This window comes from Lygodium microphyllum, chromosome 19 (assembly GCF_053477565.2).
Source record: "Lygodium microphyllum isolate KBCC chromosome 19, Lygodium_microphyllum_v1.1.10, whole genome shotgun sequence".
Classification (NCBI taxonomy): domain Eukaryota; kingdom Viridiplantae; phylum Streptophyta; class Polypodiopsida; order Schizaeales; family Lygodiaceae; genus Lygodium; species Lygodium microphyllum.
This window is the reverse complement of record NC_141153.1, coordinates 95,129,596-95,201,684: the sequence shown is the minus strand read 5'-3', so window position 1 is coordinate 95,201,684 and position 72,089 is coordinate 95,129,596. Positions and strand designations below refer to the sequence as shown.

Genomic DNA, 72,089 nt, shown 5'->3' with positions numbered 1-72,089 from the left:
AGGGATGGCTACAATCCCTATCATCCTAAGAAAGTGTCAAGAAGTGGAGTAACTTTCTCTATTTAATGGTTTAGAATTCTTCAAGTATAATTTGTGAGAAGTCAAGAAAATTGAAAACTAAGTCAAAATATCACACTTTGGTACCTATTTCTTAGCTTTTGCCTTCTTCTTTGGTAATTCTTTATCCTTCTTGGCATCAACTTTACCATCAATGGCTTTTAGAGGTTTGCCTTCCATGTCAAGATTAAGGACTTGCATCCCCTTATCATCTTACTTAAGGTTTCCCTTGATATTTTTTACCTATTCAGATATTTACAATCACATCTACTTTAGTCCCTTTGTAAGGAGCAATGAGGGCTCAAGACCAGAATCCTACATGCACAGTAGGAGAAAGTACCACCACTCAATTCCTATAAAGCATTGTACTTGCACTCTTTTTCAAATGCAATGATAGTACTCTTTTCTTTCCGGTAAAGTGTCTTGTCACTATCAATACACAAGATTGTGTTTATGAGTCTAAGTCTCAATCTTGAAACCTAATTCACTTCTGTGACAATTTGTCTTTGTCAGGGCCAATGTCTTCATGAATTTCTTCTTCCTCTTTCAACCTCCATAGCTTTAGCATCTACCATGCTCTAGATCCCACATATTTTTACATGGTATCATAGCCCAGTTGGGCATGGAACAGCCTTTCTTGGTCCTTCTTTATCGTTTCCCAGCTCAGCTTGAGTTCGTGACTTCAACTCTCAACTCTACCTTCACTTAAGCTTTCATGGCAGCCATAGCCAACTGCACCCTGTCAGCTTTGAAGCTCTTATATCTCACTCCACAGGCCAAAACTTACCAAGCTTCCTCTAGAGAAGTGTTCCCCAGCTCTAATGCTTCTCTTTATCATCTCAAAACTTGACATTGCCCCTCCAATACTTAGCATTCTCAGTTTTCTCAGGTTCTGTTCTGTGGTCTCTATAGCTAGGCAGTACCTAAGCATCTTGGAGTTTATGGATCTCACACTATAGGCTATCATTCATCATGATGTATTCTAGGAAAATCTTCTTCAACATCAGGCACTTCTCTGTGGCACATCACGTTGCAACATTGTCCGTTCTATGCCTCAGCATTGCTGAAGATTCATCATGCTGTCAAAATCTGTACCCGTGATGATCGAATGCTTTGATCCATCCCTGCACAATGCGATTTCAGTTGTCATCATAGGATAATGATATCCCATGAAGTAAGTTTCATCCTCATATAAATTTTTTTCAAAATGATCAAGTATAGCTCCCACAATCAACAAAAAACCAGGGCTAGGTCAAAACCCTAATCTAGGAAGCCATAGCCAAACTTCACCAAGCTAAAAAATCTCATCATTTTCTCTCTCCTGCCACCTGGAACAACCCAGTGCCACTCCAATCTACTATCCCAACATCAAATCAAGGAGGAGAAGAACTTGGATTCATTGACAGAAGATCAACAACCCTGAACCAAGAAGATTTGAGTTTGACATAAACCCAGACATAGTCTTTACATAGTGTGTTTTCACATTGTCATTACTTGTGTCTCTTGACACACTATAATCTACTCTTCCACTGATAAAATCTAAGAATTATAAAGTTATTTTTTGCTTCTCCAATCATATAATATGGGCAAAGACTCTCGAACTACTTGCTTCAAAGGAGTCGGGTTTCACACCTGGCAGACACGCATCAAACTCATCTTGATGAAGAAGGGCCTCTAGGCCATTACCACTGGAAAAGAAAAGAAGCCTCATGATGTAGACCTTGTAGTCACTCGGCAAAAGAACTATGATAAGGCTCATGCCATTATCAAACTGGAGCTAGATGACAGCTATATCCACCATGTGGATAACTGTGAGACTTCATAGGATACATGGAAGAGACTTGACACCTTGTTTGGTGCACAGTCTAAATCGTCAAAGTATGGTCTCTTGATTGAGCTTTTCAGGCTTGAAATGAAGTACAACACATACACTTTCCACACATCTAAATTACATGGAATGACTTCTAACCCAACTTGCAGGAATCAACATTACAACTAAAGAAGATGTTTGCATCGGTGTTCTACTTAAGAGTTTGCCTCTTGAACACAATAATGTATCAACAACTCTAATCAATATGCCAAATCCTAAACTTGTTGATATCCTGGAATCACTGTTAGAGGAGGAAAAGAAGCTAAAAACTAAGGAAGAACCAAGCATCTCTAGAGATAAACATGCATTATATGTTGACAACAAGTACAAGGGCAAGATGGATCAGCTCTTCTGTGACTTCTATAAAAGGACCGGACACACTAAGAAGTTCTGCCACACCAGAAAGAGGTCCCAAAAGGTCTATCTAGTTGAAGTAAAACAAGAAGAAGAAAACAAAGCAAAGGAAGAAGAAGAAGAAGAAGACCACCAAGAGAAGGACAAGCCTCATCAGTCCTTCTATTTAGATAAACTTTTTTAGCTTTGTATTAGGCTAGCCCTAGTGCTTCAAACATAAACTTATAAACTCGTCAAATAAGTATTGTACTAAAGTCTCTATACACTTGTGAGGCACCTGCTACAGCCTCTAGATGATCATCATGTTTGTGGTACCCACACTTAGCCTTTTTTACGAAAGCCTCTAGTGTTTTGCCATGTTTATGGTGTGCCCACACTTTGCAAGTGTTGCTTTCATTAAAGCCTCTATACGCTTTGTACTTCTGGTTGTGATTGAGGAGGGTGTTGAGATATTTACAATCACACCTACTTCAGTAGGTGTGATTGAGGAGGGGTGTTGAGATATTTACAATCACACCTACTTCAGTCCCTTTGTAAGGAGCAGTGAGGGCTCAGGACCAAAATCCCATATGCATAGTAGGAGAAGGTACCACCACTCAATTCCTATACAGCATTGTACTTGCACTCTTTTTAAAATGCAATGATAGTACTATTTTCTTTCTAGTAAAGTATCTTGTCACTGTCAATACACAAGATTGTGTTTATGAGTCCAAGTCTCAATCTTGGAACCTAATTGACTTGTGTGACAATTTGTCTTTGTCAGGGTCAATGTCTTCATGAGTTTCTTCTTCCTCCTTCTTTATCAATGTCTTTACCCTTTTGACCTCTCATAACCTACAATGTCTTTACTCTTTTCATGATCACAAAAAAGGCTTTATCTTTATCAATGTCTTTACCCTTTTGACCTCTCATAACCTGCAAATTAGAAGCTTTAGTGCCATTGACACAAATGGCTTCAATAAGTTTGACTCCATTGCCACTAGGCACCTCCCCTACAATTACCTTTCCTCTTTGTAGTATTTGTTTCGGTCTCTCATCTTGCAAGAGATTATTCCCTTGCACTCTATTAGGGGCACAAATCCCTAGGCCATGAATTCCATTAGTAACCTTAGCCTTTTACTTTCATATATGGATCAACCTATGTAATTATGTCTTACAATGTCATGGGACTGATTACCTATATGTCAGGGTGGTGATTCTAGTATTCAGAGACTTACTTTCTTGATGTCACTCATGTGATTCTAGATTATAGTGAGGGAGGTAGTGCCATGCTCTTATGGCGGCCGCAAGTTGTTCTTGATAATTGTGACATGATATTTATGTGTTTAAGTCTCTTATTTGCATTATGGAACCACTAAAACTCTTGGTTATGGTTATTGAAGTCTGCACAGATAGTGTATTTGTGTTCATGTTCTCTATTTTCAGGGAGATGATGTGATGTCGTATTCTCTGCTTTCTCACGATGTATGCCCTAAACACATTGGAAATCCTACTCAGGTTTTAGGGAATTCACTTTCTTGATTAAGATGCAAATCTGGAATAAACAATTTTTTGATCAAGCAGTAGGAATGCTGATGGCATTGAGATTTGATAGGGTGCCTTCTATGGGTAGTATTTATGTTAGACAATTATCCCTATATATCCAACCCCATCCTTACCAGGAGCACATCCAGGAAAATCAGGGATGCTTTAGCAAGTCAGCAACAATAGGTTGCAAGGCTGAATGATAGGAGAGGTTCAAAAGTCTTGGATAGGCTTGATGAGGGGCAGTTTATTAATTCTATGCACATTTCTTTGGAAGGGGGTACCTTTGTAGGAACCTCAATAGCCTATCATTCTCCTGCCACTTCAATAGACTCTTCAAATTTGTCCGATGATGAGGATATATTACCTCTTGAACAGCAAGATATCCATCCTAGGCAAGCATTTGAGAGGCTACATCATGTAGTGCTGGGAAGAACATTTTTGTTAAGAAGGGTTAGAATTTCATCTTAGAGGGTTTTGAATTTTGATCCATTACTACCTCAAAGGAAGCCCAAGAAGAAAATCATAATGAATCAGAAGAAAGAAGACCCAGACTGCCATGTGGCACAATTCAAGACAAGATGGAAAGCCAGTGGCTTTAACCAAAGTATGGAGACCAGGTCAAAAAGCAACAGTTTGCTACCACCTTTCAGGGAAAGGCTATGGACTGGTTTGCTAGTTATGGTATGGCAGCCTTCAATTCATATGATGCTCTAAAAACAACATTTTTAGGTAGATTGTGCAAGGACAAAACTCCGATAGATATTTTAAGTAAGATCAAGAAGATCAAACAAAAGACTATGTTGGTGGAGGACTGTGGCCAAAAATTCAAGAACCTATTCAATAGGCTAGATGTTGATGATACACCTTTAGTGGAAATGCAAATCACCTATTTTATGAAGGCTTTGAGAGGTAAGATTATGAATCCCATTGCCAATGTTGAGATGGGTCTGAATGTTACATTGGACACATTGATTAGGGCAACTATGAGAGTGGAGAAAAGACTTGGTACCTATAGATCTAAGAACGGTAAAGATGAGGATTCTTCCAATTAGTTGATAATGTATTGAGAAGGTGTGTTCCTCAATTCGAGCAACCAAGAGTGTTGCATGAAGCTCATTCCGGACTATCAAGAGGTCATTTTTTGGGTGAGGCCACATGCATGAAAATATTGCAGATAGGTCTTTGGTGGCCTATTGTGTTGAAAGATGCTCATCAATATGCCAAAGAATGTTTGCAATGTCTGAAGGAAGGTCAACCGCTTGACAGGGATAGGATGCAAGATCACCCTGTATTACTGCTTGAGCCATTTCAGAAATGGGAAATTGATTTTGATGGGCCCATCAAACCAGCAGCTAAAAGGACAAGTAATAGATACATTTTGGTTTGCACTGACTATGCTACAAAGTGGGTAAAAACTTAGGCATTAAAAGGTAATAAAGCAGCAGGTTTGACCAAGTTTTTATCCTCTAACATTATGACTAGATTTGGTTGTCCTATTGAGTTGATAAGTGATTGGGGAAAACATTTCTTGAATCAAATGATCAGAGAACTGACTATCATGCATATGATTTTGCACAAGAAATCTACTTGGAGCCCCAAGAGGAACACCAAGGAAAAGGGGTTTTTACTGCAAGAAAATCTATCTTGTAACATCAACAAGCTTTTGTTTCATTCTTTAGAGAACCATAACAAGGAAAAGAACAAATCTTCACGCAGCATCATAGTAGATTTCTCCCATGAATTTGATAGAATCAACCATAATCTTCAACATCTTCACAGAATCCATAAATAAAACAAGGAACACAAAAGAATACACCATTTTTTAATGGAAAATAATCACATAGTATTCATCTTCATTGTCTTCATAGTTCTTTCTCTATCTCTCATAGTAGATACATTGTTTTTAGGCATAGAACTGAGTTTCTCTCACTTCTCTCTCTCACATACTCTTGCTCTCTATATAATACATCATAGCCTCGCTATAATACTCAAGAATGGCCCTCAATTCTCTTCTCTTGGTCGTGGATATCCCTCCCAAAAGGTATGTCTGATGATGCAAAGAGGTACCAGAGACATATAGTGTCCTGTGAGATATGGCTTATGTCACAGTTCTTCTGTAACCTTCTATGAATCTTCAGCAACTACTTCTTCACTTCAATTAGCTTGAATAGAGCTTCCATTCATCCTTTCCAAAAACAAAAACACTTCCCAAAACATCCATACATCCAACACAACACTCAACAAAAACAAGCATAATAGACCACATAGCAATAGGACAACAGAAGAATAGAACTACAGAAGCTACAGAGCCTTACAGAAGATCAATTCCATCACCAAAAACAACCATTCAAAAACAAAAACAACAAAAATCAGCCCAAAAAACATATCATTTGAGCACTCAACATATCCCCACACTTAGAAAGGAAGTGCCTCGTCATGACCTTTTTAAAAAAATGAATAAAAGCTCTAATATCTGCTAAAAAGAATCTTCAATCCAGCTCAAATCACCAGCTACTATCACGACCCCAACATATCAGCTTCATAGAACCTGTATCTAAAACACATATGAAAGGAAAACCAATAACACCAAAAACCAATCCAATACCATAAAACCAAAATAACTCAAACTATTAAAGGATATAAGAGTTCAACATCCAAATTCTCACTGCAACTATGTTATAAGCATCATCAACAATCTTCATAGTTTCATCTTCATCAGCTCCTCACAATATAAAAAAAACAAAAACCCACACAAAAAATACCCATATACAAATATAGTATGAATGGCACAAATCCCCAAAAAATTGGAGAGAAAGAATAAGTTTCCATTAAGAAAGAGAGGATACAATCATGAAAACCCTCCTACTAAGTAGGATGAATGTATTTTTTCTTAAATTGCATACTAAATTTAAGACGGTCTAAGGCTTTGTTCCCATCTACAAGGTACTGAGATACATTTTGGAGGAACTATAGACAACACATCGTTTCCACTAAAATTATAAACCTGGCAGGGAAGGCCTATGCAAAATAATACAGAACATCCATGTGAGCAATAGCTACATCCTCATTTGGATTAATCAGCAAAATGTGGGATACTCTTTCGAGTATTCAAGGCGGATTGTTGATGCATGAAAGCAAGATATCAACAAAAATGAGCTGCAATGCAAATAGTGGTATCCCCAAAAGTAACATGTACTCTAGCAAAATGGAGGTAAGAGTTCGAACATGCTGCAGAGGTATCCCAGGAACCTGGAATAAAAGGTCAGTTAAATACCAGTCCTATCACAGAATCATGTAGTGTCCATTGTCGTCGATGAAGTATGTCACTATCATACCCTAGTGTATCCAGTATTGTCTGAGGAGGAAGGTTAATGTAATCGGATGGAAAGGGCAATGGAATAAAAGGGGAACATTGTAATGAAGGATAGGATAGATCATAAAATGAAGGTAAATGAAGGGATAAAGAAGGTGGAAAAAATGGAGAATACATTTAAAAAATTGTATGAAGGGATTCTGTTGGAAAAATAGAAGGAATAAGAGGAACACTAGGTGGATGTTCAAGAGTAGAAGATAATGTAGGATCAACAATGAAAGGACATGTAGTAAAAATAGGAATATGAGGAAATCCTGAAGGGGTAAAGGATAAGAGAGGAATGGTGTCAGAACTAGATGAAAGAAGAGAAACATAAAGAGGGAAACGATAAGACATGAGGGAATAAGAAAGAAGATTTGTAGGATCTAAGGGATAAATAGAACAATGAAAATTAAGATCTTGAAAAAAAAACTTAGTAAATAACGGGTGATCAGTAGTAAAGCTCAATAGCTGAGATTGTAGACGCTAGATATCAGATTTATGAAAAAAAAAATTTAGCCGACGAGGTTCCAGAGCAACATCCTCCAAAGGTGGATGCCAAGCATGTCCCTTACACCAAAATGTTTGCTCATGATAGGTTCGCAAACCCTCTGCTAACAGAAGCTCAACTGAGTGCACATACATCACTGCCTGTAAGATGACATCTCCCACATAAATATTCAAATCTCTTCATCAAAGATCTGCAAATGGCATGTAAGATACATGAAAGATAGAGGTTGCATAGGCCGAGAAGAAGGAACTGAAGATGTAGGTTGCACTGGTAAAGGAGCAGGATCGGACAATGGAATACCACCAGGAGGAGGTGCAAAAGTGAGGATTCTCTGTAATAAGGCACCATAGGAGACATTATTGTTTTGACCCTTCCGTAATCGCTGGAAATGTTGGTCCATCTTGGATAATAGGAAGCCTGCCCAATTGAACTTAGCACCCTCTAGAATCTTCACAGAAGCTGTGAATAGTTCTTTGGACAGATACTTGGATACATACTTGCTCGACATAAACCGGTCCTGGAGGAACTGACATAGCTGCTTGCATATGGGAGAAGAGATATAGGCAATAGATACCCCTAAACTATTAATGAGCTGGTTAAGGAGCAGGGGGTAGAAGTTTCCTTCTTCATCAGCATAACAATCACTTCAGCAGTGAGTTGGTTACCATTGGGCACAAATGAAGCACAAATGGGCAAGCATAGTGCTTCACTAATATTAGCTATAGATAAACAGAAGGTACAGTTATAAACCAGACCAAACTGGTTTTTGTAAGAAGCCAAGAAGAAGTAACAAAGTTTCTCATCCACAGACGGTAATGTGAGGGCAATAAATGTCAAGAATCGCGTGGTGGAGGGGGTTGCTCAAGATGCTGCGCCGAACACACACAGAATGCACAAGGAGAAGCTCACTCAAGAGACAAGAAGAGAGATGGAGGCCAAAACGTTTTCTTGCTGGTTTCTTCTTCTTCTTCCACTCTCTTTACAATGTACACAAAGTATACATAAGATACAACATAAAAGGAAAGTGGCCTACTAAGTCAAACAATGCATAACCGACTACACTAGTCGACTGGCGCTATAACTATGCCAGCTGTAAATAGGTGTAACAACCTGAATATAATAAGTAATGAGTCAGTGGCCATGTGAGAGTCATAATGACCACCGACGTGCTAAGTGTAGACGTGTGAACCCATCTAACCAGGCGGTCCATCATCAATGTCCGCATGTGTTGAGCTTGTCAACTCAACAATAAATGGGCGGAGGCCTGCACGTCGAATGTAATCTGCCTCTAAAAGGAGGGAATAATCATGGACTACGAGGGGAACATGCTGTACCACAATCGGAGGGGTACAAGTAGGTGCCATTCAAACTATAGCAAAAAACCCACACACACAAAACTAGAAAGACAAAGAGAAAACTTACAAAACCCACAAACAAAACCTCCAATGAGACCATCGATAGGAAATAGACTGAGGACAAGACTGACTGGACCAAACAACCCCAAGCAAACCACATCTTACGAAAAATTCGACATTACCTACGCACATATGCGACCGAAAGCTTCATGCTATGCAACAAACATACACCCTGTATCTTCGTATCAAGCACACAAAATAAAACAAAAATGACACACATACCGTAGCCCAGATACAGACTCAAAAAATCATGATTGAACTAAATATTCTGACTAAAAACAGAATAAGCACAATATGGACCAAGGTCAGATTAATAATCCCAAATCCCACGTAACGTTCAGCATCCTACAATGTGGTAAAGTGGGTGGGTAAAACTAATGACTTATTTTTTATTAGATAATCCATTAAACACAATTCATTGTTAAGTTAACCCGTTAATGTATGGTGAGTCAGAAACATAGCCCAACCATTCTCAGACTTGATACGACTTGACTTGACTTGATCTCTACTACTGATGCAGTTCATTGTTACAATTACATGATGTGTGGCACTTGAGTGCATGCATGCGTGACTTTAGGGGGTTTATTTTAATTATAATTTAATGTGTCTGTAACGTGTGTGCGTGTGCACTTGTGAATGGTTTTTAATTTACAAATTACATGAGTTAAGTTGCAAAGGTGCACGTGCAACGGCGGGGTTCCTTTTATAATTAACATCCGGTTCATTTTAATTATAATTTTATGATGTGCATTCTGTTAATTGGGTGTGTGCAACGGTCAATGGATTTTATTTACAATTAATAGTGTGTTATGGTGCAAGTGAGAGAGGGAAAAACGAAAGGAACCTAGCAATGTGTGGGTGGACACTCGCAAGGTCTGAAACCATGTCCTCCAAAATGGAATGCGCAATCCACGCAAAGCCACAAAAATGGACAAAAGGTCGACTAACAATAGTCGTCCTCTTGGATAGAAAAAAAAAGAAAACTAACTAACACCTTAACTAAACAAAAAGAATGATACATAGGACCAAAATAAAGGAGAAGATGTGGATTGGAATTTGTGTGGTTTTCTTGTTTTTATTTTGTGTTGTTCTCTTTTTAATTTATTTTTTATATTTTTTGTTTATTTTTGGTTGTTTCTTTTTTAAATAGTAAATGAAAAGGAGGGTTTGTTTCTGTGTGTTTCATTGGTTTGGTTTGTGTTGTTTTTGTGTATTTTGTTTGGTTTTTGTTTGTTTTTTTTTAATGATAACCAAGAAACCAATTTGTCCCACTAGGAGGACTGAAAACCATTCTATTTCAATGTGATGGAAATGTTATTATCATGTTTGGGAGTTTCAAAGGATGTGTTTATGATAATGACATTGTCATAAGATTTTTTCAAAAAAAAAATATTTTCCAAAAAATATTTGAATTATTTTTCATTCCAAAAAATGTCTAAAATGGAAAAGAGAGTGAATATGATTTTCTCAAATTTTTGGATTTTTTCTGTTTTTAAGGTTTTTTTTTTGGAAAGTTTTTGTCAATTTCTATCATTTTGGGCAATTTTGATTTTTTACTAATTAATTAATGGTATTTTTCATGATTTTTTTGTAAATTGTGAAAAAAGTTTCAGCAATTTTCTAGATTTTTTAATGTTCTATGTTTTTTAAATTATGTTTTTTTTGTTTTTGGAATTATTTGCGAGATTTCAAAAATGAATACACGGATGCACGGGTGAGCAGTCGCGTGTGAGCAGCAGCAACTACGCATGCCCACAAATGAGTCCGACGTGTGTCCTCTCACGTGAATGACCGCAAAGACCACGGACTCCACGACCACGCACAAGTAATCGACTAAAAAGAAACACGCCGCTGCTACGCACGAAGGGGGGCTGAAGAGGGGTGGGAAAAAGGGCGGCTTGATAGGGGGTATAGGAGGGGGCTTGTGAGGGGGTGTAGGAAGGGGGGACTTGGGTAGGGGGTATAGGAAGGGGGGCTTAGAGGTGGTGGGAGGAGGTGGCAGAGGAGGAGGGAGGTGGAGGAGGAGGATGGTGATGGAGGAGGAGGTGAGGTGGAGGAGGAGAGAGGTGGATGGAGAAGATGAGGTGGAGGAGGAGGAGGAGGGAGAGCGGTTGGCCGCGGGGAGGGAGAGCCGATCTTTTTTTTTTTTTAATGGGTTATTATTATTACTAGTTTTTGTTTATAAAACGTTTTTTGTGGGTGTTGGTTTTGAATTAAGGTGGGGTTTTCTTTTATTTTATTTTATTTTTTGTTAAAATATATTGTTTGGTGTGTTTTTTTAAAATGTTTTGTTTTGTTTTTTTGGGGTTTTTTTTTGTTGTTTTTGTTTTTATTTGTTTTTTGTTTTTATTTTTTTATAAAAATGAATGTATTGTTTATAATTGGGTGTTGTTTGTGTGTGTGTGTGTTTCTTTTCTCTTTTTTTGTATTTTTTTGTATTTTTATTGGTTTTTTTTGTTTCTTGCTTTTTTGTTTTGTGGTTTTTTTCTTTGGTTGGGTTTTTGTTGGTGTTGTTTTTTGTTTTTGTGGGGTGTGTGTGTGTTTTTTTAAATTAAAAAATTGAATTGGTTGTTGTTAAGTTGGTGGTTAGTTGTTTTTGTTTTTTTTGTTTGTTTTTTTTAAATCATGTTTTTTAGTGTGCTTTTTTTTGTTTTTATTTTTTTTGTTTATTTCGTTGTGTTTTGGGTTGTATTTGGTTTTTTGTGTGGTGTTTTTTTGTTTGTTTGTTTAGGGGGGGGTGTGTGTGTGTGTTTTTTTTTTGGGTGTGTTTTAAATGAATTTGTGGTGTGTAATGTTGTTTGTTTGTGTGGGTTTGTTTTTGTTGTGTGTTGTTTTTTTGTACTTAATTTGTGGTTTCTAATATTTGTAGTTTTTTTTTTTGTGAATTTGGTTTTGTTTGTTTTTAGGATTGGGGTCTATGGGTGGGGAAAGTTTTTTAAAAAAAGGGAAATGAAATAAAAGAGAAGCCCAAAAAAGGGGACCGTGCCCCCGTCCGGTACGTATGCACCAGGGGAGAGGGGTAAATTTTTTTGCATTGACGAGATTGAACACGGCTGGGACATCGATACGAAAGGGTGCAAAGGCAATAGGGCGTCTCGAAGTGCGTAAATTCAAAAAACGCACACGTTCACGCGCGAGGTAAGGCATGGAGGAAACGGCAAAATAAAGAAAAATTAATAACTCACAAATCATTCATTGGAACGCAATGCGGTAAAAAGGAAAACTGGGTCGGAAGGCGAGGGGGAGACTGCGAAAAAGTACAATGGGGTGTGCGAGATCAAGTCAAGGCGGTCCCAGGGAAAAAAGGCAAAAAGTAGGTCCCAAAACCCATATGACATTAAATAGCAAAAAAATCCATTCACCAAAATGAAACATGAAGAAAAGAATTAGAGTCGGGTACATTTTTCCCTATGCACACATGGGATGGGTCTTTGCCACCATCACAGGACACGTCACCCTATTCTGTACACTGCACTACAAGGCTCCCTGGCCTTCCTACTTGCACCAATGTGCCAGACAGGGTGGGATGCACTAATGCCCCATCAACTATGCACCTTGGCATACTCACTTCTACACCATTCCCCTTGTCGATTTCTAAACCGGCTGTGAGATCTGGGTTACCATCAATACTATCTCAAGTGATATTGGTAATGGGGTGAGTGATTGTTCGTTCATTCCCATCTGAGTACTGAGCTGAGAGACTATCCTTCGTCCACGGCACCTATCAGATGGGTCTTTATCAATTAGCTATCTCCTTGGGTGTTGTTGCGTGGTCCCTACTACATTGGATGTATGTTGTGAAGATACCTTTGTACCTCTTGTAAAGCCAACTACGACACAAGACGTGACATCCACCGTCAACTGCAATGCTCGGCAAAACGGGCCAAGTTTTTCTAACCCTATCTTTATGATTGCAAGTGTATGTAATGTTTTAAGTGTGGGGACGTTAGAGTCCAGTCGGTTGACGAGTCTTAGGTTGTCTTGATTCATTTTTCTCTGTCTGTTAAGGTTTTAAGTATGGGGATGCGTCCCTGCACGTCTATGATGTATACCCCCTGCATATGCCTTAAGTTGATCATGCATGTATGCCATGACCTATTTTTACCCTCATGGGGTCCCTTTCCCACCTGCCTATCTCACTTTACCCCACCTTTGGGGCCATTGCTTCACTATTTCCATTTATCCCTTATTTTGACATTTTGTATGTGAACGAATCCTATGTTCATCAGAATCCAAATCCAACCTTATAACCCTATTCGTCACTTTGACCTGCCCATTTTTATTTTTTACCAACCCCTGTTTCGACACACAGTTCTTGAGATATTAATTTTTGATGCATTTTGTGTAAATTTGACGATTTTCCATGTGAATGCGCCTTTATTACTTCGGAACTATGATTTAACATGACAACCCTAACAACCACCTTCCCCTTGACATTTTTTGTTTTTACTCCATATCATTCCGATGCACGGTTGGTTCGATATTACTTTTTGCGGGCTTTCGAGACATTTGCGTGCGTAATTTTCATATTTTTTCCATGTGCACATGCCCTGTTTGCCTCGAACTTCCAGTTTAATTTGAAAACAGTATCCAGCCAACCTTTCCCCACCTTTTTCCTTTTTTCTCCCCCCAATTCGGACCACCAGATTTTTAGTTATTAATTTTCCATGAGTTTTCGGGTGTCTTTTATGTGTTTTTTGCATGTGAACCCCTCCTAATTCCCCCGGAACTGCATGTTGATGTGACAGCCCTGTGAATCCACTTCTCGCAGACATTGTTCCTTTTTACTACCCTTTGTTTCGGTGCCCATATTTTTTATATTAATTTTTGCATCCCGTTTTCGAGTTTTTTTTTGGGTTTTTTCCATGTGAATGGGTCTTATCTCCGTTGAAACTCTGACATGATAGGCTTGTCCAGTATGACTCTTCTCACATTTTTACACTCTATTGAAAGATAGAGAGGGTAGTCAATTCCTAAAACCCATTGATGTAATCCTCACATTTACTTGTGCAGAGGTTGTATGCCTTGTGTGCATTTGATGGTGCAACAGTGCATCCTGCTTTGTGCCGACATACGGTGCAAGAAGGAAGGCCAGGGAGCCTTATGGTGCACTGCACATGAATAGATCGTGAGTTGTGCATTGAGAGGCCCAACTCGTGTGTGCAACACTCCATTCACACATCTCACCTCTCATTTGATTTGAAGGGAAAGACTGGTCACTCACCGCACCCTCTGTCTCATGCTCACTGATAGATACAGAGGGCAGTCCATACTCACGTCCCCACCTTGTTAGGATGAAAGCTTGCATCACTCAAGGGGTTGGTGATGAAGATCCCGTTGGTTATTGTTGTCACCAGAGTGTTGAAGATGATGCATACCCCGGGAGGCAGCTGACACATCTAGTACTTCAATGATCTATATGAAAGATCGTCTGTTAAGGAGGGTAGATGGACAGATATTGCAGAGACATCGCACCAAGGGAGATGGCTTCAAATTGCTTCTGGAAAGGTTCTGCTTGTGAATCAGCTATCCTGAACTGCGGGGTGTTACCACCTTTCCCACAGTCAGCTTCCTACCCAAGGGTGTTTCCACCTTTTCTTGGAACGAGGCCTGCTATGACAGGGAATATCGTCTTCATGACAGAATGAAGACAAAAATGAATGCCTGTTTGTTATGCAGCATATGTTGAATGCTGTTACAAGAAAGGGAACACATGATGATGTTTGGTATGTTGATTCAGGTGCATCCAATCATATGACCAGCCATGCAGAATGGTTTGGAGAGATGCAGGATTTGCAAAATGCAGGTTATGTGCTGACAGGTGATGATTCATGCCACCCAACTTCACACATTGGAAAAGTTCCCTTGTCCTTGCATGATGGTAAGACAAACCATCCTCTCCACCGTGGCTGATTGAAAATAGAGGATAAAATATCAGGGGCAAGAGGTGGGCCAGAGGGGATAGAGGGTTGGATACACCTCTTCAGGAGTGGTAGAAGAACGGCTATCAGAAGTAGCATTAGAAGAATTATAATGCCACGCCAACGGGGGAAAGGATGGGGTGACTGTGATTGTCAAGATCCCTAAGGAGAGAAGTACTTCTTCAGGTGATAGCCATTAATCAAGAAGGGATCATGAGAGGCATCAACGGTCTACACCTGAACAGAGCCATTAAGGTTGACAACAAGTACCTTGTAAGGGCCCATCCACTATTGTTGAATCTTACCACGAAACTTGCCAAATCTTGAATCATAGGCCAGAACCAGATCACCTTTGTTGAACTCCTTGTGTTTGATGAAGTTGTCATGGTAAGCCTTAAGTCGAGCTTGCGTGTCTTCCATGCACTGTAGATCCATCCTGCGAGTCTCGTCTAAACATTCCAAGTATAGGAGGCGGTGTTGTAGTGACTCATCGTCTCCCAAGCGTTCTTTAACTGCCACTCGCAAAGAGGGCAATTCCAGCTCAACAGGGAAGAAAACTTTTGTGCCATACACCAACTGGAAAGGAGTCTGTCATGTAGCAGCCTTATGGGAGGTTTTGTACGCCCAAAGGGCCTATGTAAGTTGATCATCCTAGTCATGACGATGTGCGGCAATCGTTCTTGTCAAGATCAAGCAGAGGATGCGGTTGGTGACGACCACCAACGTGCTAAGTGTAGACGTGTGGACCCATCTAACCAGGTGGTCCATCATCAATGTCCGCATGTGTTGGGCTTGTCATCTCGACACTCAAGCTTCAAAACTTTTGAAGCTTCTCTGTACCCAATGCCTTCGTGAAGATGTCAGCTATTTGATCCTGTGTGCTGACATACACCAAGTCAATCTCACCTGCTAGTACCTTCTCTCTCACAAAGTGGTAGTGTACCTCAATATGTTTTGTCCTTGCATGGAATATAGGGTTCCTAGCCAACTGTATACTGCTAATGTTGTCACAATAAATGACAACTGCACCTTTCACCTGCACATCTAAATCAACCAATAACTTTTGCAGCCATACTACCTCACATGCTACAACAGCAACACCTCTATACTCAGCCTCTGTACTAGACAAAGCAACTGTAGATTGCTTTTTGCTGCTCCAAGCAACTGCTGCACTACCAAGAGAGAACGTGTATCCACTAGTAGATCTTCTATCAGACATACTACCAGCCCAATCTGCATCTATGTATCCAAACACATGTACATTTATACCTGCCTCATAGAAAAGTCCATAATGTAATGTGGACTTCAGATATCTCAATATGCGTCTGACTACATCCAAATATGGCTTTCTAGGTGCTTGCATAAACTAACTGACAAGACCAACAACGTAGCTCAAGTTTGGCCTTGTAATAGTCATGTAGATCAAACTCCCCACTATCCTCTTGAACATAGTAGAGTCTTCTATCTCATCCCCAACATCAGCACTCAACTTTACATTATGCTCCAACGGGACTGAAAGTGGTTTGCATGCTATCATACCATACTTGGACAACATATCCAAGCCATACTGTCTTTGGGAGAGCCATATACCATCATCACATCTGATCAACTCAATGCCAAGGAAGTATCTTAGCTCACCTAAATCCTTCATCTCAAACTTCTTCTTCAAAAAATCCTTGACTTCAGCAATCCCACTATCACTATCACGTGTAATAATCAAATCATCCACATAGATGACTATGATGACCAAACTTGCATCTCCCTTTCTCACATAAAGTGAGTGATCAGCATCAGAAACATAGAAGCCAATATTGACAAGATACTCTCTGATCTTGTCAGACCATGCTCTAGGTGCTTGCTTGAGCCCATAGAGCGCCTTCTTCAACCTGCACACATACGTGGGATGCTTTAAATATTCATAACCTGCTGCCTGATCCATATACACTTCTTCCTGCAAATCACCATGCAAGAAGGCATTCTTCACATCCATTTGCTGCAACCTCCAACCTTTGGTTGTTGCCAAAGCAATCACACATCTGACAGTTGCCATCCTAGCAACTGGACTGAAGGTTTAATCATAGTCTATGTCATATGTCTGGGCATAGCCTTTTCCAACCAGCCTAGTTTTGTACCTACTAATAGAACCATCTTCATTGTGCTTAATCTTATAAAGCCACTTACATCCAATAGCTTTCTTGCCTTTCGGCAATGATACTAGATCTCAAGTCTTATTGGCCTCTAATGCAGCCATCTCCTCATCCATTGCTGCATCCCAATGAGTATGACCAATAGCATCCTCAAAACAAGTGGGCTCAACATCCTCAACTAGTTTCACCATATAAGCATAATGGTGAGCTGCATAACCTTCAAATTCAAATATTTTAACAGGGTATCTCACCCTGCTAGACCTGCGTACCACTGGATCACTCAAAGGAGTCTTTGCATTGACGCATGCTCTCTGCACACCTGGAGTCCTCACTAAAGGAATGCCAAGCTCATCATCCAAGCTCTCTAAGCCACTGAAGTCTCCATCAAGAACTGCATCAATGCCATCTGACACTTTATTCTTTCCTTTGTCTTTACATGTAGTGCTACTAGATGCACCTGAAGATGTAGAGCTACTCCTTAGTCTCCCAGACCAAGGACTACCAGATGATGTCTTTGGTCCACTAAGAGTCCGTGATTCTTGCTTTCCAGCCTGCACATGAGTGTCATGATCATGATCATCATCATCCAATGCATCACCACTAGATGCATACCAGCTGCTCATTTCATCAAAGATGGCATCCGTGCTCACTCTGAACTTACATGTGACAGGGTTATAATAGCGATACCCTTTCTGCTCTAAAGAGTATCTAATAAAGACACACTTTTCAGCCTTTGTATCTAGTTTCTTCCGCAACTCATCTGGCACATGAATATACGCAATGCAACCAAACACATTCAAGTGCGATACATCAGGCTCCTTGCCAGTAAATCATTCTTCAGGAGTCATACCATGAACTACAGCTGTGGGAGTTCTGTTCATAATATAAACAGCAATATGAACAGCCTCAGACCAAAAATGCGTAGGCATATTCTTTTCAGCAAGGCACGTGCAACTTCTGCAATATGCATGTTTTTCCTTTCTGCAAACCCATTTTGCTATGGGGTATACCTGCATGTGAACTGTCTCTTTATCCCATGACACCTCAGAAAATCACTGAATTTATTCGAGAGGTACTCTCCCCCTCCATCTGACCTCAAGCACTTTACTTTCAAGCATGTTTCTCTTTCAACTGTAGCCTTGAAAGTTCTAAAGTGTTCAAACGCTTCACTATTTTCCTTCATAAAATATACCCACAGCTTTCTAGAACAATCATCAATGAATGTGACAAAGTACGAACTGCCTCCAAGAGATACATTTTGTGTAGGCCCCCAAATGTCTGTATGCACAACATCAAGGATATTTCTGCTTACATCTCTGTCATGTGAAAAGGGTTGTCTTGCCTGCTTACCAAACTGACATGCTTCGCATACCTTATGAAATTCTGCAACTCTAAATGTAGGCAAACCTGTAACCAACCCTTTGGACTGCATTAATTTCAGCCTTTGTATTTTTGCATGTCCAATGCGTTTGTGCCAAATTTCAATGTCTGCAACAACACCTTTTCATTTAGCATACATAGCAACATTTTTAGTAGGAATTCCAGCATTCAGAGTAAACATACGTCCAACTCTACTTCCCTTTGCAACTAACCTGCACTTGTCATTGAAGTCTTCTACAAAGCAACCCTTTGCATTAAATTTGACTTGCAGCCCTTGCTCTACCATCTGACCGACTGACACTAAGTTCTTTGTAATAGATGGCACATGTAATACATCTAAAAGACTCTTTGTCTTACCATCATGCAAGGACAAGGGAACTTTTCCAAGATGTGAAATTGGGTGGCATGAATCATCACCCGTTTGCACATAACCTGCATTTTGCAAATCTTGCATCTCTCCAAACCATTCTGCATGGCTAGTCATATGATTGGATGCACCTAAATCAACATACCAAACATCATCATGTGTTCCATTTCTTGTAACAGCATTCAGCATATGCTGCATAACAAACAGACGTTCATTTTTGTCTTCATTCTGTCATGAAGACGATGCATAGTTTCCTTGCTGTAACTTACCACTGCGGATATCATCTTTCTTAGCATAACATTGGGCTGCAATATGACCTGTTTTGCCACAGTAGTGACACACAATACCATAGTTGTTAGAATCTCTATTCTGCCATCCACCTCTTCCTCTAAAGCTCCCCCTGCCTCTAAAGTTACCATGACCTCCTGAAACCTGCATATCGCCAAATTGCTGATTCAATCTGTTTTGCTGGTTGTCACTACCACGTCCTGTACCACGACCTCTTGAGGAGAACCTACCACGCCCCCTTCCTGAACTGGAGTAGAAAGCCTGGACCTATTCACCACTTCTTTCAGATGTCTCACTCTGCATCTTGATCTCTTCAGTGATCATAAGGGAGACCAACTCATCGAAATCTGGAAATGGCTTTCTGACATATACGGAAGTTACAAAAGACTTCCAAGCATTTTCATTGTTAAGTCCACCCAAGGTAGACGACACCAAATTATCATCATCGGGCATTGCATCAATTGCTGTCAATGCATCTACAATGCTCCTTACCTTTAGTGCATACTCATTGATAGACATCTTCCCTTTTTTCAATGTATTCAACTATTGCTTGAGTTGAATCTTTCGTGCCTTTGTATTTACAGAAAACATACTTTCAAGTATGGTCCAAGCTACATATGAATTCTCTGCATTTCTAATATGTCCCAGCATATTATTGTCAATTACTGCAGACAACCAATACATGACCTTTTTATCTTTTGCATTCCATTCCTTCCGTGCCTTTGTCTCTTCTATAGTTGGAGGATCACTCACCTCCGGCTCCTTTTCTTCACCTGAAACAAACTCGTAGAGGCCTTTTCCAATAAGGAAGTTCGTGACACGGAACTTGCATGAAGGGTAGTTGTTCTTGTCAAGCTTCTCAATGATGGGACTTCCACTGTTCTCTGCAATTATCACAAAATTAATACCAACAGCAAGCAAATTTCCTGCAACCCTCAACCTTTAGTGCACAGCAATACACCGGACAACCTTTTTCACTGTCTGCTCAACAATACATGCAATCTGCAACCAGTTTGCAGATAAACCTTGTGTTTACTCACTGGTAAACACCTTTGAACTTACAGATCTGAAATTTGTAACCTGTGCACCCACTTTCGGTCAATACAGTCGAAGTCACAGTATACCCTGAAACTGTTGTCCGCAAACTTGCGGCTCTAAAATGGGGCCTGAAACGGCCTCAGATGCCCAAAATAACTGCGGGAAAGCCCTAAAGGGCCGATCTGCAGAATACACAGCGCTCTTCACCTCTCACTGCAATCTGAGATTTTTGCTCGACCTTGCTTCTGTTGCCTCCATAGGCACTATCCAAGAGAGAGAGTGGAAGAATGGGAGAGCTTCTTACCCGTGGCTTGCTTTCTCGAACCTTGCTTCTTTTCCTTCGCTTTAGCCTTCGAAATCAGCCTCTCTCAGTGGCGTGGCTCTGATACCATGTTAAAAATCGCGTGGTGGGGGGACTTGCTCAAGATACTGCGCCGAACACACACAAAATACACAAGGAGAAGCTCACTCAAGAGATAAGAAGAGAGGTGGAGGCCAAAACGTTTTCTTGCTGGTTTCTTCTTCTTCTTCCACACTCTTTACAATGTACACAAAGTATAGATAAGATACAACATTAAGGAAAATGGCCTACTAAGTCAAACAATGCATAACCGACTACACTAGTCGACTGGCGTTATAACTATGCCAGCTGTAAATAGGTGTAACAACCTAAATATAATAAGTAATGAGTCAGTGGCCATGTGAGAGTCAGAATGACCACCAACGTGCTAAGTGTAGACATGTGGACCCATCTAACCAGGCGGTCCATCACCAATGTCCGCATGTGTTGAGTTTGTCATCTCAACATGTCGTGCATGCTTTCTACTTTGAGTTTTGTGCAAAAAGTAGAGTTCTTTTGTTCTTGGGGACCTTCCGACGTTCACTACGCAAGCATACAACATCCAATCTGTGCATCAGTGGTATCAGAGCGAAGCTGAGATCGAGAGCTTCCAATCACTATCCATCTTGCGTGAAGGCGGAGCTCCTAGAACGATCGATCTCTACAATCAGTCTCATCGCGAATGATCGATACGGGTGGATTCCTGGAGGTCAAGAACCTCTATCTACAACCTCTGATTCTGAAGGACCAGCCTGAGGAGGCGGAGGACCAAACCACCTCCTTTGCCATCAAATACCAATCAAAATCCTAAGTCATCTTCACAGCCAAATCCTAATATTCCTAGACTTCCTACCATTGCAAACAATGTATCTAAAGCCAAACCTATAGTGTGTTACAAAGGCCATCAACCTAGACATCTAGCAACCAATTGCCAATCGAAGAAGCCACCTGTCCATATCAACTATCTTGGAGCAATGGAAGATGAAGAACATGAGGAAATGCATGACTTTACGGAAGATGAGGACGACGTTACTACTCCTTTGGATACTTGACCAGGTATGCCAACTCCACATTCTTTGTTGACAATGAAATGTTTAGTGCATAGAAAAGAAAAGATTATTTTGCATGATGATGGTAGTGCAAAGTTAGTGAAAGAATTGAAATTACAAACTGTTCCTATGCATTATCGCATTAAAGCAACATTCTTAGGCACAAGGTATAATGGAACACAAGAGGTGCATGATTTAGAAATTCAAATTAGTGAATACACTGAAAGAAGGAATTTTCTAGTTGGACCATTACAGTCCAGTGATATTATCTTAGGTATGCCTTGGCATCATTAGCATAATCTTGACATACATTATTCCACGCATTCAATTAAAATTCATTTTCAAGGAAAACACATTACATTGTATGGTATGCATGCATCTAATGCTTTTCCACTACTTACTCATACTCAAGCTAAACGTGCATTATGCAAAAGTAGTAAATCTTATCTAATTTGGGTGAATGAACTTCAAGCTAAAGAAAAACATATGCACCCTAGGCATAAAGACTTCCTTGCACAATTTAAAGATTGTTTTGCTGAAGATCTACCACTGGACTACCTCCTTCATGTCTTGAAGACCACAAAATAGATTTAATTCCTGGTACACAACCACTTTGTAAAGCACCATATAGGCATAACCAGATAGAACAGAAAGAAATTCAAAATCAAGTTGAGGAATTATTAAATAGAGGATTAATTAGACCTAGTAGTTCTCCATTTGGCGCACCTGTTCTGTTGGTAAAGAAGAATAATAATACTTATCGTATGTGCATTGATTATCGTGCCCTAAATAAGATTACTGTAAAGAATAGATATCCAATTCCTAGGGTAGATGATCTTATGGATAAACTACAAAGTTCTGCCATATTTAGTAAAATAGATCTTAAATCTGGTTATCATCAGGTGAGATTAGATAAATTTGACATATTCAGGACTGCATTTAGAACACAATTTGGTCATTATGAATTTCTAGTGATGCCTTTTGGATTGACTAACGCACCTGCTACATTTAGTAGAATGATGAATCACATATTTTTGAAATATCAGCATTGTGTTATAGTATTCTTTGATGATATCTTGGTATTCAGTAAAAATGAGAAAGAGCATTATGAACGTTTGTCTTTGGTTTTCAAGTTGTTGAAAGATAATCAATTGTATGCTAATCTGGAAAAGAGTGAGTTCTTTCAAACAAAAATTGAATATCTAGGTCATATTGTGTCCTCAGAAGGTATTAAGGTTGACCCTAAGAAGATAGAAGCAATATTGAACTGGCCTATACCCAAAAATGTGCATGAGTTACGTTCTTTTCTAGGTCTTGCTAGTTTTTACAGGAAGTTTGTGTGAAATTTTTCATTACTTGCTTTGCCTTTAACTAAACTTTTAAAGAAAGGTATTGTCTATCATTGGTCTGATAATCAACATAAATCTTTTGATTTATTGAAACATGCATTAACCTATGCTCTTGTCTTACAACTACCTGATTTCAATAGACCATTTTTTTTAGTAGTTACTGATGCTAGTGGATCTGGAATAGGAGCCGTACTTATGCAAGATAATCATCCCATAGCCTATTCTAACTGTAAACTGAAACCATCCGAACTTAAATATTCCACATATAATAAAGAATTGTTAGCTGTTGTACAAGCTTTAAGATAATGGAAATATTACTTAATGGGTTCTAAATTTATGATTAAGACTGACCACCAACAAAGTATTAGACATCTCCTTAGTCAACCCCAAATATATGACCGACATATCAAATGGGTATCTTTTATTCAGAGTTTTCATCCCCTTATCCAATATCAACCAGGTAAAGAAAATGTAGTGGCCGATGCATTAAGTAGAAGACCGACCATTCATAATATTTATGTCATATCATTTGTTTCTCTAACCACTATGAAAGATACTTATCATCAGGACATTACTTTTTATGCTGATTGGAATAAATTAGTTGGAAATAACTGGATTCCTATTGATTCACTGTCTTATAATGATGGATTCATGTTTTATGAAAATAGATTATGTGTTACATTTCCATTTAGATCCTTTGTTTTGAATGAGATTCATTGTCCTCCATATCAAGGTCATAGAGGTATCATATCTACTTTACGTACATTGACTAAAGATTTTTATTGACCACATATGGACACTGATGTATCTAACTTTGTTTCTGAATGTTTGGTCTGTCAAAGAGTTAAGAGACAACATGGTAAACAGTATGGTTTACTTATGCCTTTATCTATTCCATCAAGACCATGGGAACAGATTTCTATGGACTTTATTACTGGTTTACCTAACACTAAAGCTAACCATGATATGATTTGGACTGTAGTAGACAGGTTTAGTAAACAAGCATATTTCATTCCATGTAAGAAAACTTTAACAGCATCTCAGGCAGCACAATTGTTTTTGAAAACTGTTTTCACTAATCATGGATTACCAAAAGTTATTATTTCTGACCATGATTCTAAATTTTGTAATAACTTTTGGATTACTTTGTTTGCTAACCTAGAAACAAAGATTGATTTCTCATCTGCATTTCATCCTGAAACTAATGGACAAATAGAAGCCACTAACAATACTATTTTAGATCTTTTACGTGCTTACACTATTTCTAAACCACAGACATGGGACACATATTTGCATTTACTGCAGTTTGCATATAACAATACACGACACACAGCTACAAAGAAAGCACCGTTTGAAGTGATTTATGGTTATAGATTGTCTACACCTGTTGCATCTTTATCAAATAGAATTTAGAGTACTGATGATATGGCTAACATGCACGCTACTATTTTTGATGAGGTTAAAGACATGATTACCAAAGCCCGGCAATCATATACAAAACAAGCCAATAAGAAAAGATAGGCCATGAATTTCAAAGTTGATGACTATGTTTGGTTGAGAATAGAAAAACGTAGATTACAAAGTGTAGATAAACATCCAGTTGTGAAATTAACACCTAGATTCTATGGACCATTGAAGATCATTCACAAAATTAATGACAATGCATTCAAGTTAGAACTACCACCTCACTGGAAAATTCACAACACCTTTCACATTAGTTTATTATGACCCTTTAGAGGCCAATTACCTGTACACCCTGTTTATGAAAACCCGCCTTTGCTAGATAAAGAAACCGAAATACTTGAGTCTGAAGCTATTACAGATACTGACTTTATGACCACTAGAACTGGCCATAGATATTCTAGATATTTGGTCAAGTTTAAAAACCATCCTGTTGAAGAAGCCCAATGGATGCATGCTAGAGACTTAAATGCTTTCCCCACTCTGTTAGCTCCACATTGAGCGAATAGCAATTGAGGAAAATTGCTATGCCACCCCGGGGGTATTATGCCAGGAGGCATATTTCACAGTGGATTTCGTGCCACGGTGGATTTCGTGAGGTTTTACGGTGGATTCCGTAAACTTTGTTGACTGGAGCTCATACACAAAGTGGATTCTTTGTGCGAGAAGTTAATGGGGACGCCTATCCTTTTTAGGCGTTTCATTAATTTAGTGTGTACATGGGTGATGCCATAGCGGGTGATTCTGCAAAATACATATTAAATTAATAAACGTTTATGAGTTTAGAGTAGGCACTCGTGATAAATTAAGGTTAGGATTGATTTCTAACCAGGTGATTTATTTATGTAACTAAAGACTGCTAGGTATTCACTTTTGTCGGTTTAATTATATTATTTTACTAACGATTATGAATGCTTCAGTTGATATGTAGAGATAGCAACAATGGCGGAGAAAAGCATTGGAGGATAGCGTGTATTCGAGTTATCACTTATATTTTGATGGGCGCATACCTTAAGCATGGCGCCTATATTTTGTTGCGCCTATTTATTAAGGCGTTGGATATTTATTTATTATTTTGTATACGCATGGGCGCACGATTATGATATTTGTATTTGGACATTGTATTGGGTATGCCTGACTCTTGGGGCGTTCGCCCATTAGCTTTATTTCTATTTTGTGCTAAAGCAAACTCAAAAGCCAAAAGCGTGCTATTTTGTAATTTGGGCTATTATTTAAGCTTGAAGATGATTAATACATAAAATACATGCTTTGTGGAGTGCTCACACAAGGCATGGGGGGATTGCACCCAATTGGTCTCTTGTTTATGTCGTGCATGCTTTCTACCTTGAGTTTTGTGCAAAAAGTAGAGTTCTTTTGTTCTTGGGGACCTTCCGGCATTCACTATGCGAGCATACAACATCCGATCTGTGCACTAGCTACTTGTGTTTTTGTTGTATCCCTCATTGATATTATCCCTAGTTAGAGTTATCCTTTTCTTACAACTCTCTCTAAAAGAACCTAATTCGGTATAATGCACAAGTCTCCTTGAGGTGTTGAGAATCATGCGATAGTGGATGACCTCTGTGGGGTTTTTTCTTGCCTAGAAAATCATGGTCCAAGTGTGATTCGAGTGATTGGAATAAGAAAATGTATTACGGTTTAATGCAATAAGGGTTATTGTACCATCTTGAGAGTCTATAAGTACTCAACGCTTACCCACAAGATACTCAGTCCATCACATTTGTTCAAGCAAACCGGTACGATTCCCAAAATTGAACAATCAAATGTCCAATTCTATCCATTCGGACAATCGAACGCATCACAATTGGATGGTCTGCTTTTGGGAAATTGGATCACTCTCCAACTCGTCCGATCAGACATGTGATACGTTCAATTTGACGGATTGGGCACTCAAACGATCAAACTTACACAAAACAGACACTTTTAAATGTACCACCACTGGGGAGTCAGACAAACTTGAATCATATGACAAATCAGAGAGAGAGATGGACAAAGGCTCAAGATACAATGGTAGTAGACTCCGTGTTCAATCCATTATCACCACATAGTAAAAATCAATTGTAGTACTAATCACACATACAAAGGTCAAGAAACCTAGATCTGACCATGGTTAAGTTAGTATGACTTAACCTTATTCAACTAAGGTAGACAAATAACTAATGACTATGAGCTTGAATCTCAACACTCCCCCTCAAGCTCAAGTGGGGTACTTCACTCCAAGTAGCTCTTTGAAATGCACAAACTTATCTTTACCCAATGACTTGGTAAAGATATCTGCAACTTGGTCTTCTATCCTCACATGGACCAAATTAATGTCCCATGCAATCACTTTTTCTCTGATAAAGTGATAGTGTACCTCAATGTGCTTAGTCCTAGCATGATAGACATGATTACTCGCTAGGAGCACACTACTCATGTTGTCACAATAGAGTGTGACATGCCTGACTTCCTACATGCCCAAATCATCAAGAAGCTTCATGAGCCATACTGCCACACATGCAGCTAGTGCAGTACCTCTATACTCTCTGCCTCAGTACTAGAGAGTGCAACTGTAGGTTACTTCTTACTACTCCAGTTGACTATACTACTACTAAGGGAAAATGCATACCCACTAGTAGACCTCCTAGCATAGGTACTTCCTACCCAATCATTAACATCTGTATATCTTGTAAGTTCCAAAGGCTTACCATGCTCATAGAATAGGCCATAGTCTGATGTAGCCTTAACATATCTCACAATCCTCCTCATTGCATCCATATGAGGCTTCATAGGCTTATGCATGAATTGCAGTTGAGATGATAAGCTCAACACATGCGGACATTGATGATGGACCGCCTAGTTAGATGGGTCCACACATCTACACTTAGCACGTCAGTGGTCATTATGACTCTCACATGGCCACTGACTCATTACTTATTATATTCAGGTTGTTACACCTATTTACAAAACTGGCATAGTTATAGCGCCAGTCGACTAGTGTAGTCGGTTATGCATTGGTTGACTTAGTAGGCCACTTTCCTTTATGTTGCATCTTATCTATACTTTGTGTACATTGTAAAGTGTGTGGAAGAAGAAGAAGAAATCAGCAGGAAAACGTTTTGGCCTCCATCTCTCTTCTTGTCTCTTGAGTGAGCTTCTCCTTGTGTATTCTGTGTGTGTTCGGCACAATATCTTGAGCAAGTCCCCCCACCACACGATTCTTGACATGGTACCAGAGCCGCGCCACTGAGAGAGGTTGATTTCGAAGGCTGGTGACTTGGCAAGATCCCAAGGGTTTCGTAAGCTAAGTTTCTTGTTTACCCTTTTATCCTTGGGTTAGGGATTATACCCAGTTAACCCAAATTGTTTCCACCTTACGTTTCTTTAAATTAAAGACAATAAATCCTAGGCAACCTCGTCGCCCTAACTTGATTGGTCAAATTCTTGCTAGGCAATTCATAATCACCCTAACTTGGAAAATCAGCCTCAAAGAAGGGTGATGTAGCAGGATGTCTACACATCCTCTTGCAAATTAGACTTGTATGTAGAACTCGCCAACCTTGTTCTAAGGAGTGGCAATACTATTTTGTGATTTAACACAAAATCATGTGACGTTGCAACTTGTTGCATGAGACAAGTGTCGCACCTAACTTGTAGGGTCATTTCTCCCATCGCACGGTATTCCTTGGTCAAGAATACCTTTGGTCAAGATGTAGGGTTTGCAATGTCCCCTTGACCCAACCCAACCCTTAACCCTACTAGGCCGACAACATTTGGCCCTAGGGTTTTGAAAGTCTAGTAATTGGCCAATTGATCTTTAGGGTGAGGATCCTAGATCGTTCTTGCATGGGCATTTAACTAATCCTAGCATTCCATGAATGTGGGTAAGAACTTTGAGGTTGGAAATATTAAGTCGATTTCTCGAGTGTGATATTAGGCAGAATTTTATCGTAGCTTAGCTCTACCTAGCGCATTGAGGTGATCATCATTTGAGTTACACCATTTCAAGAGATTTACCTAATTTATCTAATTATCTTGTGACAAGAGGTGAACTTTCCTTAGAGATGCAAATACTTTTCCTAAAAGATGTAAATAATTGCAAGATATAACATTCCATGTAAATATGGGATTCATAGACTTTTTCATTCTATGCAACTATAACTTCTACAATGATCATTACTTTTCCTTGCCTAAACTATAATGATGATTGACAAATCAGTGCTAACTCGTATAAAAACCTAAGTTGATGCAACCAAATCAGGGCTTTAATAATTTTGATGAAGATGCATTTAAATTTTGGCAAAGGACTCCATGCATGAGTGAATACCATGAGTCCAACATTAAATTAATCCTTCCTTTAGCACTTAACCCGTCTCAAAATGAACTATTATCGCATGCAATTTACAAGTTCATAAAATTCCTTTCCATGTATTGTGACTATTTTGGGCAACATTCAATGGGCGTCTAGGATTATCTCATGCACGAGTCACGATTAGGAAGTTATTACCTAAGTGCATTATGCGTTGTTCTTTTCCGCGAGGCAATCTAGGATGCATTTAGACAAATCCATCTTTTTAACCATGCAAGATGCGTTCAGGATTGCAACTTGGAAGTGCAAGCAATTTCAAATTAACGACATGCACTAACTTCGTAAACGAATGAATCATTTAATTTTTCCTAAAAACCATCATGCTTAAAGCATCATGGTGATGAGGATGATGATGGTGATGGGCAGGGGCGGTAGCCTGGCGGATAGCATAGCGGCGTGAGTGGCGGTGTCGAAGGGTTTCGAAAGCAATGTCGCAACTTCAGAAGTCCTTGATAAATTTCAGGATAAAAGATCAATCAAGCGTGACATTTACACAACTTCATAAAGGAAACAAATTTGCTTTATAAATTGGCTGCTCAAAAACTGATAAGAAACACCAAGAGACTTTGTATGTAGAAGACTGGACTCTTGATATTTTAGAGAGAAATAGCATTCCTATTCAGATAGGATAGCATTCCAGTTCTGTAATCAAACTGTCATCAAGTTTTCTATATGTTTACAAGTAGCTCCAGAATTTTACAAAAGATTCATGGTTCATAATTCAGCATCAATCCAAATAGGCATTGGGTCATTGATCTTTAGTCGATGGAGAAGTTTACAAAGAAGAGCTCAATGGACTCCTAAATGCCTAATAAACATTTGAAAGCTCATATTTTGAATTCTGCACAGCCTGAATTCTGTACACCAGGGTCTCTATTCGATCCTTTGTCATCATCAGCAAATGCACATCTTCAGCGAAAAATGACATGTCTGTCACCCTCTGTGAATGGCCTTGGAGCAAATTTCGCAAAGCTGTGTTTATGTGCAGTATCCGTATGTGACAGTTGGGCGTAGTCCATAACATATATAGCTTTTATTCACAGCTATTTGCCTTCCCACAACCAATGCAGGATCTGAACTGTACATTGTGATGGGAGACCTCTAACTGGGGTTGCACCTTCCCTGGTAATCGGATGTCTATATCATACACCACATGCTCACCCCTAAGGTGACGGCCCCTGGAAGCTTATTGGTATTGAGTCTCCCAGAACCAGATGTTGGAGCGAGGCTTACTGGAGGGGCCGAAGGTTCAGCAGGGGCAACAGCAACCGAAGAGTGTGTAGTTAGAAGGGCCATTAGGCGTGCACTGTCAAGAGAAGGACTCGATGGGCTTGAAAGATTAGATTGTGGTAAACTTGGCTGAAGTGTTGCAGATAAGGGCACAGTTGGGGTGCAAAAGGTGTTGGCTGAGAAAAATTAAATTGATCAAAATTATGAGGATATGGAGGCCGTGTTCCCTGATCACGATGATCGTTATTGCAGGTGTTACAGCATCCTCCGATTGGCGAAAAATAATCCTTTTCGTCTCTAGCTTCTTTGCTTTATCATACATCTATCTTTCTGTGAATTGCCCCCTCATCGTCTTCAGCTCCCCTTCTCCTCTGTTCTGAACGCAGAACTCGCCCTATTGGTTCTTCCTCCTTTCCATTCCTCAATTGCTGCTTCTAATTCCCTTATCACCTCCATCTTCTTCGTCAATCCTCGTCCTCTATTGTCAATGTTTTTTTTTTCTTGCAGCCTTCCTCCCCAGTCGATCCTTTTCCTCGTATCCACAAGAACCAAGCAAGTTTCCCCTAAGACACAGCTAAAGCCGATGCCTCCTGATTTGTCTGATGAGATGAACGCTGCCACACTCGAGAAGACGTCTGGTGCACCATTCCCAATAGCCAGGAGAGAGACACCAGCCACAGCAGGGGAAAGCTTCAATGTGTCAGATTAAAATGCAACGGCTTCCCATAAGTAAACTTTCCCATCCAACAAGACTACCACAAGTACTCCACATGATGCTAGCAGGAACATCACATCCCGAACAAAGCACGCAAGGTCAATTCGTATCAACCCTGCTTTGCAACTCCTGGCTGTCACAAGCGAGACAGCTCCTGAAACCACTGTGGTGATGAATAGCACTCCTCCCCTCTTCTCCCTGTTTTTGTCATCCCCTTGCTTCTGCGTGTTTTCCCCTGCCTTTTTCTTCCGTGAACCAGAAAAAGCCCACTTTTTTAGCCACACTTTCCTCTCATACACACGCAGAAAAGCGGCATCTTTCATCTTCACGTCGCATGTCCCTTCAACTCTAGATCTTTTGCTTTGCTTCAAGCTTGGTAAAAGTACGAACACAAAGCATCTCAGAAAGATCCCAGAGGCTCACAAGAGCATTTGCACTCCCCACTACAAAGTACCTCCCAGTCGGATCAATGGCAAAACAATAACAACCTGCTGTGTGAGCATCAAGTGTGTGTAATGTAGAAAGAGATGGGTAGGACAAGATATCCACCGTTCCATTCCCAGTTGTGAGGAAGAACAGTTCTCCAGTGGTATTCCACGCTATTTCATTCCTCTCATAAGGAAACTTGCGCTTGTTGATTGGCTTGAACTTACGAACATCTATAATAGTCAGTTCATCATCTCTATTTCCAACAGCAATATGTGACCCATCAGGCTTGAAAGTGATATTTATATTCTCACCACTCAACTCCACTTGTTGGGAGTACTTACCAGTACGAGCATCCCAAAGACGCACAGTTCTATCTCTTGAAGCTGTTGTTAGTAAATCTGCATGCTTAGGATCCCATGAGGTGAATCTGCACTGTCTTGATCTGGATCATCCTTGAAAACATCAAAGCATCCAATATGCTTGGGCTCCTTCTTTCCAAATCCTGGATGTGGAGGCTTGGTATCATTAGGTATTTTTGATGTAGCTGAAGAAGGAGAAGGCAAAGTCCTGAACGAATACGTGTAACACGTTCACCAGCATCAGTTGTGCTTTCCACTTGACCTTGCTCAACATAGGCTGAAAGCATCTCATCATGTTCACCACTATGCCTCCAACTCCTCCCCACTATACTCATACGCAGAAAATAAATGTAAACACAACAACTAAGTATGTACAAAGTATCAAATCACACACACAACTTTTGGGTGGTTTTCACACCTCGAATGCGCAGCAATACGACATCCACCCCCTCTAATCCTGCGCATCCTCCGGATGGGCCAACTACCCATGATCGTTATCATCAAGATCCACAAACAGATCAATCTCTTCATTATGCATTTCCGGTATATCAACAAGATTATCTGTCATATCATCTGTCTCTTCCATTGGAGTTTCTTCTCGTTGCTCTTCTCTTGAAAATTCTTCCAATGCATAATCTTCATCATCTCTTTTCTTGAAAATCTTGATTCTTTTTCCAGCAATAGGAACTTTAAGCAATGTCCCATCCAATTCTGTCAACTCATATGTTGCATTATCAAAGACATGTCTGACTATATACGGCCCAAACCATCTTTTCACCATCTTCCAAAGTGCAGTATGCTGATTTTCAAGGCTGCTATCAAAGACCAATACCCAATCTCCCTCTTCTATTGCTCTAGGCCGCAAGCGATGCCTACTGTCAAACCTGTCCTTATTCCTTAGTCTAGCAACCTTCAACCTGTCAATAGCTAGCTGAATATCCTCTGGTCTCCTCTCCAACTGTCGAATCCGAAGAGCTAAGAGCTCCTCTCTCGTCAAATCCTCCTGCCAAGGTAAAACTGACCAAGTCAAAGCACAAGTCTCAGTCGGCATAACAGGTTTCTGACCATACATCAACTCAGCAGGCATATATCCTATGGTAACACTATGAGTCGTACGATCAGCCCACAAAGCAAATGGTAGAAGTCTCGGTCAGTCTCCAATCCATCCTCTGCATGCTTTAGCTAATGCTTTCACTATCGGTGGATGCCCTCTTTCACTCTTCCCATTTCCCTCTGGATTATATGTTATAGTTAGAGCCAACTTGATTCCTAGCTGAGAGAAAAACTCCCTAGCTTCATCTGCATCCAATTCACCACGATCCGCAGTGATCTTACCCACACAACCATACCTGCAGAAAATTTCCTCCAATAAGAACTTACACACTGCACTAGTGGTCTTCGTTCTCAAAGATCTGCCCTCAACATGATTGGTAAGATCCTCTCTAGCCAAAACAATGTATCTCATCTGCCATAGACCCATAGGCATGGTAACCAAATCAACTACCCACTTATAATGAATGCTCTGTGATGAATGGCTGTCCAAGAATTATAGGATAAGAGCATGAATCCTGCACAAAGAAATGAAAATCCTCCTCTACATCACCAATATAAACCCTGACACTAGGACAGGCAGCATACAAATCACCCATTGGCGGCTCTCATACGCCACCCATGCTCTACATCCATAGGCCATCTGTTACTCTCATAAACTCCACGAACTATGAGATTAATCTCTGAACCATGATCCACCAATGCAACATAAGGCACCTGTTTCTCTCCAATCTTTACCATTGTCTCTGTAGTTGCCCTAGCCCAATGGCTCCGCGAAAAGTGACTACGCGGTATCAAGACAGGCTCTTCAATTTCAGAATAATGCATAGGCTGAACCCTCTTCTCTACCTGTGGAAAAACAGAAGCATTTTCAACCATAACCTCATCCTCATCCTCATCCAACTCCTCAATCAAAACTCCTTGTGTATCAGTGGTAGACAATGCATGTCTTTTCCTCTTCAAAACCTCCTGAAACAATCCTGAAACTCCCTTTTCGAGATGCCCAAAATCTCAGAAATAGTGAAAGTCGCCTCACTGCCAAGTATCTTATCATTAAAGATTTTCTTCATGTCCGTAGATGTCTCAATATCGGACATCAATCTAAACCCTGGCTGCTTTCTCTCTCTAGGCTCTTGCCTCTTTTCTCTCTTTTGAGCATCCTCCATCTGTCGATCTGGCCCTGGTCTTGAAGACGGTCCTGCAGTAGGTGGAGTAACAAACTCACCCCCTCTAGTCTTCTTAGCTGCACTTGGATTTTCTTCATCCCTCTTACGCTTCTCCTCAACAAGCACATCTACTCCCTGAGACTTAGCCAAATAAGCATAAATAGAGTACCTGTCAACAGGCGAGTCCCAACCTGTCTCTGATCTGATGCTAGAGCCTGCACTAGTCAAAACAGTTTACTGAATTTTCCCCTTGTTTGCAGTCTCCATAGCATAAGTCCATAGCGCTGACTGAGTCTTTGATCCCTTCTCAATCTGGACTCCATATGCAGAAGCATCACCTCTAGCTGTCACATAAGAAGTACGCGCAGCCATGTCATACACTAACTTCTTCATTCCACCTTTACCAAAGTTGGTAGCAAGTGGAGCTCCTGTCTCAGTCAACCAAATCTTACCATCTTGCCCCCAATATACCAAATTCTTCCTCCTTGCATCCTAAAAAGATTCACAATCCCTGCAATGCTGATGGTCCATACTATCGCACCAAATACATCTCCGGTCTCTCCTAGGTGCACTAGGAGCACTCCTAGGTGCAGTAGGAGCACTAGAAGAAGTAGTAGGTGCAGTCGAAGCAAACTGCTCTTTCAATTTTCCCACCAACTCGGCTTTTACTGACTCCAGTGTCAAATCTGTTATGCCTTTGATTATGTCATCAAGAGAGGTAGGCACCGATGGAGCGGATGGTTTTGGAGCAGAAGGTGTAGGCATCGGTCGTGGAACAGGAGGAATAGGTGGAGTGGAAACAGTAGGCACTAGCATAGGCCAAGAAACTGGCTGAGGAGGAGAAGAAATAACAGGGATAGAAGCAGGCATAGGAGCTGATGATGGTGTAGGTGCCATGGAACCATTCTGTAGGCGAGTCTTCCATATCCTTCTCTTGGTCAAAGTCGAGACTGCATCCTGAGCATCCTGCCAATCCGTTTTAAGACCCATAGGCTTCGTGCGATCCTCAAGAAGCTCACCCAATTCTTCTTGAAGAGCAGGATCTGCAGCTTGCAAGAAAAGCTCAACTTTTTCAACATCCAATGCTCTTTGTTCAATGGCATCAAGCTGACTATACCTCTCCTCAAATTCTCGAATCAACTCTGAAGCAGCTAGACCTTTGTTTGGCATGTAGACCCACTCTCGGAATGACCGCCAAGTAGCCATACCAAAGTCCTCAAGGAAATATTCTTCTTTCAGGGCCTTCTTAAAATCTTGTCAATGTGTATTTTGAATAAAAAGATCAGTCACTTTTGCCCTCAAAGCGGGTGTGACAAGACGAAGGAAATGCTTACTCATAAGTCCAGACCTGGCCAAGAGAGGCTGCAACCGGGCTCGTTGTAGTGGAAATAACGAAGGTTTCAGCCATTGCTTTGAGTAGGAAGAAAGTTGTTGACGTTATTAGTCCTTGCTTTCTTTCTTTGTCCCTGATTATGACCTTGAACTCTCTTCATTTGAGATCTGAATGCTCCTCTATTCGGGTCATTATAAGACTGAGCTTTGTTACCCCTTGGTCTAGACTATACCTCCTGAATTATAGGCGCCGCTCGAATGAGTGCGTCCTGAAGATCTGATAGACGTATAGATTCGAGACGGGTATTTACTGGTGGATTTAAACCAGCACAAAATTTGGACACCTGTTGTGTCATGTCCATCTGTGGTGCATACTTAAGAAGTGAGACAAATTTAGAGTAGTATGCATCAAGAGTGAGCCCCAGCTATTTTAGCTCGTAGAACTCATTCATTTTTTACGTGCGATATGCAAGTGGTAGGTATCTTCCTTGCACGGCTTTCTTCAGCTTCTCCCAGGTAACGGATCCCTCCGTGATCCCTTGATCCCTGCACCATTGCTTCCACCAAAGCCTGGCTTCGCCAGTGATTTTAGCTTAGCGAGCATAGCCTGATTGGCGGGTGCAGTACCGGCTGCTTCGAAGTAATCCTCCATGGATTCAATCCAAATTTCAGCATCAGCTTGGACAAACCTGCCTCTCCCATCAAACTTGGCCAGCTTGATCTACTTGAGAAGAAACTTCTTCTCCTGGATTATAGCAGTACTTGATGTAGGAGGCGAACTAGGAACCTGTACCTGGGATTGTGCCTGGATAAAGGTTTCTTAACGTTATTATATGATAATCGTTATTTATCTATATTACATCTTCAATTGTGCTATCAGCCAAGCAATCTAACCACTTAACTTTTTATCGATTCTCAAGCACAATCAGATATTGATAAAAAGAAGTCTTATTTTTATTTATATGGGCATAGCCCTTTTGGAATACAACATTTCTTGCGATGATAAGCCAACTATTACATTTAATTTGGGGAGAACAACGTTGTATTACATTTATCTACAGGAACTATATAATAGTATGGTTTCGGGTCATGGAACTTTAGGAATCAGTAAGTCATTGGAAGTTCAGGGTATCCTTTCCTTTGGAACCCATTCTTCTCATGGCGCCCCAACACTTTTAATCCTGTCGGCGGGGATTACATGGGTTACTTCCTCATATACATATGAGTTCATCTCAACCCTCCGACCTCGAATATGTAAAGTTGAGTTTACGTGAGCTTCCATAAAAATGAACAGCTTCACGACTTTCAGGTCTTCCAACCACTTGATCCTCTTTAGGTTGGTTTGTAGATAAGCAAACCAGTGGGCAGCTATATAGTAGATTCCTGATGCACCCGTCCATCTCCGTTCCATGTACAAAGGTGATGGATTCTAGACTTTCTCCAATATGTTCATCATCTCAACCCTTTGTCGATAATGTGGAGAATGAATTGCAGTCATAAACATGACTCGAAATACTAAGAACTTGTTCCATGCTTCGTAATTCTGCAAGACAGCATCGAAGGTAAGGAAATATTTGGAATATCAACATTTGCTTTACTTCTTCTTTTTAAGATTTCATAAAAACAATTCCGTTGTTGATTGGCTCTGATACCAACTGTAACATGTCCGCTTGTATCTTCAGGACACGTCTTAGTAGTCCATCGGAAAGGAAGTCTAGAAAGCTCCGCCCGGCACTCCCATGGAATGTTACGGGGTTTGCGATCTAGGGCTTTCCGGTCTGCCACGTAGCGGAAGTATTCCGGCCGTTCCCACTTAGGATCGACCTGAATTAGGGTTTTACTTATTGGTCATTTCCTAACGGCAACTAGCGTCGGACCCAAGCGAACTACTTTACGCAAAAATGCCAGGTCTGAAGCGGATTCACGTTGCACTTGGTTCAAGGAGAATGGGAAACGAGAGGGATGCAAGGCTCAACCTCTTTGCCATAAGGCATAGTCCCATTCTGTTTCCCCAAAACAACGTAAATTGGGATCAATCATAACTCTAGGTCAACGCTTTTGTTGTTCGTATTCTTTGACGATCTTCTGGCTGTCCATTGTGATTCGAGAAAAGTTCCCGGCCAACCAGGACCACCCATCTGTAGAACGGACCTATGGCCCATCCTCTGCACTTTCCTCGGGTTGTTTTAGTTATTTAATTACCTAACACATTAGTTGGACATGTATCAATCAACTTCTTTAATTAGCCTGTTAGGCACTGGTTCTTTCACGTAATCATATCACTTGACATAGAAAAACAATGTCAAACAAGTTCCTTATTAACAGGTTATCATATTTATCTCTAAAATACAATTTTCCAGCCCATAGGCTTATCCACAATCCTCCTGAAGGCTATCCAGCAATCCACAGGGATTACCAATCCAAGTTTCTGCCTGTAGACTAGTATGCGGGCCTCGAGATCCAATCCCAAGTCACGTTAGCCTCTTTTGCAGGGCTCGAAAGGCGAGGGATTTACAGCCAGACCCCCTGGCACCCAAGCGTCCTCCTGCTCCAAGTAGCGCTCAATGGAGAGACCTCTCGCGGCGGGTTCGGTCCACTTTCTCGATGCGGTTAACAACCCCCTTAGCTAGGGTCAGGCAGGCAGTCGGGGGTAACTAAAGCTGCCTCTCCCTTCAGGCCTTCCACCTGAAGTATTAGATATCCCTTTATCTTTTAGTTCATTGATTAGACAAAGCCAAACAGTGCTCTTAAATCTGTAACAAGCACAAACATATCCATTGGTCGTTTTTGTTGGAAAATTGCTAAGGAATGAATCCTTCCTCAAAAGTGTCTAGCACTCAATCTGGGATGACTCCAACTTGGCAAGATCCCCTATATCCTGGGTTAGGGCGTACCCTATTATCCCGACTTGGTCAAACCTTAAGTTCATAGGTTATTTCAGTTTATCGGCTGGTCTATTGCTTCCAAGCAATCTTCTTTACTCAAGAAAGATACTAAATTAGGATGATTATTCATCCTCTTGCAAGATAACTTGTGTAAGGACCTGCAACCTCATTGCGAGAACTGGCCATCCCCTTGTGATCTAATCACAAGATCATATGACTCCGCACTTGCTGCGCAAGTGTCGCATCGAACTATGAGACTTATTCTACTCATTGAACGGAGTCACGAAACAATCTGTTCCTGATTACGTTAGGCTGATGCCGTCAGTCCTAGATTTCCAAGTTCCATCTCGTAAGATTCTTAGGGACAAACCCTAGTTCACTTTCCAATTACATTTCACTGTCCCTACATTTCGGTGAAAGTGGACAAGTATTTAGGGTATAGGAGTTTCAGTTTTAGTAATACGTAACGATTAGGTTACGTATTAATTCCTAGTGAGTTTCCTTGGAATTTAACTCATTCTAAACGAGTACTCCGCGGTTTAGGTGTTTAGGTTTGTGCCAATTTGTTTATCTATTGGAGATAGTTATGTCAACATTTCATAAACACATGACTTGTTGTCTACGTGTAAATTGAAGTTTTCAACCTTAACTTATCAATTAAGGTCAGTAGGTTAATTCCAACTAATCTTCCTATAACTTTGTGAACAAAATTCATGCTAAACAAGCAACCTTTTTCTTGATAATTTATGCAGTTGACAAATGATAATTTCCTAGGGTTATGCATTGTAAGAATCATTTCATGCCTTGCAATTTCCACGATGATTCATTGCGAAGAGAATATGGGCTAATAGTGCGATATGCAGTTTATACTTCTAGTCTTAAACAAAGCATACTATTTTAATGGACAATAATCTAATTTTTGATTCATTTCAATGCATAAAGCTATTTTCTAGAAATGCATTTATGCTTTCTTTATTTTGCATGTTTTATTGAAAGTATTAATGACTAAGTTCCTCCGTCGTGAGCATTTAGGACAAAAATATATCCTATTTCCAACAATTAACCTTGCATGACTGAATTACAACAATACCAAAAAAAAAAAGGAAGGAAAACCTGGGCTTGGGGTGAGATGTCCACGTGGATGCCAGGAGACGACCCTCCTACAGCTATGCCTTGGGCTTTCTTAGGAGGCATTGCGAGTGTAGCCTTTCCGTCGTCGATGCTGCTTTGCGAATTTCCTTCTTAATTTCCACCGTCCTCTACAAGTTTCTTTTGCTTCCCTTCGTGGAGACTCTTTGAAGGGATGTGTGTGTGGAGGAGGGAAGAACCACAGAAAGGGGTCTAAAATCCGGGAAGGTGGTATTGTGAAAATCCTCTGCGAGTAGGGCTCGTTTTTACACGGGAAAAAGGCTAAGGGGGGGGCCCTTAGGAGGAATTCCAGGGGGTGGACTTAAGGCTATAAGAAAAGGGCCTAAGGGGGGAATTTAAAGCATGAGAGGGGAATTACGACCTTTAAGGTCAACTTTTATTGGGGGAGAAAGGGGGGCTTGTGAAGCCTAGGGGGAACTTTTAGGGGGGTACTTTCAAGATGCCACAAAATAAGGGGGGCTAAAGGAAATTTAAAGCATGAGGGGGTAAAATAAGACCTTTATGTTTAGATTCCTTTTGGGGGGGAAAGGGGGCTTATAGAGCCCCCTCCCTTAGAAGCTTTAGAAGCTTTTGAAGACACGTAGGGCATGGGGGCCTTAGCTACGAAACGACGGCAATGACATGACGATGGCAGCGCTGAGTGGCGGTAGACGACGATTGATTGATACAGTGTCTCCTCCTCCAGCAGCTCCATGGCGGTCCTGATCCCCTCTCTCAAGGCCTTCTCTCTCTCACTTACAGTCTCATGACGGTGTCATGGCGGCCCTCTCTCCCTTCTCCTCTCTTACGCGGCAGCAGCCCCCATGGTTTAAATAGGGGAGGGGAGGGGGATCCTCCCTCTCCTACGTGGCAGCACGCATGGCCTCGGCTCCTTCATGAGCTCCAGCATGCTGCATTCCTCGTGGCTTCCCTCCCTCCCCTCCAGCGCGATGTCGGCTGGGGGAGAAGGATGGGATAAAAAAAATTTCGCCTTTATTTAATTGAAAGGAATTATCCCTATGACTTATCCTACCCTTAAGAGGGGTTTCATATGCGAATTGCATATTTATCCTTTTGGAGTTGTTACATTGTCCCACTGTCTACAATGTGTTCACAGTTAAGGAATCAATTATTTTTGGTAACTTCCGAGTTTGCATCTGTTGTTGTAACAACTACTGTTGTTGTTGTTGCTGCAACAAAGCAATCATCTGTTATAAAGCATCACCACCACTTGATCTAGTAGAATCCCCCATTTTTACACACCTCTGTTGCAGACTTTCATGGCACGTTCACCACTGTTGAAGCGTTTGGGGTCGAAAGTTTACGGGGGGTAAGAGATAGCAAGGTTAAGGGAGATTCAAGGAGAAACACAATATTAGTGAGTTTGGGAATCTTCCAATTTCCATTTTTTGAATACAAAAAAGGAAGCATTCGGATAACATGCCCATAAGTTTCTCAAAACCATATGATGTGACCTATCATTAGAAATCACTTGAAAAACTGAATCTATTGAGCTATAGAGCGCTTGATTTGGAGTTATAGTGTTCAATTTATAACAAATTCAAATATTTGACCATGTGTCCCGAACTTATGGGAAATTCCCATATTCCCCAATATGGTGTTGAGAGGAGTAGACGAAAGAGAAGGGGTTCAAAGAAATAGAAAATGTAGAAGAATACTCACAGAAAGAAATAGAAGATGTAGAAGAATACTCACAGAGTTGAAGCCTATCATTTTATTTTTGCATTATGAGAAGACAAATCTCTTGTAGACAAAATCATACATAAAATAATACCTTCCTCTATACTGCTCAGACCGCCAATCTGATGCTTCCATTGACTCTGAAAAGGGGTAAAATAGCAGGACACCTAACCAAAATTCTACCAAATCACTCCATCTCCCACTTCGGAGTGTTGTTCACTTGCTTGAAAACAATGATCGCACGTCGCGTGATTTTGTCAATCCTTCTTTTTACATAAAATCCTCTCAAAATGGCTGAAAGCTACCTACTTTCTTTTACATGTGTTCCTATTCTAGAAGTTGTCTACAACTCTTGGATTTTTACAATAGATAATATCTAAAATATCAAAAATTACCTAAACTTGTCCAATAATCTAATATTTTTGAACCATCCATACTACGGACACTAATACTAATGTCTAAAATGGCATTGGCTCTCTAGATCAATAAAAAAGCTGCACTCTAGAGTTTTTCACACTGTGACCGCATAGCAGTATGACACTGCCACAACGCTTCATATCAAGAAACAAATTCAGTCTTGAAGCATTTTAAAAATTACTCATCAAGCTATCACATTAGTGACTGCACATAATTTTCTTGATATCGAGTCTCACATTAAATCAATTCCACAATCCGACACGAGAAGATGCCTCAATGATCCCAGCCAACAAAAAGCAAAGATGCCTCCTAAATAATATTACGACAGCTTGATCATATCATTTTTTTCGCATTATATTTGATTTGGCATTCTCGATTCCATTTAATGCATCGAGGATCGCATTAATTTCATAACCGCAAGACAATTCGCAAAACCTCAATAGGTAGATGAAGAATGTGCAAGAACGAGCATGATATTGAGTAAGTTAAGTATCAAAGAGTATGACATGACTTTATATGCTAGATAAGTCATGAAGTAACTAGGCCGAAAACCACAAGAAGAAGTCATTTTGAAAAAAAAAAGATGTTTTTGAAAAAATATGTCAAAATACATGACAATTTTGATGCTTGGAGGGAGAGAAAGCATTAAAAAATCATCCCCATGCCACCATCCAACAAGTAAGCAATCAAAATGAATATTTAATAAAGTTCAATTGGCTCTTGACAAGTAGCCAAATGAATCAGTTGACTGCATACTCCCTCTCATGCCTATAAATACACATCCTCTCCTTCACAAAAAAAGCAAGAAGAAAGACCTCCTAATGATAGAAAAATTTCTCTACTTCTCTTATCCAGTGAAGCTTTGAGCCTTGAAAGAGAAAAATACCCCCCCCCCCCCCCCTTCGACCTCATTTTCATTTTTTCTACCCTTGTTACACCTTCTTCCTATACGACCAAATCACTAGGTAAAATGTTGGCGAAATGTTTCTAGACGACCACAAACTCCCCTTGAACTACCACGTTAATTTCATCTAACATATCTGATGGCTCTGCGAGGTCGTAGAAATTCAAAAAGCACATTTGAAGCAAGGGAAACAAGGAACATGGCCGATGGAGAAAATGATATGGTAGGAATTCGCAAGACCCCTATCGCAACAAATTTGAGACAGGTAACATCTTGTCAGTTTGAAAAAAATCAATATTTTATAAGCTTATTGCTTTATTTGGCTTTAAATGATTATAAATGCATTCTAATGAAAATGCATATGAACTGCCACGTAGAAAAATAACCTAAGTAATATAATAATTAAATATTGAATGAAAAGACTCTTTCACTTAGAAAATGATTACCAGACTTGCATTGCCACATCCAGTTTTTTATCTACCACCAACTCTAGTAAGAGCATGACTTGCAACAAGCTTAGATGTCCAAACAAAAACTTGTAAGTAAGCTAACCCCTAGTCAAAATATCCATGCCAAGTGTGGTTTTGAGAGAGCCACTTTCAAAAAACCCAATGAAGAAGTTGACACTATGGCAAACAGACACATGTAAAGCTACGATGGGTCCCCAAGGCCTTGGTGCATGCACAAGGGTATTATGAAGGCATTTATTACCTATGGTTGCCAAAGTATCCCACCATGATCACTCTTGAGCCGCATAGACTAAAGGGAAGTCAATTCATTCTCATGCTGCTAGTTACACTGGTGTTAAACTTACCATTGTGCTTCCCTATAGAAGCTAACAATGCAATAATCCACCTAATCTCGTGCCCAAATGGAATGATTTAATGATGTCACAATCAAGGGATAGATGACCTTCGCATCATCAACCATTACCATCTACCCGCAAAACCTAAGCACTAGGAGCCTACTACTCTCACACCAACATCAATGCAAGCTAAACAAATAGATACCAACTTTTTGGACCTTAATATAGCTTCTTCTCCATCTCAAGAAGACTTGACAGTTGTCTCCCTTTCCAATCCAATTACCCCATAGGGACAGTCCTCAATGACCACAACTACTTTTGAGTGTGCATCAACACTGAATGACAATCATGAAAATCCTCCAGTGAGTCAAGTATAAGTATATCATCTATGAGTCATGTTAAACCAAAACCTCTTGCTGAGTTATCACTCACATATTTCAAACCTTCCATAGTAGAACTCACAGCAATAGACACATGGTTGCTGTCAAAATGGGTGACAATATAGTTGATAGCATTTGCCATCTTAACAATACATTCACCCTATTCATTAATTTTCATAGAGTACACCTCTATTACTAAATAACTCATTCCCACACAAATTAGCAATAAGCAAGCCATACACGGCTGATTAATCACATCTTTTAAGAATAGTTGTGTAGAAGCCTCAAAAATAGAAATAGCAAACCTAGAGAAGCTAACCACATCAGAACATACATTTCTTCACAAGTGGTTTACTCTATGTGCACATTGGAAATGACTCGGTTGTCATAAAATGACTATTGGAGAAGAATGAGAGCCATCAAGACCATTGAGTATGACCCCACTTACACTATGAGAGGAGATTTTAGAACCCGTTTTGAAGTAGAGAAGTGGCTCTTGAGGTGTAAAAGACCAACAGTTTTTCATGCAAAATGAAATGGTTGTAGATTGATGAACTAGAGTTTTCCTAGATGGAGTTCGATGCCAGGAACCCAATGCGAGTCTCGACTCTGATCAAAATCCGTTTGACCCCCCATTTAATCCCCTTACTAAGGTTTGGTGTTATAAAGTAGCTATGTGATCCAGGAGCTAGAAACTGCATTATGTGGAGGCAAGGGTTATCGATTTCGACGTTGCGAAGCTGATCATCCAATTTGTTTGTGAATCGGAGTTCGTTTTGGGATTTCGTTCGATGAAAAACCACCTTTTGAACAATGTGAAAACTCCAAAATTGAGCTAGTTATTTTAATGGTTTAGCTTAAAAGCTTAACTAAATGGAAAATCGAAAAGACATGAATCATGGGGAGGAGGGGGAGGCAACGTTTTTTTAAGTGTCCCCAATTTTTGCAAATTTTTATCCTTTTCATGCTTGTTGGAATCAAGAGAAGGCAAATAGGTAGCAAACATTGAATTTTGACACTCTCCAATACTTCAATTTGATCAAAAAATGATCGAGTAAATGAAAAGATTTGATTTTAGTCTTTCTCTCTCCTCTCTCCTCTCTCCTCTCTCCTCGTGTGTTTCCATGAATTAATGTATAAGAGAAGGGGGTAGGCTTTATGAGAGATTTTGATCGTGGGATGATGCTGGAGTGTAAAGGAGCATAGATGAAGGTTGGGAGGATCATCAGTGGCGGGCAACTATTGGAAAGCGTCAACAGGCCTCCAATCACAAGACATGTACGTCATAGCGTGATTTTATGTAAGTGATAGATTTTATTATTTTATAGTAAATTTTGATTGAAAATGATTGGAAATGGATACACTTGATTGCCAGTTCTCCAATTTATCAGCAATGTTTAAGAAATCAAGAAAAATCAGTCATCTAATAATTTATTTGTAAACACGCAAGTAAAACCTGCAACATTACAGTTTAAGAAAAATTATGTGTTTTTTAGGTTTTGTCATGTATATATTGTTTGTATGGGATAAAACATGATAAGAAAACAATTCTCAGTAAGATCAACTAGTCTAAATCAGTAAATCAATAAATATTAGTAATTATCCATAAATAAATAGTGAAAAATAAGAAAAATTATTTTTAAAAAATATTTTTATATCCAAAAAAAGAAAAAATAAGGTTTGTGTTTGTGAATGCATGGTAGGGCTAAGGTATGAGGTTTAGCCTCAGTTCTGCCCTATCTCTATATTAAAGTTGATTTTTTATTGCTTTCATGAAGAAAAATACATTAAAAATATACCCTAAACCTACCACTGAATGCACAATCTTAAGCGGTAGGGAGAAGGGGGATGTGAAGTGCTTAACATAAACTCAGCTATGATATTTTTCTAATGCATGATATATAGGATACGTGTGTGTTAAAATTAAGAGGGTCTAGTAGCACACAAATGCTCGGTGTTAAGCAATGCAACAATCGTGGTTTAGAAGGAAGGCATGAAAAGAACTGATTTTGCACCTTCACAATGCTAGTCATTAATGAATGAACGTGTTTGAGCACTATAGTCATACACAATTGCCTTGCATGCACCATATATGGTATCATCCTAGATGCATAGCAATTGTTTTCATGAACGAAGACCTACATTGAGTGTGAGGTATCCTAAGCTGTAGGGTTAGTGGTTTTTTTTCTTGGGGAATATTCAATAAGGATCATCTATTATCTCCTTCGATTGATCAATTGAAAGAGTGGATTATGTATCATATGTGCTTTATGTGTTCACTACAAGGGAGGGGTCTTAGTAACCCTAGCCTCACACATAGTCTGTTAAAAAGTTCTAGTACTTCCCCTCTTATAGTTGGTCAGCCCACTTCAAGTGGAGTAATAGTTCCCACAGTTCAAACTTCTTTAGTGAATCTGGTTGTCACCATGGCGCAATCCATTGCAATCCTAGTAGAAACGCTAGACTTGCCAGTCTTAGGATTTCCTCTATCCATTTTTAATGGGTTAGCAAAGGAAGATGCAGAACTTCATATCAATGAATTCCAAAAGTTCAATTGTCAAATCCAAGATGAAGGACACTTGATATGTTCTTTAATATGACTCTGAAAGGGCAAGCTGCAATATAGTATCACAATCTAGAGGTTGGAACCATAACTAGGATTGGTGTATTCTTTGTGGCCTTTTGAAGAGAGTTTACCCCTAAAAGGAAGGTCAGTATTGGCTACGTATTCTCAATGTAACATGTTAAGAACCTCACGAGAATGTTTGAGGCGATGCCAATAAACTAAAGGAAGTATTTGGTAAGTTGCAAACCTGTATTCCTATTCCAGGTACTACTGAGTTGCAATACCTTTTGCATGGGCTAGACTTTAACATCCAGGTGCACTTGAGTAGTGTTGATCTTGTTGACATTGATATGTCTATTACACAAGCAGAGGAGGTAGAGTCAAAATTACAAGTGGCATGTACCTCTAGGGAATACTAGAATTTGGATTTAGCGGTTGAAAGTACTTTAGCATTGATGGATGGAGGTCAAGGAATACCCATGAGAACTCCCAATGGGAGAGGAAGCATAATTCCAAATGTGTCCATGTTGCCAGCTTCTCCCAGTGTGAACATGCCTATGGCTACTTAGATGGCTCCACCAAGTGTTGGAGGCCAAATAATGAGTCCAAATGTTATTCAAGGGAATCAATAGCAAATTCCTACTCAAGTGGTTAGGCCAATGGAACAACAAGTAGACAATTACAGCTATGAGTCAAGTGCCTTGAATGTCCTTGGCGAAGTTAACGATATGATGAAGCACTATACTGATATGATCATGGAAAAATATAGGAAAATAGCTATTGATGTCAATTTACTTAAGAAGAAGTAGAATTTGATAGGGAATCGATGCCTTGAAGAGGTTACCCCCTCAAGATTCAGCTCTATAAGTGGTGTGGCGGTCAACATTTCCCTAGGAATTGTCCAAGTGTTAAATATGACATATGGGGAAGTTTGGCCACTTAGCTAGTACAAGTTGGAGCAAGATTAGTTCTCTTTAGTAAGGAAGTAAAAACATAGGTCCAGTTAACCATATAGCGTGTTTAGGGCATACATCACAAGAAAATAGAGAATATGACAGCCCATCTTTGCCTTGAAAATAGTAAACATGAACAAGAATATACTATCTGCGTAGACTTCAATAACCATAACCAAGAGTTCTAGTGGTTCCATAATGCAAATTAGATACTTAAACATGTAAAGACCATGACACAATTATGAAGAATAACCTACAGCAGCCATAAAAGCATGGCGCTACCTCCCTTTCTGTATTCCAGAATCACACGACTGACATGAAGAAAGTAACTCCCTGAATACCAGAATCAGTGCCGTGATATAGAGGTAATCAGTCCCGTGACATTGTAAGACACAATTACATATGTTGATCCATATATGAAAGTAAAAGACTAAGGATACTAATGGAATTCATGGCCTAGGGATTTGTGCCCCTAACACCTGGCACAGCCCGTGGCACAACATGACCTGAGCCCACAAGCAAAAATGTAAAAATTTGTATGACATAAAGAACATACTTATACCTTGCTAGAAGCCTTGCACCCCTTGACAAGCCACACTGAGTAGCAATGAGTAGAGCCCCTCCAGGATACTCAAAGCCCTCTGATGCAGTTGCATAAGCAACTCTAAAGCTAGTGATCAAAATGGCTAAAATACAAAGATCAAAAAGACATAACAGCATGATACTAGAAGAACTAGAAAGTAATAGGAACATAGACAATAATGTCTCTGCAGGATGACATCTGCATTCTAGAATATTTACCCTCATGACCAATAGATACATTAGCTCTCATCTCCTGGAATTCCTCATGCACCTCATGCATAACCTCCTTTGCAACATCACTGGAATCACCGACATGAAAATGCTTTCCTGTAATAAATTAGCTACATAATCCTCACTATTTCTTTTTGCCTTCATAGCCTCTTGCAATTTAATCTCCAATTCATGACATTTACTCTCAAGCAAAGATGTCTTCATATGCTTCACTTCCATGCATATCAACTTGTTGATGTACCACAAACACATCCTTGAACATACCAAATGGTTGAGAAACTAAAACATCCAAAGCTTGAGCAACCTTTTGCAAGACTGTTTTACTTCCAAAAGCAAAGTACTATGAAGTTCATCCAACTCTGATGATTTAAGCACTACAGACCCATCCACATCTACATCTAGATTTTGTATAATTTGCTACTCAACCACTTTCAAAGGCTCAAACCTATTCATCAATAGTGTATGCTCAACCTGAAAATGTGCATACATATCCATAAAATTTTGCATACTATCCAAACACTAAGATTTCACTTCTCCATTCCATCTTTCGAAAACACTGATTGAAATTTTGTTATGCTCTATCTGTTGTTGCAATGTTGCAACTTGCTCATTGTGTTGAACCAACAGAGCATCATACTCTGTTGCTTTCTTATCAAACTACTGAGCCAGATCCACATCCCTCCTCCTTTTAGTACTCAACTGATCCTGCAAACTCAGAACCTATGCTACCATACTCAAATGACCTTTTTCATGCCATCCCAAATAAACCATAATTCTTTGCATCATACCCATGACATCAATCATATTAGTAACCTTAGAAACATCAGCACCTAGCTCACCTGAAACCAAAGGAGTACCAGACACATGAGTAGACTCAAAGTCCTATATATAGCCTTCTTGATAGCAGCAGATGCACTAGTGGAAACCTGTTGTGGCTGATCATCCACCTTGGATGTACCCCTAAACCAAAATTTACCAATCTTTTGCTTTTTTTTCCCCATAGTACCTTCAGACTTTAATGCATCCCCAATAACCTCCACATCCAAATGCTCCATCTTCTCGTCATGCATTGAATTCCGTTGATCTTTGAGAAAATCCATAGCAACTTGTTTAGCATAAGAAACATGATAACCTGCCTACAATAAATCTTGATAAATAGCCAATCTATCTTCATCACCATCAAAAATATTCAAAGCGTCATCACTATCTTTGCCATTATCAGTATCCTCCGTCAAATCCTCAACATGTCCTGCATCTTGAGACATTAAGTCATGTGTCCAAGTCAAAAAGACTCCATAGTCAAACCAGGATATTGCTTAAAGGCATACTCATATAGGGTTGCAAGAAAACAACCCATATGAGATTTGTGGAAAACCTTGTTAGTTTTCAACACTTTTATCTCTGTCATTAACCTCTCATACAACACTCCAGCCCAATTTGGCATCCCCACATTCTCTGCATAGTAAATTAGCCCATAAGTCTCCCAAGCTATGGAATTGGTCTTAATGAACACCATGAATTTCCCCATAAACCACTTGAGATGCATTCTGTGATCAACCTCAATTCTCTTCATGACATAAACCTTGCGTGGACCCGTGGCATCATCAAATGCATCATGCATTTGCTCGTCAGAGCATCTCCACAAGGTAGTGCTTACATTCATTAGAAGTGTGAACACATGGCTTACCACACCAATTGTAAGCTCCAACCAACCTGCAATTTTACCATGAAATTGTCTCAAGACATCCAACTGTACCAAGGCATGTATGTTGGCGGTCCATGTGTGCCATGGAAGGCATGCAAATTCATACAGCCCGATTCTTTCCAACCATGCCTTAATAGGTTCATGGTCAACATCCAATGTTAAAATAGAGTCTAAAAATGGTGTAGAGGTAGCACTTGCATCATTTACCTTAGGAGAAGTCTTTGTTATTGGTTTTGCCTCTTGCTCCTCCGAGTGTCCGCATCATACTTGATATCTTGATCATCCTCAATATGAACGCTCCCCATTGCTTTGGTAGATGTATGCCAAGTGTGTGTCATGGCAGCCAATGCAAGTCGACACAAACACAGAGGGAGAGAAAGAAGAGGCAACAAATGAGGAACTCGTCTTCTCCATCTTGATGATAAAGGCCCAGTACACTACCAATTTACATCTTTTTGTGCCATTTGTCATTCCAGTACGACATACCTTAGGCCATTCCACACAATCACTGCATGTCACACTTGAATTAACTAACCATGGTAAAATTAAATTAAATTGTGCATAATAAGGTTGAACTAGTCTTTTGAGTTGGAATCCATTGACTATTGCACGCTGCAACACCTTGCCTTGTAGATCCTTAAGCAAAAATGTACCCTACCCAACATCTTTAAATATCGAAAATGGGCATGCATAACGGAGTTTCAATTTACCGGGAAACTAACCAAGTCTGGAATTATACACCACAACCCAATCACCTTCCTGAAATTTTTTCTTTTTGATATGCCTGTTAACCCAAGCTTGCCTCCTCTAATGAGTAATTCCTGAAATGTAGGTAGCAAGAACCTGTCCTCCTCTAACTCTAGGATTTTTCCTAACCTGTGGTTCACTGATTCCCGAGGATCCAATTTAATGTGTAACTACTATCCTCAGTCTTGGGACCACAAACTCCATGTGCACCATAGCCTCTAACCCATACACAAGTCTGAAAGGTGTCAACCATGTTGTAACCTTGTATGTAGTCCTAAATGCCCATATTGTTGAATCAAGTTTAATATCCCAATATTCCCTATTATCCTCAACAATTTTCTTCAAAATGTGGAGTAAAATCTTGTTGGAACTTTCAGCTTGACCATTAGCTTAAGGGTGATATGGAGTAGTGTTGAGTGCTGAAATGATATGTTTTATGGGCTGATTTTTTGTTGTTTTTGTTATTGAATGGTTGTTTTTGGTGATGGATTTTTTGAATTTGAAGTGTTTGGAATGGTTTTAGTATTCTTGAAGGGTTTATGATGGTTTTTGATGAGGATATGTTGTTCTGTAGGGTTCTATAATTTTTTCTGCTTGATTTTGTAAGGTCTGATTTTCTTCTGTTTTGCTTCTGTTTTGGTAGTTAAGATGGTTGAATGAATAATTTGAGAGATGATTAAGGTTGTGTTGAAAGGTTTATGAAATATTAAATTGGTTTTGGTTTGGTTTTTATGATTTTTATAGTTTCTATTGATCTTTTGTAAGGCTCTATAGCTTCTGCAGTTCTATTCTTTTGTTGTCCTATTGCTCTGTGGTCTCTTATGTTCGTTTCTGTTGAGTGTTATGTTGGATGTATGGATGTTTTGGGAAGTGTTTTTGTTTTAGGAAAGGATGAATTGAAGTTCTATTCAAGCTAATTGAAGTGAAGAAGTAGCTATTGATGAAGATTCACAGAAGGTTACAGAAGAACTGTGATAGAAGCCATATCTCATAGGACACTATGATATCTCTGGTACCTCTTCACATTAGACATACCTTTTGGGAGGGATATCCACGACCAAGAGAGGATATTTGAGGGCCATTATTGAGTATTATAGTGAGGCTATGATGTATTATTGAGAGAGCAAGAGTATGTGAGAGAGAGAAGTGGGAGAAACTCAGTTCTATGCCTAAAAACATTATATCTACTATGAGGCATATGGCAGCTAGAAAGATGGCCTGAAGATTTTCGAGCAGATATTGAGAAGCTAAAAATAGCAAGACTAAATAACAAAATAAGATTTGATAAAAGCAACATCGACTTCTTCCAAGAGCTATCCAAGAAAATGACTGGGTGCTTGTCTATAACAACAGCTTAGACAATTAATACAGTGCTTCTAGGAAGATGGTAAAGAGATGGTTTGGGCCATATGTGGTCAAAGTAGTACATGACAATGCTACCTACTCATAGGCTGAATTAGATGGAATAAGTATGAAAGTACCAATAGTTGGAAAATGGATCAAGCTCTTTAAATGAAGAGAAGCATCTACCTATGAACTACAAGACTTAGAAGCAAGTCATGGAAGTGAAGACATGGAAAAGGAAGAAGACTTCGAAGATGAACGTGAGGACATGATACAAGAAGAATCTCCTAAAGCTACAAATTCATGAAGTGGAAGATGCTCGATAAGATTCCCTACCCATGGTTTAAAAACAAAGCGTTTATCCTTTACATGTATCACTTAGTCACTTGTATCCTAGATATGATACATAAAGACTTGCAAAGTGCAATAAATCTTAAACACCTGAGTCCATCAGCATATGACATGGTGTAATAAACATGGGGTTCTCTCTGCCTTAAAACACAATAAAATTATCATGGGTCCTTGAAAAGATGATTGGATTTTGGTTACTTACTCTTATCCTTCCTTGCATTGCATACATGAAGTTGCTACAAGTTCTATAAGTCATGGAACATTAAACATGAAAAATATGGTCATGAACAGATGACTTGGTAGGTCCCCTTGGGAAGCCTATGATGTGGTTGTGTACTTATGATATTCAAGATTTACAAGTGTATTGACAAGAAAAGTTACAAAGAATATAGAGTTGTCCAAGTTGGCTAAGTATAGGGGCATTCTGTTTACCATAGCCTTGCTTATGTGACTTAGTTGTGGTTCATTTGAAAGACATGAACCTTTCACTTTTTGCACCTCATTTTAGGGGCTTCTTTAGGCTAAGAACATGGAGCATCTTGGATAAGGGAGAAAGAATCTCATACACTTCCACACATAGGAGATGAAGCCATGCAACAACAAGAAGACTCTACTTGACATGTAAGTACCTCTCTTTCCATGCATCGACGAAAATGGAAGGCCACTCTTGGCAGTGAAAAATAGGGAAATTGTGTATAAAGAGGAGGGTAGAAGCTCATTCATGAGGGGGAATCCATGCTCATTGAAGAAGAAAGAAGGAAGCTTTGAACATTGTTTGTGTTTATGTCTATGAAGTAGCAACTCTCTCCTATCAAGAGATCCTCTTGTTCCACTTCTTGAACAATATTATCAAGGCTTGTGGGCTGTATTGAAAGGCCCAAGCTTGTTCTTTTATGGGCTGAATCTTTGATTTACAAAGCACCTCTTGCATGGTTCAAGTGGTACATGTATTTGCGAAGAAGAAGAGAAGGGCAATGTCTTATGTACCCACCTCTTGATGTAGACTCTCTTCTCTATCAAGAAGAGCTCTTTAGGAGACATAAAGCTCTGATTTTGGACTGTCACATGCAACCCAATACTTTCTTTTTTCGGCTGAATCATGTCTCTTTGATGGTCCATTTCTATTCTTATGGTTTATGAAGAGAATATGCTCTACTTTCACTTGTAATTGTTGCATATAATTACTCTTGCCTTGAAAAGCATTGAAAGTATTCTTTGGGAGATTATTTGTGTCATCTTGGATTATTCTTGGTAGCCCAAAATAGGATATTCATGGGATGAATCTTTATTTGTGGCCCTCTTCTTTAATCTTGGTAAAACATGAGTTGTTCTTGGTTCTCATGAGTGAGACTACTGTTGAGATATCGAGCTCCACTCGTGATATGCCAGGGTGACCGTTGTGCATTTATGTCACCGACTTGTCAGTTGCAGATGCGATTGGTACACTGCCCATGAATAATAGCTAGATGACAGCTATCCTTATCTACTCTAGTTCGTGGCTCAGTTAGTATGCCACCTTAGTTAGTTGAGTTTGGTTTGAGACCCATATATAGGGTTCTTCTATTTCTATGTACTTGACTTCTTTTTGGCTTACACAACTAAGAAGAGGAAAACTGTTTTCAGCCTCCACCTTTGTGTGTATTCCCCCATTGTGCAAGCAGGAAAGCTACAAGTGAGACTCCTTTCTTCTCTCCCACAATCTTGACATGGTATCAGAGCCTTGTTCGTGGTAAGGAGCTCAAGAAAGCAAGCCAAGTTCGTGGTGTTCTAGTAAGAGGACCAGTGTTGCTTTTATTTTTCTGTTTTGGGAGCAAGTCTCTGCAGGTAGCACAGCCGAAAAGTGCAAGAGTGCATTGTCTCAGATTGAGACGCCCTTCGCGGTGTTGCTCTGTTTTTTTGATTTGAGGCCATTTCCGGGCCTGTTTTGGAGGCGGAAGTTTTCTGCACGCACTCAGGAAAAGGCCCTGTTTTATGCTGTGCGACCACTGTTCTACAGGTCGGTGAAAAGTTACTGTAGAAATTGCATCATATGCCTGTGCGCAGAGACATTGGGAGTTACAGAATCATCCTTGTTGCCTGGTGATGCAAAATCGTCACTAGGAAGTGAGTGTGTGGTCAAATACCACTTTCATCAGTTTTGCAGATTTGCCCTTGTGAGGCTGAAGCTGTGTTCTTTGCAGTGACAGAATTTTTTGCAGTGTTCTATAATGGCATCTGATTCTCTTTCACAGATTGTCACTGAAAAGCTTGACAAGAACAACTTCCAAACATGGAAGTTCAGAATGACGAATTTCCTTATGGGAAAAGGATATTGGGAATTTGTTGCAGGAAATGAAGAAGAACCAGTTCTTCGTGATGTTCCCAATCAACAACAAATGCAGGCATTTAAAGCATGGCATGAGAGAGCCACGAAAGTTATGTACTGGCTGTCTATCAGCATTTCAGACTCTATGATTGTGCATATTCAAGATGCAAGTACGCCAAAGGAGGCATGGAATACTTTGTCAAAAATGTATAGCACAAATACGCAAGCCAGGAAAATGTAGCTCAAGCAAGAATTGCACAATGTGCAAAGAGAAAGTATGAGCATCAATGACTACCACATGAAGGTGAAGAAGATTGCAGATGCACTTGCTTCCATTGGGTCGCCAGTGGAAGATGATGATTTAGTTTTTGTGACCTTGAATGGTCTAGGAAAGGATTATGCACAGTTCCGAACATCCATTTCTATCCGTGAAAGATTTCCTGATTTTGAGGAGTTGATTGCTCTTCTAATTTCTCAGGAGCAGAGAAATGGTGGTGCATCTTCTTCAGGAGGAACTTCAAAAGAAGTTGTCTTCTACTCAAATGCTGGAAGAGGTAGAGGCAAAGGTAGAGGAGGCTGATCTAGAGGCCATGGTAGAAATCAGAATATACAGAAACTCAAGAAAACCAGTCCTTTGGAGGAGGACCTGGTAACTCTAGAGGCAGGGGGAGCCAAAGAGGTCGTGGTGGATGGCAAAGAGGCCAAAATGCAAACAGTAATGTTGAATGCTATTACTGTGGTAAAATGGGTCATATGGCTAAAGACTGCTATAAAAAGAAAAATGACATCATGAATGGAAAATTGCAACAAGGGAATTATGTATCTTCTAGTAGACAGGGTGATGACAGAAATGAGCATTTGTTTATGGTGCAGCACATGACCAATTCTGTGACAAGTGCAGAAGAAAGCAACGATGTGTGGTACGTTGACTCAGGTGCATCAAACCACATGACAGGTCATGCAGAATGGATGTAGGATGCAAGGAAAATGGAAAAACCACGATTTTTGGAGACTGGTGATGATACTACACATCCTATTGTGCAGATTGAAAAAATTCCTTTGTCTATGCAGGATGGGAAAAAGAAATACATGTCGGATGTATTTCATGTCCCGAATATCACCAAGAACCTAGTTTCTGTTGGTCAAATGGTTGAACAGGGCTTGCAGGTCAGATTTAATTCTCATGGATGCTTTGTTGAGGATATGAAAAATAAAGGTCGCTTGATAGCAAAAGGAAAGAAGAAGGGCAGAATGTTTATGTTGGATGCAGACATGCCTGAATTGAGTGCAGCAATGTTTGCACATGGGACCGGTGTAGTTGCAGATATTGATATCTGGCATAAACGCATTGGTCATGATAATGTATAGCGACTTAAATCAATGCAAGCCCAAAATATTTTTGTAGAATTTCCTAAATTCAAGGTTGCAGAAATGCATAAGGTATGTGAAGCCTGTCAATTTGGAAAACAGGCAAGGAAACCATTTCCTAGACATGTTCAAGAGAGTAAGAAGCCATTGGAATTAATCCACTCTGATGTGTGGACTACTAAAGCTGCATCTCTTGGAGGCTGTCATTATTTTGTCACTTTTATTGATGACTATAGCAGAAAAGTTTGGGTGTATTTTATGAAAAAGAAAAGTGAAGTTTTTGGGCATTTCAAAACTCTTAAAGCTATGGTTGAAAAAGAAACAGGCCTGCAAATAAAATGCCTAAGGTCAGATGGAGGGGGAGAGTACCTCTCAAATGAGTTTGCAAGGTTATTGCAGGAGCATGAAATAAAGCAGCAATATTCATGTAGTCATACCCCACAACAAAATGGAATTGCAGAAAAAAAAAACAGGCATATTGGAGAGGTATCTCGTGCCATGCTCAATGAAAAAGACCTGCCAGATTTTTATTGGGATGAGGCAGTTGCTAGAACAGTCTACATAATGAACAGGACTCCCACTGCAGCAATACATGGCATGACTCCAGAGGAGAGGTATACTGGTAGGAAACCAGATATTTCTCATTTGAAAATTTTTGGTTGCATTGCCTATGTTCATGTGCCAGATGAGTTGAGATCCAAGTTGGATCCAAAAGCTGAGAAGTGCATCTTTATTGGTTACTCTCTGCATCAAAAAGGGTATAGATGCTATAACCCTTCTACTCGTAAGTTTACAGTGAGCAGAGATGTTGTTTTTTATGAGATCAGTAGCTGGTATAAACCAGTAAATGTGATTAATAATGTAGATGCATAAAATGGTAATGCTGCACAGAATTCACAGCAGCAATCACAAGATATTAGTGGACCTGGAGCGTCCTCTAGCAGTGGTTCACATTCTTCGCCATGGACAGGCAGATTGAGATTAGGAGAATCTTCTCAAAGCAATGTAGATAGTGGTATGCATGTATCACGAAAAGGAAAAGAGAAGATAGATCAGCCCATGTTTGATGTGAATGCAAGTGACTCTTATGTGGATGGTGATTCTAGTGGCTCAGAATAGAACATTGATGATGAGTTGGGTATTCCTTCTATTGTTACACCTAGAGTAAGGAAGATCAGGGATGTTTTGAGAGCCATTCACTATGCCTATATGGTCAAAATGATACAGGAACCAGAACCCATTTCTTTTGAGCAAGCCATGGGAAAAGAAAAATGGGAGAAAGCCATGGATGAAGAAATGGATGCCTTGGAAGAAAACACTACATGGGAATTGGTACCTTTGCCTAAAGATAAGAATGCAATTGGTTGTAAGTGGGTTTATAAGGTGAAGCACAATGCAGATGGTTCTGTGAACAGATACAAGGCAAGATTAGTAGTCAAGGGGTATGCACAAACATATGGCATTGATTATGAAGAAACATTCAGTCCGATTGCAAGGATGGCAACCGTAAGAGCAGTCAATGCTATGGCTGCATCAAAGGAATGTTCTTTACATCAGACGGATGTAAAGAATACCTTCTTGCATGGTGATTTGCAAGAAGAGGTCTATATGGAGTAGCCACCACGTCATGTGCATGCTGTTCATCATGAGTTTGTTTGCAGGTTGAAGAAAGCCTTGTATGGCTTGAAGCAAGCACCTAGAGCATGGTCTGACAAGATAGGACAATATCTTGTCACTATTGGCTTTCAGATTTCCAAGGCAGATTTCTCACTTTATGTAAGAAAAATAGAGAAATGTATTATGTTGCTTATCATTTATGTTGATGATTTGATTATCACAGTTGATAGTGATGAAGATATCCTTCATGTGAAAATGCTATTGAAGCAAAAGTTTGAGATGAAGGATTTGGGAGAGCTACGTTATTTCTTGGGCATTGAGGTGATTAGATCACCAAGTGGGATATGGCTCTTGCAGAGGCAGTATGGATTGGACATGCTGTCCAAATATGGGATGACGGGCTATAAGCCTATTTTAGTTCCTTTGGAGCAGAATGTGAAGTTGAGCGCAGATGCAGGTGAGCTTCTCAAAGACCCTACTATGTACGGATGCATAGTAGGAAGTTTGATTTATATGACTATTACGAGGCCAGATTTGAGCTATGCTGTTGGATTGGTAAGTCAGTTTATGCAGGCTCCAAGGAAACCGCATTTGGATGCGGCTAGACGCATACTCAGGTATGTGAAGTCCACATTGCAGTATGGACTATTTTATGAGACTGGGATTCAGATACAGTTGCATGGATACACTGATGTTTATTGGGCTGGTAGTATTTCTGATAGACAATCTACCAGTGGATATGTGTTCTCTTCTGGAAGTGCTGCAGTCACTTGGAGCAGCAAGAAACAACCTATAGTTGCCTTGTCGAGCACAGAGGCTGAGTACAGGGGCGTAGCAATGGCTGCATGTGAGGTAGCTTGGTTGCATAAGCTACTTTATGATATGCATCAGCCTATAGATGGGCCAGTTGTCATTTATTGTGACAACATGAGTAGTATACACTTGGAAAATAACCCAGTCTATCATGCTAGAACAAAGCACATTGAGGTGCATTATCACTATGTGCGGGAGAGGGTTTTAAGAGGTCTTATTGATCTAGTTTATGTCAGCACAGAGGATCAAGTAGCTGATATATTTACGAAGGCATTGGGCACAGAGAAGCTGCACAGGTTCAAAGACCAGCTTGGTGTGCAGGAATTGGGATTGAGCTCGAGGGGGAGTGTTGAGATATCAAGCTCCACTCGTGATATGCCAGGGTGACCGTTGTGCATTTATGTCACTGACTTGTCAGTTGCAGATGCGGTTGGTACACCGCCCATGAATAATAGCTAGATGACAGCTATCCTTATCTACTCTAGTTTGTGGCTCAGTTAGTATGCCACCTTAGTTAGTTGAGTTTGGTTTGAGACCCATATATAGGGTTCTTCTATTTCTATGTACTTGACTTCTTTTTGGCTTACAAAACTAAGAAGAGGAAAACTGTTTTCAGCCTCCACCTTTGTGTGTATTCCCCCATTGTGCAAGCAGGAAAGCTACAAGTGAGACTCCTTTCTTCTCTCCCACAATCTTGACAACTACAAGCTATACTCTTTGTAAGGAAGCTTCAAGGACATCTTTTGGCACTGTTATGTTATACTTTTTGCCTCTTCTTCTCAACCTAAAATAGGGTATTTATGGCTCAAACCCATAAACATAGATTATCCTTCAACTACAATCATTGCAAGTACAAACTAGACTTGTAATTCCCTCTACATAGTATCTTGCTTCCTCTTCATTCAAGGGAGGTTTCAAAGAAGTCTTTTGGTGATTTCTTGCCATGCTTTGGAATTAATCTTGGCTATCCATAAAAATCATTCCATAGGTTGAAGCTTTTATGTAGATGCTTTATTCGTGTTATGTTGATGTAAGTCATGAATGTCATTATCCTTAAATGAAAAACTAGCAACATTGAAGCTAGTTTCATAACCTTGAATAATTCAAAGGCTGATATAGATAGTCTTTATCTTGAACCTCTATCTTCATTGTACTATCTAGTTGAAAAGAGAAAGTGTCTTAAAGATCTTCTTCATGCCTAGGTTGAAATAGGCAGCTATATTCAGAGGCAAAGAAGGGCAAGACTCTTCTTGTATCAATTGAAGTTGTACTCTTGCTTGGAAATCATCCGTCATTGTGATCATAAGTTTAAGCTCTTAACCCATTTATTCAACCTTCTTATGAATGAATCTGTCTTTCCAAGATAAGCCAAAGTATATGGAAAACTGAAGGATGAGAAGTTCCTCTTGAACCTATAAACAATCACTTGAATCTACTTATCTCTTGAAGATACATCTCCATCTAGGTTGTCTAGTTTTCTTCCCAAAGCCCTTGTGGTGACCTTCAACCCTACGCGTTGTGAAAGCATGCACAAATAAAAAAGAAGCAACAGCAAGTGTTTATAGCATAGGAAGTAGCCTCACCCAAATCTAGGGTTTCTCTTTTAAGGTCTCACCTTATTCTTAGGGTTTCGCTTCCTACTTGTTGCAACTCTTTTTCACGATCTACTAGTTATTTCATGAATCTGATCAATTATGAGAAGTCTATTTTTTCCTTATGAAAAATTTGGTATTTCCACCCTAAAAGATAATATGGCATTTATGCCTATGGGAGGCAATTTATCTGATGCCATGTCCTTGCAAGATTTCAAATGCTTTTCCAAGTCTATTTAGAATTTAGAATTTGTATCAACAAATTCTTATTAATGTCCAATAAGTCCTACAGACTTTTGATATTTATTTAATTTTCTAATACTTATAGTTTCAGGGTTGTCGAGTATTTCATAGTTTTTTTCACTTCAACATTCTCAATATTTTAGGTTAGGTTATCTTGCTAATTCATACGTGGGTCAACTCATGATATTGATGCTCTCACTAATATAATCATCAATATTAACATTACACATGTTTTTAATAAGAAAATAATTTTTATTTTATTCTACTCATATTTTATGGCTTAATTGACAATGTGTGACCATTTGTTGAACTTTCAATGTTATCTAGAAAGATCAATTTTCTTTTAGCCATGTCTTAAGTGCACTCCTGATTGTTTTTCTCAAAATTTTATTCCAAGCAATGCAAAATTCATAAGTACAATATTTCTTTCATCTTTCAAACATCGAATTATATTTTCACGCACCTACTTTGTGCATGTCTAGTATATATTTTCCTATACAATTTTTCGTTGATTTAATGCATATATTATTTTATGACATTATCTAAATGATTTTTCATATATTATAAGATTCATATGCATCTATTTATCATTAGCAAAATAAAATAGAGATAGGCACTTTCTAGGAAAATTTATAAAATATTCCCTTCCCTAACAATATCTACCATTTTTATGTTATTATGATCACATGCGTCTTTAATTAAATAACAATAAATATCGCAAAATAAACCATAATTAAATTATTTTCTTAATGTCACATTAGGATAGTGGGCATGTGCAATGGGTACGCAGGTGGATAGAGTTTCTTAATGCAACTTCCATCAAAGAAGCCTATTCCCTTCCCATCTAGGATTTCGAGCTCCACATTGTTAGTTCTACTAATACTCCTAATCTATGAAGAACTTTATTTTTTGCTTATGGCCCTTGATTGAATAGAGTAACACTAGGTCACCTTTTCCAAAGTCATGTTATTTGACATGCTTGTCAAACTAGGCCTTCCTTCATGCCTTTTTAGCAATAAGTATATGAGTGGTGATAAGTCATGTTTTAGATAATCTTTCCAATTCATCTAAGCAATCGGTCTAAGCCTCCTAGTTTTCCCATCTCTCTTGCATAGCTCTCTGTAGGCTTTGAACAAAGAATTTAACCCAAAAATTTTGCTTTTGTTCTATAGGTTAGCTTGAATGCCATTTGTCCAATAGCCATTTAGTAGACAATGCGATATGCCCACAAGGTTGCCATTAGCTTATTGTTCCAATCACTTTTAAAAGAAGAGACAATTTTTGTCAATACATTGACCAACATTCTATTCATTGCTTGAGCTTGACCATTGGGTTGGGGATAATATGGCAATGAATCTCAATGGATAACCAAAAAGGTGGATAGAAAATGCTTAATGACCTCATTAATGAAATGTGTGTCTTGATTGCTAACTAGTTGAACAGGGTAGTCAAAACCTAGAGACGACTTTCTCCTAAAGAAACTTAGTAGTGGTCCTTGCTAACTAGTTGAACAGGGTAGTCAAAACCTAGAGACGACTTTCTCCCAAAGAAACTTAGCAGTGGTCCTTGCATCATTTCTCCTCATTGCCCTTGCTTCAGTCCAATTTGCAAGGTAATCTATGGATACTATGATGTATTTCTCTTGGGAGTACAGTGCACTAGGATTAATGGGTCCAATGAAGTTGATGACCCATTTTTCAAATAGTTGGTAGGCTATCATTGCTGTGAACTCTATTTTTTCCTTTCATATGGGGACTATGGTGTGCTAGCACTCATCATAGTATATATAACAAACTTAGCGACATCATGGAATAGTGTGAGCCACCACAATTGAGATTGCAAGACCTTTCGTAGAATGGTGTCTCCATTGAAATGAACTCCTACAATTTCACCATGCACTTCAATGAGCACATCATGCATCTTATTTTCATGAACATACCATCTTAATAGGCCAAAATTCCCTAATTGATAAAGCTATCTTGCAATTATCTGGTATGGTTGAACCTTCAAAATGAGACACCTTAGTCTATCTTTTTGGATCAGGCGATCAATGATCCCATTTTCTAACATATGTACTATATCATTAGCCCAATAAGGTGTAAGGTTTGATTTGTAAATTTCATTTCCTTGGATACCTTAAAAAGGTGAGCATCATGCAAATCATTCATGATGCCATTCCTAGCACATTCTCCAATGGTTATGTGAGATATATGATTTTCCACATAACACTACTTTTCCTTTTGCACCACCACTGAGAAATCAAATTTCAACAGGAGCAGCACCATTTGGCAATACGTCATGTTACGCAAGGCTTCTTAACTAGATAAACCAATGCTTGATGATCAACAAAGAAGGTGGACAGTGTAGACAAAATATAATATCTAAACTTTTAAATTGCAAACACCATCGCCAATCCTTCTCACTCTATTGTGGAGTACTTCATTTTTACACCAATGAGATGCATGCTAATGAAGCTCACTAGGAAATCCATGTTATGTTCACTAGTACAATAATGCCCCCATTGCAAATTTTGAAGCATCAATGTGTACATGAAATGTGATGGACCAATCTAGGGCTCTCAAGATAGAAGCTGATGTTAGAGCCTCTTTGAGCCATTCATTGGCTTGTTGGTACTCCTCTCTCCATTCAAACATGATTATAACTTGTATAGGGGTCTAGCATTTAGTATGTAGTTCAACACAAATCATTGATAGTATCCAATATGACCTAAAAATCACTGAACTCCCTTGTAGTTTGTTAAAGGTGGAAGATCAACAATCACCTTTACTTTTGAGAAGTCCATAGAAATTCCATTCCTTGACATCATCTAGTCGAAGATATAGTTTTATTTTATCCAAATTTGGCACTTCAAGGGGTTCAACAAGAGACCATATAGTCTACACCATTCAAAGACTACCATTCTTTTTTAGTATAATTACAATGGGTGATGCCCAATCTATGTACTAGATTTCATAAATGAATCTTGCATCCAAAAGTCTATCAATCTCTTCTTTCATAGCATGAGCATGCTTTGAATTCATGGCATCAGGCCTCTATTCAATTTGCCTTACATTAAGAACCATAGAGATATTGTGGGTTATTATTATTGGATTGATGCCTTTTAGCTTCTCTATGGAGCATGCAAACACATTTGTAACGTGCCCGCCTATTGGATGTCCAAGCATGTGTTAGTAGTCCATTGAGAAATGAATCTAAGCATCGCCGCTCAGGCACTCCCATGGAATTTCACGGGGTTTGTCACCTAGGATTTCTTGAGTCCACCTCACAACGGAACATTCACATCCAAATCCACTAGGATTGACTTGAAACTTGAGTCCCTAGTGGTCAAGGTCTCCTGATAGCATTCTAGCATCGAGTCCTAGACATTCTACTTTATGCAGAGCTACCCAATCCAAAGTAGATCCATACTGCACTTGGTTCAAGGAGAATGAGAAATGAGAGGGATGTGCCACTCAACCTCTCTGCCTGTAGGGCATAGTCTCATTCTAGTATCCTAAAATGGTATAAATACAACTCTAACTTAGCACTATCTAAAGGTTGAACATTGGTAAAACCTTGCAAGAAGCCTCCCAGTTCTCTGGGACCACCCTTCCATAGGACAGACCCATCAAAGGGTTATGCCCACCCGCTTCCTTCAATAGGTGTACTTTAGTTATCTACTTAGCCCTATCACATTTATGTGTGACATTTAGAAGCAGTTTCCTTAATTAAGCCTTTTGGGGGATAGGGTTGGTTCACGTAATCTTATGGCACTGACACCAAAACAATTTCAGATAGCTTCCTTGGAAATAAAATTAGTATTAGTATTTTAACTTAGATACAAGTCTTTTTAAAAAAGAACAATATCCACAATCCGTGAGGATACACCTTATTTCCTCCAAGATTCTGTTCCTTGCACTACTAATAGGGGCCCTTGAGAGTCTATCTCGAGTCACGGAGATCTTTTGACTAGGACCTGGAGGCAGGGAATTTACAGCCAGAGTCCCCCCTTGGCATCCAAGCATCCTCCTATGTTCAAACCAACCCGCAAAGAGACCTTTCGTTGCGGGTTTGGTCCACGTTCCCATCATGGCTATTTAGAACCCCCTTGGCTAGGGTTGGAAGCCAACTTGTGGTGGTTTGGTGCACCCTCCAAAAATTTCAACCTGATTCATTATTCTCATTTCTTTTATGAGTTTGGGGTCACACAATCTTTTTACAAGCTATGTTCCTAAATTTTCAAGCACAAACAATGGTGTAGGCGAGTGCTCAGGGCATCTGTTAAGGTGGAGTCTCTATCTTTGACGCTTAGCGTTTGTCCTCATTTTCTTGGCATCAATTTTCAATATCCTTTGAGGTTGTTTTGGTTTTGTCATGGTCAGATGTAGGATAGAGACCCATGAGTGGTTCACTTGTCTCAAGGTCAGCCTATGAATGCAAAAATAGTTTGACTCATTTACTTTCAAACCTTAAATAAGTCCAATTAAGCCCTAGCCTTACGTATCATATAGGATTTGAATTGCCTTGAGAAATTAAGTTTAGCACTTTGTATGCACGTCTTATATCTATATTTTAGATGAATCCCTAGCAGTGCTACTGAAATTGACCATGATACCATGCAACCTAGATGCGAGTCTTTCTTAAGACGATGATGCAATGCAGAGTTCTACTCTTGGGAATTCATTTCAATGCACTCATGCAAATCATAAATAGAGACTTGTATTTTTCTTTTGTGCAAGGAACACGAAGTCATTAGGCCTAGTGCAAATGCCAGCTACTTCTCTCTAAAGGTTTATAGGAGCCTAATACCTAACTTAGTATTGCAATGACCCAAACGTACTTAACCATTTTTGTGGCAACTCATGATCATCGTGGACTTGATTCAAGCCTTTATGCCTACCTTTTCAATTTTGCAAATTTTGCGATTCAAAAAGTATGATTTTTGCCTAACAATGAATATGCTTTATCGTTCAATAACCCATTTTTCAGTTTCTTTTACCTCTCAAGCATGCCAATGCTAGTGCATAAATATAATGCACTATGAACACAATCAATCAAGTCCTTAATTTCAATGTGCACCAATGCATAATCTTTTGTGCAAGTTGTTTGTTCTAAAACATGCCAAAGTGCAATAAAACACAATGTTGAACATGATTTTTATAATACAGCCTGGTTAGTGGTTAGCTATTGTAGATTTTTGCATTAAAAACTCCTCCTATTGTAGTCGATCTACATTATTTCAAAGATTCCTACCACATTTAAGATTTGTGGAATGCACCTGGTTACCAAGTGATGCAGCTCCTTGACCCATAGCTCCATCGGATGAAGTGGGATTCACACTCGATTGGACCTTACTTTGATTGGGAGGCATCGTATAGTTCGGCTTTTTCTTCGTGGCTACACACCCAGGCTACAAGGGAGTTGACTCCTTGTGGAAGAAAATCGACCGTGAGAACCCTCTCAAAGAGGGGGAAAAAAGAGGGGAAGCGTGAAAGCCTCCAAAGGAAATTTCCCTTTCTCTCTCTCCTCTCTCTCTCTCTCCCTCTCTCTCTTTTCTCTCACTCTGTCTCCTTACATCAAGGGAGGATAGTGGTAGTAATCCCCTTCCTTCTCACGCCTAAGGGGGATTTTTATAAGGGTATTGGGGAGAAAATAGTATGGCATGGAGCCGCCCCCTTATCTCTTTCTAGGTGGCCAGGTGGCTGGGGGCTGCCACCAAGCAGACTATGGTTGATGAGGAGAGAAGGACTAGTGATGTGACGTCGTCCAAATCAGTGTGCCTCATCATCATTGCCACATTTGTGGCTCCATTGTCATGCTCAACGTCTCTCTGCAGCTCCCCCCTCCCTGTGCAGGATTACAAGATTTGTGCCATCATGCACAGAGGTACTATAGGCAAGGCACCCCTTGGTGCATGGGATTTAACCCCCTCATTGAAGGTGCTTGCCTTTTCCATAGCCCTCTTGTAATCATCCTCGTCATCAGAGAACGGCAAGTCATGGTTACAAGCATATACATCCAATCTCACTCATCCTTTGGATAGGGAATACATTTGGTTAAGAAACCATAGTTGGGGCAACTTTGTGATTCTCCCTTAAGCATGACTAAGATGGCATCTAGGTGGACTAGTGAGGTCTTCCTAAGTGTCCATCTCAACTCGAACTATTTCTTCTCTATTTCCAAATAACATTAGTGCATTACACAAGTCCTCTATTACACATGCACTTCACATCCATGGTCTTTCTTATAAGATATTGTAGTCCACTCCTATCACCATAATGAAACTTATTGAAAACTATACTTTGGCTATCTTGATTGACCAATCCTTTAGTACTCCAAATGGACGAACCTTCGTACTATTGGCCAAGGTCACATTGAATCTAGCAAATTCAATAGGCAGATTATTCCATGCTTGTAGCATTCTATGGCTAAGAAGCCTCAATCCTTCCCTAGTGTCTACAATGTCCTTTTTTTAATGTCCCTAAACTCTATCACAAGCAGGAGGTGTGCATCTCAGTCCCTTCCCAGAAAGCATTGATCTGCACTGAACTTGTCATTGGAGATGGCATCACAATAGGTATATTAGTGTCCTTATCTACTTTTTTTGGTGGCATAGTTCTCTCTTGCCTCTCAATCCATGCCTTAAAAGTATTCCACAACCCCGATTCTACCTCATCAATTTTCCTAAAGGCAATGACACTTGCATTGATACAAGAGTTGCTAGAAATCTTGCATCAACCTTGTTAGTCACATAATGTCTAGGTGGTTGGATTCCCATCCCTAGGTCAAACAGCAAGGTGGTTTCATCTGGCGGGCTGAAAATGAGGTTCTTGCCCTTGGCTAGTTGTTGGTCATATGTAGGTTGGTGAGGAGGGCAGCTCTATACTAGATATCTCATGGTCTTCATGATCCAATAAAGATTGTCCAACGTGTGCTTGAGCCTCTTCAACCCATCCCCTCACCTTCTCTATGATCTCCATTTGATGTCCTGGGTTGAGATACTCCCCTACCTTAGCACTCCCCTTCTTTTCCATTTTTGGTGCAAATGTTTTGGGTTCTGCAATAGGTACTTGTGTTCTTGATGTTAACGTTGTAGCACTCTTTCTCTTTAAATTAATCTTCTCTTTCACTCTCTTCTTCTTTTTCTTTTTATTCTTTTTTGCCAATAGATAAAACATCCACATTGCTAGTTCCAAAAGCAGCACTAACACTCATAGCATGCTTGGCTTGTTCCCTAGTCATCACATTAAGTGGTATGGGCATTGTGTCATCATCAAGATTCTCTATTCCAAACAATCCTAAGTGGACTGATGGCATGTTTGAGCCACTTTTCTTTTCTTTTATTCTAGGAAAATTTGCATACAAGTGTGTTATGCCACACTCAAGGCACTGTAACTAGGCTTTGTCATCGTTAGTTTGTTCTTTCTCAGGGCATCCAGAGGAAATGTAGCTAGGATGATTGCAATTCTATCATATCACTGGTTCTTGTGACTGCATTGCGCCAAACCCTCATCCTCTTCCTCTACCCAATGTCATCACACCGAGATGGGCATATAGTCCATAAGGACTAGGTTTCCCTCTTCATTGAGATGTAGTAGTTCACATAAGGCTCCTCCTTGAGTGGTTCTTCTACACAATGCATGATAGCATTGCTTTGTGACAAAGTGATGATTATTGTTGTTGGGGGTCCAGGTATGCTGGTTGGATTTATGTCTACCCTTCATGCAGCTAGCCTTTTCTCATTAGGTGTTGGGAGAGCTAATGGAACTCTTGAACCAAATTGAAATGAGAAATTCCTCGAGTACTATGGCTAATAAGATTGCTAGTATGGTAGGAATGTATGAAATTTGGAATGGATAGCTTCATGCTTATACTTGCCACAATTAGCAAAAGTCCTAGGTCTTCGTTTAGGACACTCTACTAGCAAATTGATTTCCATCATAGTGTAGACACCATATTGGGGAATATGGGAATTTCCCATAAGTTTGGGACATGTGGTCAAATCTTTGGATTTGTCATAACTTGAACATTATAACTCCAAATTGAGCGCTCTATAGCTCAATAGATTCCATTTTTCAAGCACTTTCCAATAATAGGTCACATCATATGGTTTTGAGAAACTTATGGTCATGTTATCCGGGTGCCACCTTTTTCGTATTCAAAAAATGGGAATTGGGAATTCCCAAACTCACTAATATTGTGTTTCTAGACACAAAATGTTTATTCTAGTAGGTACTTGCAAGGCATCTTGAAGGTTGATTATCTCTAGCTTGAGGTTAGATATCTCCTAAGAGAAATCCACACTCTTCCCTTTTTGCTGTGCTTTAGATGTTGCTTGCTCACTATGAATGGTGGACCTTTCACTATGGATAGTGGAAATTCCTATCAACTATGTAGCTTGCTACTTCTTTCCTTTAGTAGATTGTCCACCCTTATGGTTTCATTGAGCATATTAGACAAAACATCTTGTTGCAAACTTGAGTTGCTAGCTAAAGCCTTATATAATTATTCCTTTTTTATCCCATTGATAAATACCATTGACATTGCCCTAATTGTGCATCTCTCTTAGGTTCTTGGATCCTGTTATAGAGACTTCTCACATGAGTGAGGTAGTCTCAGATTTCTTCTTTGTCATTATGGCTCACATTCATGGGCTCAATGATTAGATTATTAGAGTACCCATCCTCCAAGAAGTACTTAATGAACAAATCCTTGAGGGTATTGAAGTTGTTCTTTTTCATGTCATCGAGGCTTGTTGTAACATGCCATAGGAACCCCCCCTCCTTTTTAATTTAAAAATAAATAAATTATTATCTATAGTTCAAATTTTTTTACTCCCCCCTCTCTCCCCGCCGACTGAACATTGGGGAGAGAGAGAGTGGGAGTGGTGGTGATGGGGGAAGGGGAGGCATGCAACCCCTAGGTGGGAGGGTTGGCCATGCCACCCACCTCCTCCCCCTTGTATATAAGGGGAGGCCCCTCCCCCTCCCTCGGACAAGGGAGACTATGCCCCCCTTCCTTACGTCGTCACCCCCATGTTGCCAGTTGCTGCATGTCCTTTCTTGGGCCTCGGAACAGAGTCACCCCCTTGCTCGCTTGGCGGCAGCTGCACCCCTTTGGGCCTTCGATTGGAGCTCTTCTCCCCCCCCGGCCATCCTACTGAAATAGGTCCTTGGACCTACAACCATAGCCACCCCCCTCTCTCTTGCTGAAACGGGGTCCGTCCCTGGACCTATGACCGTAGCCCCCCCCCTTCTGATCACTAGTTGCTACGGGGGCCCCGTGAGGGAGAGAGGAAAAGAAGGAGTGGGAGAGTGAAGAGAAGAAGAGGGAAGTAGAGGGAGAGAAGGAGAAGAAGAGGATTAGGGGAGAAGTAGAGGAAGAAGAAGAGGGAGAGAAGGAGAAGGAGAAGGAGAAGGAGAAGGAGGGAAGAAGAAAGAGTGAGGAGGGGAAAGAAGAGGGAGAGAAGGTGAGGGAGAGAGGAAAATAAGGAGTGGGAGAGTGAAGAGAAGAAGAGGGAAGTGAGGGAGAGAAGGAGAAGAAGAAAAAGAGTTAGGAGAGAAGTACAGAAAGAAGAAGAGGGAGAGAAGGAGAAGGAGGGAAGAAGGAGTGAGGAGAGGAAAGAAGAGGGAGAGAAGGTGAGGGAGAGAGGAAAAGAAGGAGTGGGAGAGTGGAGAGAAGAAGAGGGAAGTAGAGGAAGAGAAGGAGTAGGAGAGAAGTAGAGTGAAGAGAAGAAGAGGGAAGTAGAGGGAGAGAAGGAGAAGAAGAGGAGTAGGAGAGAAGTAGAGGAAGAAGAAGAAGAGGGAGAGAAGGAGAAGGAGAGAAGAAGAAGGAGTGAGGAGAGGAAAGAAGAGGGAGAGAAGGAGAAGGAGAGAGGAAAAGAAGGAGTGGGAGAGAGAAGAGAAGAAGAGGGAGAGAAGGGGAAGGAGAGAAGGAGAAGGAGAGAAGAAGAAGGAGTGGGAGAGAGAAGAGAAGAAGAGGAGAGGAGGGAAGAGAAGGAGAGAGATAAGTAGAAGAAGGAGAAAAAAAGGGGTAGAAGAGAGGAGAGGAGAAGAAGAAGGAGAAGGAGAGAGTTAGAAGAAGAAGAAAAAGAGCTAGAAGGAGAGAGGTGAGAAGTAGTGGAAGAAGAAGAAGAGGTAGAAGGAGAAAACAAGAGAAGAGTAAGAGAAAGAGAGGGAAGGAGAAGAGGAGAAAAAGAAGAAGAAGAGAGAAGGAGAGAGAGAAAGAAAGAGAGGGAGTAAGAGTTGGTGAGTCACTGCAAAAAAACCACACTCAAACCACTCCCTCGGCGAAGGATCCCATCCAGCAGTCTTTCCTATCCGAACCTATCAACCCGAAAATCGTAAGGTCCGGGCTGTCCAATCTCCACAAGGTGAATGGCTCCCAAGAAGAAAGTCACAGGGAGCATAGGTGCCAAAGCTACCGATAATGCTAGAGAGGCGAGCGGAGTGACCAACGCAACAAACACGAATAAAACCCAGGTTCTAAGCTTTAAAATTAATTAGATATTATTTCTCGTGGAAGAGATGGAAGGGTTTGTGACATGCATGGAACTAGAACGAGTCTTAGGGTTTTTGCTTACTCTAAGCACTAAGTTGCATGCGTGAAATGGTACAGTGGGGACTTTGCATAAGATTATATGCATGAAATGATAGCTTTTACACACATAAAATGATAAGGTTATCGCCTTACTTCACATAAAATGATAGATTTTTAACCAGTTCAGTGCATGAATAGTCATTTAGAATTCATGTTTCGCATCCTAAATGTTATGCATAAACATAACAATCAGACTTTGTATTATTTCAGTACTTAAACTATTGTATAACATCATCCTCCCCCTCATCGTTTAAATTTTGTTGCGTTGCATAGGCGTAGAGGTTCTTTTATGTCATTTTTTGTATGTAAAAGCAATAAATACACACTTTAACACAAAGAACAAGGGCCAAACTGAGGCTTAACCTCATGCTTCAGCCCCGCCAGACATTCACATACGTAGATCTCATTTTTCCATTTTTTTCGAATGCAAGAAACCCATTTTTTCCCATTTTTCTCTATTTATTTATTTGTTTTTAGTAGAAAATAGGTATTTTCTGGTTTTTTTAAATGATTGATCATTGGAACTAAAATTCAGCATTTTCTCTTATTTTATCCCATGTCCACTCATTTTTCCCTATTCAAAATCAAAGAAACTATCAATTTCCATCAAAATTAGTGTTTTTTTCGGGTTTTGAAAATTTATAATTGTTGTAAATCAATATGCATTCTGCATAACAGTAATTTCAACCCTCAAACATAATGCAAGGAACATTCAAATAAAATTTCAGCCCATGTGCACACCATTTAGACCATGAACAATAAAAAACAAGCGAAATTCTTTCATAAAATAGAGCATACGTCTTTTTGTGTGTTTTGGGTTTTTTGAATATTTAATTGGGAGTGTGTATCAACCAACCAGCCATGGATTTCAGCATAGATCTTCAGTCTAAATCAATATGCATTCTGCTTAACAGTAATTTCAACCCTCAAACATAATGCAAGGAACATTCAAATAAAATTTCAGTCCATCTGCACACCATTTAGACCATGAACGATAAAAAACAAGCGAAATTCTTTCAGAAAGAGCATACGTCTTTTTGTGTTTTTTGGGTTTTTTGAATATTTAATTGGGAGTGTGTATCAACCAACCAGCCATGGATTTCAGCATAGATCTTCAATCTTTAGCCTCCTTAGCCTCTTGGAACAATCCGGTGCCTCTCGGACAAGCATCCATCTCTCGATTCTCTTATTGATTCTTGCCACATTAAGTGCCTCTATTCGGGAGAGAGAAAGACTAGATCTGGATCTTTCTACATAGTGTGTCATTCCTCGTGCGGAGACAAGCGATAGGGAGTGAAGATAGAGTGCATCTCAGGCATGAGATCAGTTGGGGGGTTGTTTGCAAGTGCCATAGGCCCCCTCTCTATTAATCATGGGAAAAATGGTGCCCTCTTTCTATTCACACGAAAAAAATGGGTCCCCCTCCCTCCACGATTTTGATTTTTTAGTTGGGCTCCCTAAAGGGAGCCCCCAAAAGGCATGACCTTGTTGGGACTTTTAAAGTCCATTCTCACTTGACCTTTTGGGTCTTGGCCTCCCGGGCACTCCCTCTTTCGCGTCCGGTGTCTGATTTGTGGTCTAAAAAATCCTGGGCATTTGTCTTAAAGTCCCCCACTGTCAAGCATCTCCCAAGGTCTCGTCTAACATGCCAAAAAATTATGGAAATTCACCAACTGTCGTCCAGTGGGTCTTTTAAGCACTTTCGGGCATTGTCGCTTACAATCGTACTGATTACAACCGCTACCTTTCGACGAAGTCTATTTTTCCTTGAAATTCA

General features: G+C 39.8%; 1 protein-coding gene across 1 annotated transcript; it reads right to left on the bottom strand.

Moving 5' to 3' along the window:
- Window positions 1–31,088: 31,088 nt before the first annotated feature.
- LOC148020171 (THO complex subunit 3-like) lies at window positions 31,089–48,893 on the bottom strand. The gene is made up of 6 exons (XM_087699659.1): window positions 48,806–48,893; window positions 48,635–48,760; window positions 48,417–48,467; window positions 47,617–47,724; window positions 47,447–47,501; window positions 31,089–31,611 (listed from the first exon to the last, which is right to left on the bottom strand). Exons 1-6 carry the CDS (start codon window positions 48,891–48,893, stop codon window positions 31,089–31,091), a joined length of 951 nt encoding a protein of 316 aa, XP_087555785.1.
- Between the last annotated feature and the right edge of the window lie 23,196 nt (window positions 48,894–72,089).

Coding starts and splice junctions, on each gene's coding strand:
- LOC148020171 (XM_087699659.1), bottom strand. CDS start 48,893: ATGTCTCAAGATGCAGGACATGTTGAGGATTTGACGGAGGATACTGAT. Junction 48,468..48,634: donor GGATGCATTAAAGTCTGAAG/GTACTATGGGGA, acceptor CTTTGGTTTCAG/GTGAGCTAGGTGCTGATGTT. Junction 47,725..48,416: donor TAATATGATTGATGTCATGG/GTATGATGCAAA, acceptor AATTTATTACAG/GAAAGCATTTTCATGTCGGT.